Source organism: Rhinolophus ferrumequinum, chromosome 14 (genome assembly GCF_004115265.2).
Source record: "Rhinolophus ferrumequinum isolate MPI-CBG mRhiFer1 chromosome 14, mRhiFer1_v1.p, whole genome shotgun sequence".
Taxonomy (NCBI): Eukaryota; Metazoa; Chordata; class Mammalia; order Chiroptera; family Rhinolophidae; genus Rhinolophus; species Rhinolophus ferrumequinum.
In genome coordinates, this window is record NC_046297.1 from 30,215,860 (window position 1) to 30,287,948 (window position 72,089).

The 72,089-nt window shown below is 38.5% G+C and overlaps 2 protein-coding genes across 8 annotated transcripts; one reads left to right on the forward strand and one right to left on the reverse strand.

Annotated features, from left to right (window-relative positions):
• Positions 1-906: 906 nt before the first annotated feature.
• Positions 907-35,920, reverse strand: UBE2V2 (ubiquitin conjugating enzyme E2 V2). 7 transcript variants are annotated; one of them, XM_033126954.1, is made up of 4 exons: positions 35,869-35,920; positions 15,508-15,656; positions 11,031-11,156; positions 907-1,798 (listed from the first exon to the last, which is right to left on the reverse strand). In XM_033126954.1, exons 1-4 carry the CDS (start codon positions 35,882-35,884, stop codon positions 1,655-1,657), a joined length of 435 nt encoding a protein of 144 aa, XP_032982845.1. In that variant the 5' UTR covers positions 35,885-35,920; the 3' UTR covers positions 907-1,654. The 7 variants fall into 7 exon arrangements, with proteins under 7 accessions (XP_032982845.1, XP_032982850.1, XP_032982848.1 ...); XM_033126959.1 differs by having other exon boundaries at positions 1,111-1,798; positions 35,783-35,880; XM_033126957.1 differs by lacking the exon at positions 35,869-35,920 and adding an exon at positions 35,662-35,853 and having other exon boundaries at positions 1,111-1,798.
• Positions 35,921-51,114: 15,194 nt separating this feature from the next.
• Positions 51,115-51,447, forward strand: LOC117034022 (cytochrome c oxidase subunit 7C, mitochondrial-like). Its single transcript, XM_033126631.1, has one exon. The coding sequence runs from the start codon at positions 51,130-51,132 to the stop codon at positions 51,319-51,321; it is 192 nt and encodes a 63-aa protein (XP_032982522.1). The 5' UTR covers positions 51,115-51,129; the 3' UTR covers positions 51,322-51,447.
• Positions 51,448-72,089: the final 20,642 nt, after the last annotated feature.

Sequence of the window (72,089 nt, forward strand, 5' to 3'; positions counted from 1 at the left end):
CTGATTTAGACCATCAGTAACCATCAGACTCTTATATATAACATCAGTGGAATTCAATTTAATCTCCTTCAACCATTTAAAAATTTTAAGAATGTATTCCAAGGTAATAGTTCATTTCAAACTTATTTTAAATTGTACATGCATTAATTTTTATCTACATATTGTGTCAATTTAAAGCATTTTAAACATCTCTGAAAATTAGAATAGCCATGTTGAAATTAAAAGTTTAGACAAATTAACACTGACTAAGTAACGATAGCTCAAAGCTTTAAATTTCAATGAACTTGATAAAAACATGTCAGGGCATGTTTGAGAAATTTGTCCTTGTTACTTAATCACCTTTCTGTATTTTTCAGTGAATTCCCTAAGAAAAGAGAATTTTCAGCAAAACAGTGTATCTAGTGGTTTGAAATGAAAAAGTGACCAAACACCTCACCATCACTTTGTAAAAGCAGAACATACAACAAACTATCAGTTCAGAATTACGTATATGCCAAAGTGGAAGTTAAGTGAAATGGATAAAATTATTCCCAGATAGTATTACATCATTGATAGAAGAAATGTCACAGGAAAACAAAGAAAAAAAGATGAAGAAAGAATGAAATGTATATTTGGATGATTTGCAATTATAATTCTATAAAAATTGCTAGAATTCCAACATATTTTTAATATATTCCTGATGAAATCAAAGTCAAAATATAATATCTGGAATTCCTCCTTCACCAAAGAAACTTAAAATAATCAGGTAATTTGTTCTCTGAAATACTCCTCAAATTCCAATTACAAGAAGTATACAAAATAGGACAAATAATAAAAGGTGTGTATGGATGAAAAGCTACAATAATTCCAATTTTTGATAGCAAGGTACTATACATATACCACATCAATATAATAGAAATGGCACACTTTCTGAGGACACGATCCATGTTTTATTTACATTTTAAGACTAACTTTAATCTCAAAAGCACATATCCATACACCTATTTCCTTTTTGTTGATTTCATTTAAACTTAAATGCATGGTTTGTCAAACAAAGACTGTAAACAAATATTTACCATGTCTGTTACATGTAACACACAGGAACATCTCTTAACAGAAATTCATCGACCTTCCCCACATTTCTTTATTATAAATACAGGTATCCAAACAATTCTGGACATACTTTTGATACTACTAGTAGTCAGCACCCACACCACTTCAAAAATTAAAACAATTTGTGACAATATTCATTGTACCTGTTACTTTACTAGACAATTTAAAATGAAAACTGTTTCCCTAAGAGAGAGGGATAAAGCATGCTATTTCCTTTTCCTTCTTGAGCTTTTTACTTTTTAGAAATACACATGCTTCCACAGCTATCTGACACTTCTCACCATACTTTCATCTTGTAAGCCTTAATGCTATTTTCAATACTCCAGGTTTATGTTTAAATGACAGTCAGTGCCTTAAAAAAAATTGTGCTGCATTTTTCCTCCTGTTACCTGAAAACATAATAGGTGTATATATATTAAATATATTCTTACAAATGTCCCAGTCATGTTTACCAGTTGTAATTCTTTTACTTAATGTGTGGGTATTTTGCATTGTGATATTTAATCAAGACATTAACATGAGTAGAAGACTGTTGATTTAAGACAAGTTTGAGATCCAAAAATTAATTGTATGTTTGTCCTTCTGGTGGTTGTGGAAGCTTCATATTTTCTTTGGACATCATTAGACGTCTTAGTTCTTGGAGTACAACTTTAATGCTATATGAATTTTGCCATTTTGCTAACACTGGTATGCTCCGTGCATCCACCTGAAAGGAGGGAAAAAGTAAAATTAACTACCAAGCTTCAAGTACTATGGCACCAATTTATTAAACATATTTTAGTAAGTCCTTTTAAAAATTCATTGCCTCACTCTATTTTCACAAAAGATAACATTATGACTGCAGGTTCATATAATATTTCGGAAAAAATATTCCTTCTTTACCAGGTGTTTTCTATAATTTGTGTCTTCTCTGTGTGTTTTTCTATATTTTACAAATAAACATGTAGTGAACTTGAATTGTCAGAATAAAAAACCTCATATTAAATAACTACATTGTAAACATATTTACCAATTCCTTTTTTTTAAAACTTTTATTTATTTTAAGTGTTTTTCCAGGACCCATAAGCTCCAAGTCAAGTAGTTGTTTCAATCTAGTTGTGGAGGGCGCAGCTCACAGTGGCCCATGTGGGGATGGAATTGGCCACCTTGTTGTTAAGAGCACCACACTCTAACCAACTGAGCTAACTGGCCGCCTCTACCAATTCCTTCTTGATGAAATAAGGTTGAAAGGTTCCTCTCCATTTCCAATGCTACTACCAAAAATCTGTGCAGTTATCTCCACTGGAATTTAGTAAAAACCTGTGAACCTGATCTCTGCTTTGAGTTTTTCTTTCCCATGTATTCTATGCACTGTACTAAATTAATCTTCCACTGTAGAAGACTGACAGAATGGGGTTGGAACTCCTTCAGAGCCTCATTCCAAGGTAACTGCCATCACTTGACCTTTCTGGCAGTTCCCTGGAAAACGCTATTCACGAGGTTTTTCTTTATCTGACCTCAGAACTCACCCACTCGGTACTGCCTATGCTCCACCCATAACTGCCACCCCCACCCCTGGCATTTATATCAGTGTCAACTATTTAAACATCTCTGCTGCCTAGGAAGGCAATAACAGGGTAAAGTTCTAAAACATATAGACTTGTGAATCTAGGAGACCACACATGTACAGGGCTATGCACAGGCTCATGAAAGACCTGAGAAGCCCATAAACTCTCACCTATGGGTGACGGTGAGCAACATACAAAAAAAGATTATGCACCATAACCAAATGGGATTTATCACAGAAATGCGAGGTTGTTTGAATATTTTAAGTCAATCAATGTAATACACCGTATTAATAGAGAACAAAAACCATTATTATCTCAACAGACAAAATCCAACAATCTTTCATGATAAAAACACTCAAATTAGGAACAGGAGGGAACTGCCTTAACTTAATAAAAGGCATCTATAAAAAATATAGGTGTAATTCATATACACCGTATTAATAGAGAACAAAAACCATTATTATCTCAACAGACAAAATCCAACAATCTTTCATGATAAAAACACTCAAATTAGGAACAGGAGGGAACTGCCTTAACTTAATAAAAGGCATCTATAAAAAATATAGGTGTAATTCATATACACCTATATGTAGCTAATATCATACTTAATGATGAAAGACTAAATAATGTCTTCCTTATCAGGAACAAGGCAAGGATTTCCATTCTCATCACTGCTATTCAAGATTGTACTAGAGGTTCTAAACAGGCAATAAGGCAAGAAAATGAAATAAAGACATCCAGATTTTAAAAAAACAAAAAGAAGAAGAAGAAGTTAAACTATTGCTATTTGCAGTTGACATGGGCTTGTATACTGAAAATACCAAGGTATTCACTAAAGAACCTATTGGAGGGGCGGCCAGATGGTTCAGTTGGTTAGAGCACAGTTCGTTAGAACACGAGCCCTTAATAACAAGGTTGCCGGTTTGATTCCCGCATGGGATGATGGTGGGCTGCACCCCCTACAATTAAGATTGAGAACGGTGACTGGACTTGGAGTTGGGCTGCGCCCTCCACAGCTGGATTGAGGGAAAGTGACTTGACTTGGAGCTGATGGGCCCTGGAGAAACACACTGTTCCCAGTACTCCCCAATTAAAAAAAACAAAACAAACAAACAAAAAAACTATTTGAGCTAATAAACAAGTATAGCAAGGCTGCAGGATATAGGACCAACATACAAAAACAAGTTGTATGTCTGTACACTTGCAAACAACAATCTGAAAATAAAACAATGCTAGTTACAATAGGATAAAAGAATAAACCAGATAGGTACAACTTCAACAAAAGTGTAGGACTTGTACACTGAAAATTATAAAAAATTGTTGACAGAAATTAAAGACCTAAATAAGTGGAAAGATCCGATGTACACAGATCAGATGACTTAATATTGATTGTTAAGATGACAATATTCCTCAAATTAATCCGCAGATTCAATACAACCCCTATCAAAATTTCAAATGCCTTATTTTTTGAGGAAATGGACAAGCTGATCCTAAAATTCACATGAAAATGAACGGAACCCAGAATAGCCAAAACAATATGAAAAAGAAGAACCAAGTTCTTCCAATTTCAAACCTTACAGCAAAGCTACAGTAATTAACGTTTTGCTTACATAAGGATGGACATACCAATCAATGTAATACAATTGAGAGCCCCAAAATAAATCCATGCATCATGCATATGCAGTGAACTGATCTTTGACAAGAATACACAATAAAGAAAGGATAGTATCATCAATTAATAGTGTTGGGACAACCATACACAAAATTAACTCAAAATGGATCACAGACCTAAAAATGAAAGCTATAGGGCAGCCAGTTAGCTCAGTTGGTTATAGCACGGTGCTCTTAACAACAAGGTTGCTGGTTCCATCCACACATACGCCACTGTGAGCTGCGCCCTCCACAACCAGATTGAAACAACTACCTGACTTGGAGTTGATGGGTCCTGGAAAAACACACTTAAAATAAATAAAAGTTAAAAAAAAAAAAAAGAGTGCAAGCTATAAAACTCTTAGAAGAAAACAGGAATAAATCTTCCTGATATTGGATTTGGTAATGGTTTCTTAGATATAATAACTAAAGTACATTCAACAAAAGAAAAAATAATAATAAAATGGCTATATCAAAATTAAAAATTTTTGCATTGCAAACCATACCATCAAGAAACCAAAGAGACAATCCATCGAATGGAAAAATACTTGCAAATCACATATTAGATAAGGAGCTCTTGTTCAGTATATAAAGAACTTTTACAATGCAGTAATAAAAGGCTAAATATCTCAGTTAAACTATGGGCAAAGGACGACTGTGGTAGCAGCTGTTATGGACTACATGTTTGTGTTCCCCTCAAAATTCTTATGTTAAAACCCTAACCCCTAGGGGAAGCTGGTTAGCTCAGTTGGTTAGAGCCTGGTGCTAATAACAAGGCTGCCGGTTCAATCCCCGCATGGGCCACTGGAAGCTGCACCCTCCTTAAAAAAAAAAAAACCCTAACCCCAACAGGTATGGTATTAGGAGCTGAGGTCTTTGGGAAGTAATTAGATTTAGATAAGGTCATAAAGGTGGAACCCCCATAATGGGATTAGTAGCCTTTTGAGAGGAGAAGGAGACTATAGCTCGCTCTCACATCCAACAAAAAGTCCCATTGTCAACAATCAAAGATGAGAATTCTCACCAAAACCCAACCGTGGTAGCACCCTGAACTTGAACTTCCCAGCCTCCAGAACTGTGAGAAATAAATTTCTGTTGTTTAAACCACTCAGTCCATGGTATTCTTGTCATAGCTGCCCAAACTAAGATAGACGCTTTTAAAATGGTTCCCAAAGATCTTCAATTCCTGATATTCATGTTCTATGTAATCCCTCCCTTTGAGTAAGGGCTAGACCTAGTGATTTGCTTCTACTGTGTAATTGGGATGTCATTTCTGGTAAGTTACAAAAATATTCAGGCTTGTATCTTGCCCTTTCTTGCTTTTACTCCTTGCTTCACGGAAGGAAGTCTGCTGCCATGCTGTGAACTGCCCTGAAGAGAGGCTTACACAGCAAGCAACTGAAGGTGGTCTCTACGCAACAGCATGCTAGAAACTGAGGCCCTCAGTCCAAAAACCCAAAAAGAACTGAATCCTGCCAACAACCAAAAGACTGAGGTTAGAATTAGATCTTTCCTCAGTCAAGCATTTCGATGAGACTACAACACAGGCTGACATTTTGTGAGAGACCCTGAGTCACAGGACCCAGCGAAGCTGCACCTACATTCATGGCCAACGAAAACTGTGAGATAATAAATCCTTGCTTTGTTAAACTGCTTTAAAAAATACACAAAGAATCTGAATAGACATTACTCCAAAGGAGATATACAAGTGACCAATAAGCATTTGAAAATGTGCTCAACATTAGCCTGATCAGGGAGTTGCAAATCAAAACCACAATGCAATACCACTTCACACTCACTAGGATGGCTATTATAAAAAAGACATAGAATGTGGAAAAGTTGGAACCCTTATGTAATGCTGGTGGGTATGTAAAATGGTATGTCCACTTTGAAAAAATACCATATAACCCAGCAATCTCACTCTTAGGTATACACTCAAGAGAAATGAAAATATTTGCCCACACAAAAACTTGTACACAAATGTTCACAGCAGCATTCATAATAGTTAAAAGTGGAAAAACCCAAATATCCATCATGATATTTATGATGAATGAATAAACAGAAGGTGATATATCTTATAATGGAATAGTACTCAGCAAATACGGATATATGCTAAAACATGAACCTTGAAAATATTATGTTAAGTGAAACAAGCCAGTAACAAAAGAACACATATGCATAATTCTATTTACACAAAAAGTCCAGAATAGGCAAATCTATATAGACAAGGAAGCCACTAACAAAAGAACACACATGCATAATTTTATTTACACAAAAAGTCCAGAATAGGCAAATCTATAGAGACAGAAAATAAATTAGTGGTTATTTAGGGTGGGGGAAGTGGCATAGAAAGTGACAACTAATGGGTAAGGGGTCTCACAGAAACAAAAATGTTCTAAAATTGGTTGTAGTAATGGGTCCACCACAACCCTGTGACTACTAAAAAACATTGAATTACACACTTTAAATGAGTAAGTTGTATGGTATGTGAATTATATCACAATAAAACTATTTAAAAATAGAAAAGAACAATAATTTTTATAATTCTCTTACAAGTAACTGAAACGATAAGCATGTTAAGATGTATTTTAAAATGGTTCCTCCAATGTTTCAACTTAGATGAGTAGCAACCCCATTATCCTATTTTAAATAAACTCCATAACTGAACAAGTTTATACAATAAGTTGAGAGAATAACAAGTTATTTCCAAAGCAAAAGAAAACACTTCCAGCTGTAAAGTTAAAAGAATAAAATAAACATAAGTGATTGCAAATCCTGTAAAACACCAACAAAGTGCATAAAAAATGTGGGGGAAAAAAAGCAAAAAAAAATGTGAGGGGAAAATAGATGAAAAGGGAAGAGGGAGAAAAGAGCATGGGGAAATAAATATCATGTCAGAACAAATCTGTATCTTTTCAGTCTATAATATACAATAACTTCTAAAACTTGCGACCTCACAGCATAAAGCATTGTAATTTATGCTTTACAATGCTAACCACCCACAAGGAATAATTTTGACTAGTTGTATTAAATAAACATAAACCAAAATGACTAAAGCAATACCTATAATTCATCCGGTACTTAAATAACCTCAAAATATATAAAATTATGCTGGCACAATCATCAATGGGCAATGAGAAATTCCATGCTATTTACTACTTGTAAAAGTAATAATTTAAATTCTTAGCTATCAATCAAGAGAAAAACTGATGTCCAATATATTTACCTCACCTCAACCCTTTATAAACACCAACATTCTAATAATTAAAATCAGTATTTATTTTTCTGATTTCAAATCCCCATTCCAGCTTGGCAATATGAAGTGCTGGTGGGAATGTACATTCACAGGGTAATCTTACATATAGCTAGAGGGACAGACATGAACATAACCCTGTGGAGAGCAACTTGGCAATACTCAATCAAGCTCAAGACAAGCCCCACACTCAGCAGACATTCCACTTCTAGATATATGCCCTAGAGCAAGTGCTACTCAGAGTATGTTCCATGGAACAGTGCCAGACCTGGAACTGATTTTACTCATCCATGACAAGATAAACACAGAAATTGAGAATAAACATTGACAGAGTTCTACAATAGTTTGACAGAGAATTTTTTATTTTAAAAATTCTGAGCTTGTATTTTGTCTTTTTTATTTCACTTTTCCAGTAATGCAATTTTATTATATTTTACAAAAGCATTTATCCACAACATATTGGAACCAAAAAACAAATACCGGGTCCTGGGAAGCACTGCCTTAGGATATAAGAATACTGTATAAGAATGCTCTTTATAGCAATCTTTTCAGTGAAAACTGGAAAAAAAAAAAAAACCCAAATGCCCAGCAAGTGAAAAACTGAATATTAAACAATAAAAAGAAACAATCTAATTTGCATGACTCAACACTGGTGAATCTCAAAAATCACTGGCATACAATTCCACACAAAAGTGATACAATGTAGAAGTTTACACACACATGCATAGTAGTAATAGCACAACAACCATGCACAGAAATTATAATCACCAAATTCAAAATGCGACTAACTCTGAAGAAAGAAGGGGACAAACTGGAGAAAGGCACAGAGTTAATCATTTATAATGCAGTCTTTAAAAAAGGTCTGTTACAAATAAGACAAAAATGTTAAGATATGACAAAGTTAGGTGGAGGATGTGAGTTATATTATTCTCTAAAAATGGTATGTGTATGTTAGAAATATTTCTTTTAAAAACACCAAAAACAAAAACAAGAGAAAAGTGATAATTCACAGTAGCTGTTACAAAGGAAAGGAATAACAATGTGACTGTAACAGTAACAAGAGACATAATTCAGATGGCGGAATCAGTTAAGACCTCACAGAGAAAGTGACATTTACATTGATAATCTGTAAGGATTAGCCAGAGTGGGGGAGATGTCAAGACAGGAATAACAGAAAGTGCAAAGGTCCCAAAACAAAACAAAAGGTGTGCAGGGCAGTGTGGACCCTGTGAGTTCCTGATGAGCGATGGCAAGAAGTATGCCCATTGTGTCTGAAGCCATTAAAGGATTTAAAGCACATAAGTGACAAGCTACAATTGGTGTTTTAGAAAGATCTCTCTGGCAGCTTGCTTTGTAAAGATCAGAGGGGATTAAAAAAAGTATAATCAGAGAGATTGCTGTAAGGGTCCAGACAACAGATGACGATCAACATTCATTCAGTAACAATGTAAACAGAAACATAAGACCTGATGCAAGTTACATTTTCAACAAAGACTGACAGGACTTAATGATAGATAGTTTGAGGGAAGAGGAATAAAGAAGACAGGGAGGCAAAATGTCAAAAGGTAGACAAGAAGCCCATGAGATCAGATAAAGGTTTTTAAAAGTTTGTTACAGATTATTAAAGGTCGGTTTCAATTGATTCCTAAATTTCCTAGTTCCCATGATAGTGCAGAATCCACCATTAATTACTTAATTCACAGAGTCTATAATATGAAAACAAATGAACAGTTGAGAAGAAAAATTACACCTGATACGAGAAAATTAACAAAAATATTATTCCTCATAAAGGTAATGCTGTGTCATAAAAGAAATTCCCTAAACAATATCCTTTCTGTAAATTCAAAATGTTTCTTAATCCTGCCTCCATCATATCTCTTAATACTACTTAACATAGAAATAGTTAGGCATCCGTATCGTAATTTCTAGAATACCCATTGGAAGAACAGAAACAGAATTAAGAAGTTGAGAACAACCTTTTCAAAAGTAGCAAAAACAAGAAAAACATGGAAAAACAAAAACCATAAAATAAGATGACTTATTTAAACCTCAATGAATTAATAATCATTGTACATTAAATGTAAATGGACTAAACATCCTGGTAAATTACAAAGACTGATAGACAGAGACGATCCTCAGGATTCAGCTTTGAGTTGGCACATACCAGATAGGGAGTTTGAGAGTGACCCAGCAGATGTAGGGTTGAGATTTCTAATGATCTTTCCACCTTCCTCCTCTGTGAGGATCATGCTTTCCGCCAATGCACCCAGCAGGGAGATGTGAATCTATCTGGGGCCCAGCTTTGGGCCTGCATACTAGCCTGGGTTGGGGTGTGCGGGTCTACCTGTGTCCAGAACTCGACCTGTTGCCAGAAGTGTGGTTACGTACAGGGAGAACTGAGCAAATTTAAGTAAATATATTGGGGACAATTGGCAGCCAGGTTTCTCACTGTTGGAGAAGGGAATTACAAATATGGGAAGGTTGAAATGTGGAACAAACCCTGTACTGTTGGAATTGGAGGTACTGGTATAAATTCATGGTTTCTGATAGAGAGAGAGAGAGGAGGGAGAGAGGGGGAAGGAGAGAGGAGAGAGGGAAGAGAGAGAGAAAAGAAGGGAAGAGAAGAGAAGAGAAGAGAAGAGAAGAGAAGAGAAGAGAAGAGAAGAGAAGAGAAAGGAAAGGTAAGGAAAGAGTACGGGAGGACAGGTGTACATATGAGATACATTAGGTAAAACTGTAAAGAAGAAAATGTAAAAGAAAATTTTCAAGATGTTAATTATCATTGGTGGAAAAAGAGAACACAAAATGGGATGTGGAGGAGCACATAAGTTAAGGATATTGGTAACATTCTATTTCCTAAGATGGATGATGTTCATTTTATTATTATTATGTTATAATGCTTCCCAACATGTATGCCTATTTTGCATTTAAATGTGTTCTCAACATGACACCTTGAGAGCCTGAATTTTAAAGTCTTAACATGAACCTAACAATCTATTCATACTGGAAATTGAGCTATTTCCACTAACATTCTTGTGTGAGTCAGATAGACTGTATGTTTTGTTTATTTGCTTTAAATAAACAACAGTGCTCAACTATGACTGTGTGTTCCAATACAGACATACTTGTTACTCAAAGAAAAGTTCCTCTTCGTGAATACTCATCCTTTTAATCTCACCAAATATAACTTAACCCTAAAGAAAAACAACATTAAAAATAATAATAATGGTCATCTTTTCACCAAATAAAGATTCAATGAAATAGGACTACTGACGCAATTAATAAAACCCTAAGAGAAGTGTTACTATCTCATCTATATTGGCTGGTACATGAAGGTTTTTAAGGATAGATTGATTTATGAAAGAAAAACAATATAAGATAAACTTCTTTAGACTTTCAGCTAAACAAAGGTTCTTTTTTTCTTTAACTTTCTCCTTACTATATATTATAGGTTATATAAGGAAAAAAAAACAACTACTTTAACTTACCATTCCACTGGAATTATTTATTCCATTCATATTAATTTTGGTTACAAATCTAACTGATGGAGGAGCTTCTGGGTATTTAGGTCCACATTCTACTTTCAGGCTATATATTCTGTTTTCATAATTTGTCTGGAAGGCAAAAAATAATAACAATAATAATATTCAAGTGCTAATAAAAAGGAAAAGTACAATGTGAATGTACTTGATATTACTGTGTATGTGATCAAGAATTTACTTTTCTATATTCAAATTTATTTGACCTACATGGTTAGAAAAAAATGCAGCAAGCATACTTAAAAATAAAGATTTTATAAAATAATTCTACAAAGTCATATCAAAATGATCATAACTTGCTTTTTGTGATACAATCAATGCCTGTAACAAATTAAAAGGAAAAAGCAAACCACTTTCAGTTTGTACTAAATTCAGGTTGTACTAAAACCACAAATTCAGGTTGTACTAAAAAAGTTCGCACTGTCGGGGGAGAGACGACTTGACTGTGTCACGCATACATAAAGGTTCCCATTCATCTAGGAAAATTCTATTTATTCCTTCTGTTCTAATGCTTCTTTTATTAATAGTGCTTCTTTTTATTCTCAAAATGGTCTGGTTGGACAACAAATTATATGGCTACCCACTTATATGGCAATCAGTAACTTCCAGCAAGAGGGAAAACACTATATTGTACCATCTTACAATAAAACAATTATTTCATGCCTCTTATTAGTTATATTTACATTACTATTTCATTAATTTCGTGGATCATTAAATTCTATTATCTGAATTCAGAGATAAAATAGTAAACTTTATATTTCCACATCATTTTAAAATGGGGTTTCTTAATCGAGAAGTTTAATATTACCATTATTAAAAAGTCATTTTAAAGCTACCAGATTTAACTGCTTCTAGATTAGTCAGGGCTTACTTTCATGCCTATAACTAATTCTTCTTTATCCTTATGGATTTTGTTCACTTGATTAACTTACTGTTATACAATTAAAACAAGAAAGTCAAAAATAAATAAAAGGAACAAATGTAATGCCTGTTGGTTTCTATAATAAACCTGGAGTGGGGGAACCATTTGCCTACAGATTTCACTTGCCAAAACTGACCTATAGTTTCCTTTCCCTTAAGTAAGAGTTATTCCCAAGTGGAGGTCAGAACTGGGATATTAAACTACTGTAATTTAAAAGGTATTCAACAATCTTGTATACATATTAAATATTTTAATATTTAAAAAAAGAAACAGCTGTATAAAGCTCATCCAAGTTTAATGGCAAACATACTAATAATACCTTTGATATGTATAAAAAGGACTAAAATCAGACAGAGCTCAAAGAAATCATCTAGTCTGTCGTCCTCCAATTTGGATGCACATCAGCCTCTCTAGAAAATTTTCTTTAAAAAAGATAACAATAATAACAATAATAATAGCCCCCATAGAAATAATAGCCCCCATATTTGGGGGCCCCAAATATTATAGCCCCCAAGAAATTCCATAATGTTAAAGGTAATCATATGCCACCTTTATTTGTAATGGCCAGAAAGTAGGTAAAATCCAAATGCCCATGAACAAGAGAACTGATGAACACATTATGGTATATCCATACAGTATAATAATAGTAATAAAAAGAAACACTACTACCACATGGAACAACATAGGTGAACTTCTGAGACATGCTGAGTCAAAGAAGTAGACTGGTAATTGTACACACTGCATGATTCAACTTATACAAAGTTCTACAACAGTCAAAACTATTCTAGGGTGCACAAAATACTGGTTACAGTGAGGATGGGAATGGAAAGGAGCACAGGGAACTTTCTGGGGTGATGGAAATGTTCTATATCTCATTAAGGGTGTGAGTAACAAAGTACGTTTGTCAAAACTCCTGATAAGATCTATGCGTTTCACTATATGTAAATTATACCTCAATTAAAAAAAAATGTTAAAAAACTCTAAGCTAGCCTACTGATCTAATTCAGTGCTTACAGCAAACATCATCCTAACTTGACCCTTTGGGTTAATTTTTCTTTTCACCTCTAAATTTTAAGTTAACAGCCAAGTCTTTCTATTATCTAACAAAAGAGTAAAATAAAAAACAGAGTAGTAAAAGGAACTAATATGTACTAAGTATGTACTCTAGTCAGGTACTCACCTATTATCTAATTATTAATTCAATTCTCAAAACTTCTGAAGATGGGTATAGTACTTCTATTTACAAATAAGGAAACTTAACATACATGTAAGTAACTAAACCTCTAATGCTAAATTCTTCAGAAAATTTCACATACAAACATATATGGAAAAACAAAATTGCTAATCATATAAATCCAAACAGATACAGGAATAACACAAAACAACAGGAATCTTAATCAGTAAATACATAAAAAATAAACAGCTCACAAGGAACAGTATGTTACGGTAAGAATTGTCCTATTATCCTGGCTGATGTAGATACCTAAAGCTGGAGACAAAATTGCTCTAAATATGGTATCTTCTAAAGAGAAAACAACTAAAGTGAGACACCAACCTCAGCAGGTTTTATTAAATGGCAAATGAGTGATTGCTGTGGCCACTCACCTTCACCCAGTCCCACATGTTTCAGTGAGGAAAATAACTGGAGAAAGGATGCCAAGCAAAAAATCATTGGGTGGTGAAGAGTCTTGCTTGGGAAGAATACTGTGCCTTTGCAAGGTACTTCCCTCCTGCCTCTTTCTGTTACCCAAAAAAAGTGAGAGGGTGCTCCAAGACTACCACCCATAGAAAGCAGAGGTCCCACTGGAAGAGAAGCCGGGCACGGAAGTTGGCAGCATCTGCTCTATGTCCCCCTTGTGGAGCAGGCCCTGCCCTCTGTACAAGCTAGAACAGCCTTTGCACCACAATGGGCACAGCCTGGACTTGGGAGCTTCCTGCAGTTCAGCAATACTAGGAAAGGGCCCAGTCTGGACAGTCCTGCTGTTGTCCACAACTGGATGAGAGATCAATGGGAGCGGCTCTTCACGTTTGGGAACTGTACTATGAAACAGCCCATAACAATCACTAAGGAACTCATACACAAGCTCCAAAACATTCTTAAAGTTTAAAGTCCATTAGAGGTAGTGGCTGGGGAAAAAAACAAATCTAAATAATTTCAAATTCATACTCCATCAAGTTTAGACTGCCAAATGTTCAAACTATTTATTAAGTAAAAATGTTTGCAAATTATGAGGACTTTTTTTTTTTTACCAAACAGACCATGGTAATAATGTTCACAGGCAGTGAAAAATCAAGGTTTTCATTACAAATAACAAGTTATAAAACACATCAAAAATTCTAACCATCAATATTGTATTTCCTTTCTCAATGTCTTATGGAAAAATCAGAGTGAGGCGGGGCGGGGAGAGTTTGTTAGTTCAACAGTGTGCACAAATTTTACAAAGGAATACCAGAAAATATAAAACATACATTAATTTACTCTTTAAAGTTAACATTGCTAATTAACTGATCCATTTTTCTTTTGTAATAATCAATAGGAAAACATTCCACCCAACAGGAAAACAGGTGAAATGTTCTCATCACAAGGTAGCAAACAGTAAACAAAACCCGACTAACAACAACTTTCAAATTTGTGTTCTTCCCAGCAAGTCAAAACATCACACAATACATATTTCAAAGACTCACTGCAGGGAGCGCGGTAAATAGGACCTTTGAATAAGCAATGGAATGTAGAAAAAAATTTCCCAATCTGAAAAATTTTTGAGTAAAAATAAAACTTCATAAACTTGAGAAAGACCTGAGAATAAAATACAATGGGCATGTTGCCAGCAACACTAGAAAATATTGTATGTAAGAATCATAGATTTTTCAATATATTTTATTATACATGAAGAAACTGAGCCCTATAGCATTTACATGGCAAGTCAAACAGCAGACAGCAAATAGCAATGTGCACTCATCAGAAACCAATTTAGAAACTCTTTGTTATATATAGTGGGTTAGTAATATGTTATGTCAAAATACTGTTTGCTTTTCCCAAATATCCCCTCCATTTCCTCACCTTTTCTCCTCTCTATCTGGATGTTCTCCATCCCCATCACCACCTTCTGAAATCCTACCAGTCAGTTCTTTAAGGCTCATTCCAAAGGCAACTTCCTCCACTGTTCAGCCTTCCTCAATTATTCCAGCTAGAAGAAACATATTCTAAAGTCCCATAATGAACTTTCTCTGCCATATTTAGAATCTGTCATTCATACTTATTTTTTTCTTCTCTACTAAACTGCAAACACCTTGATGGCAATGACCATATCAATCTTCCCCCCCCAATCCTCCAGAAAGTCAAGTATTATACCCTGCACATGGGAAGCATCAATAAAAGTATATAAAATAAACAAGGAGTAACTTACAGTTGTTATAATTATTTTAACATCAGTATTATAAAATGCTTACTCTAAAATGTAGATAAATATTAACAGAAAAAAATATATAATTTATAGCACTGACCCTTGGTGGCCCAATAATCATGCCTGTCCACCTTGTAAGTGTCATATCTTCATCATCTTCAAGGCCCCAGCTAACCGTACCATCGCCTACTCCTTTTTGTCCTTCTTCAAGTTCTTCCAACAAGCGAAAATTACGAGGAACTTTAACTCCTATACAAAAGAATGTCAATGTAAATGTAAAAACCTCATAATTTTAAGTGCTACATATATTCAAATTCAGCTTTTTCCAAGTTAACCTTTATAAATTATTTCCCCAAAAGACCAAATTGCCTCTAAAAACCATTGTGACCCAGAAAATGCTGAATCTAACAATCTCTTAAAATGAAAACACTAAAGAAAGCACTGTATCATACATTAACAGAAGTATAAAACATATATACAAATTCCTAATTAATTTTATACTGACATAAGTTAATCATAATGAAATCATTATATATAGTGAATAGCTGAGATTTCTGTTCTAGCCAAGAACATTGCAACAAATTAAGAAGCATGACCAATAAGTTCATAAAAGTTCCATTTCATTAAAATATACTCTCTAATGATTTTTAAAGAATAGAATTATCTTAATCTTTCAAAATGCACTAAAAGGTACTATCTTCTAGAATGCTAAAGCAGCCCCATCCACGGTCCACAGCCAATCTTTTTCCTAGTCTCATCCCTAACCAATGGGGTCCTACCTCTCCTATGTCAGCACAAGCACATAATCATTAATCCTCACTTGGTAGTTACTTGATTTGAGAACAAATATCCTTATGAATATAACATTTTCTTAGGACACGTCCTTCACCTGTTTGCAAACTATACACAATCCACAAACCTTTCTCACACCTGTACATCTTTAACTTTTAACTTTATCACTCCGTGCTTTATTTCTAAAATCTTAACACAGATATCCTTCTTCCTAGAATCTCCTAGCCTTTCACAGTTTCCCACTCCCTCATTCTCACTAAACCTGGTCTTTGGCATCATTTTGACCTCCAATCCCTGGAATCAAACCATGATTCTTCCAATTTATCACAACCTTTCCTAGGATTACTGGCTTCTCCAAAAATGGACCCTGTGGTCTTCACTGTTCACAACAGCATCTAACATGAAACACCCTCCAGCCCCACTGAACAAGTCCTGAAAAAATTAGGTAAATGCCCTCAGAATCCTCTCTCTTTGGCTCTGTAGCAAGCATGTGCTTACATGAGCGCTCTCTCTCGCTCACACACACACACACAACTGAGGCACAAAGAAGTGACATCTCCTTTAAAAAGACTGTCATTTTGTACTTCTGTCTTGCTGAAACCAAAACATCTCTTTCACTTACTAATTCACAGTAATCCTTTTGGACATACAATGAAAAGCCAATAATTACTGTAACTTAAAACTAAAACACTACCCACTTTATACACTGAGCTTCATATAAAATGCTTGAAAATCTTGGGCCACAGAAATATGGAGCTGTTATGGATCACAAAAACAAGAGTAGTCATTATTACAACTACTGTGATTATTAATAACCATTTGTTTAGCATACATTGTATGCTATTTTAAATAAATTATCCCATTTATTCCTAAAAGCAACAATTTTACAGTTGTGGAAACTGACGTTTGAAGAAGTTATGTGACCTACCAGTTTCTAGACCAGTCACTCTTAACCATTAACCACTGCTTGTAGTATCATGCAATACAAGCTTCAAAGGCAGCTTATTCTAGCACAGATCTAGGAGTCAGACTGCCCAGGTCCAGTGCCCAGTTCTACTGCTCACGTGACATGTGACCCATAGCAGTTTTCTCATCTGTAAAACTGAGATAACCATAGTTTCTACCTCACAAAATCATTGTGAAAATTAACGGTAATCTATCTGAAACAATAAATGTTGGCTATAATCATTTTAGTGTCCATATTAAGTAGAATTACATAAAACTCTACTTACCGCCATCTAAACCGTGTGAGAATAAAAGTTTTTCATACCTGTAGAGTGGTCCCTGGAAATTTTATCCTAAGCTGTGTTTCTATCCACATAACACTGGGACAACTGCTATTTTCCTATAGCTGTACAGTTATGATCTCCACAATATATTGCTATTGAATTGCTTTTTAAAGTAATCTTAAATGAGCTTCATTATCCTTTACAATTATGAAGTCATTCCCCAAAAATAATTCTAAAGTTATGTTGAATTTCATTGCCTCCTTTTTATAACCAATTCAGTCAGGTAACCATTACGAGCATCTAAAACTACAAAGTAAACAATGTATAATTTAATGTCTCTCCTTACATCAGTGCCATAAAAGCGATAAGCCTAGTTACTCCTAAACTTTTCATCATCTCTATATAGCATTCTGGGAAAACAGTTCTAAGATTAATGGACCAATTATTGGCAATGATAACATTTAAAAGGTTATAGCAGCTAAGACTATTTTGTTTTCAAAGTATAAGACTCAATAACAAACAAAAAAATTATTACCTATATTTTCAAATTCAGGGCTAGGGCATTCTGGTTTTATTTCAACCAACCACTAATGCTTGTGAAGAGAACAAAGCCACAAGATGGGGATGTTGCTCCACAAAAGCTGCAGTATGTACATTAGCTGCCTTCTAGATCTCTTGAATCTATGGGCATTTTTCTATAGTTCTGCTTGTCGTGTGTGTCTGTGTGTGTGTGTGTGTGTGTGTGTTATTTTTTAATAGTTTTAAATATTTTAATACTTTTAGTTTGGGATCTTCATATACACACCCTTTCTAGCTGAAACTCTTTAAATGCTACCAATTTTTTAAGTCCAGAAAAACCTCAGAGATCATCCAGTCCAAAACCTAACACATCAGAGGAAAGAAAATTATCACCAAAAAATGTTAGGTGATAATCCTAAAGTCACTTAGCTACTAGTTAGTCGCCAAACCAAGTCAAAAACCCAAGTCTCCAGGCTTCCCACTAATCTAGTCTCCCCTTTACATTACCATTACAATGAACTTCCACTAATAAGAAATAAGACAAAAATAACTGATAAACTATGAATGCAAACAACCTAGAAAGCATGCTTCCAGTTTTTAATCTCAAGGATATCAGATGCCTAATCATTTGCCTTTAATTCCCACAATGCCAAATAAATGTGCAAAGATTGCTAAACAAACATTAGAATGTGTTTATTAGAAATAAGAATTTCCCAATTTTAACTCATAAATTTTAGTACAAATTTAGTTATAAATTTTCTAACTTGAAACAGTTATAGGGGAAAAAAGCATTAATAAGACCTTGAATAGTAATAAATCTGTCAATCTATCCATATAAACATATGAGAAACAATAGCAAAGCAAATTTATTATCAGTTTGCAACTAATTATCTTTAAGAAAGTTCTGAACACTAAAAAAAAGGATGAGAGGTAATACAGTTTTGAAGAGAGCAGTGTAGATTCAGAAGAATCTTGTTTGAAGACACGGATAGGGACACTCAGTTTTTGACCTGATGAATCATCATCTACTCAAAAATTAAAGGAAAACACCTGTAGGAATGGAATAAATTTTTTTCTTGCTTAGCAAACCCTACTTTAGCTGGTCCTTATGAACACGCAGGTTGGCTACAGGTCCCTTTCCCCTCACCCCACTGCCCAGAGTGTCTGAGGAACTATGGAAGACAGTATCTGGAACACATATGCCGTGGGAACACTGGCCCTTCCAGGTTCACAACCAGCTTATGGGTGGCCAGCCTGCTTACCTGACCCCTACAGAGTTCTCTCAGGCATATGGGTTTCTGTCACTCTTCAATAAACCTGAGCGGCGTTGTTAAGATGGAAGTGGTGAAAAGTCCCTCCTGCTGCACTCTGGGAATACTGAGTTCCCCTCAAACCTCCAACAAGCTGCCTTGGTTAAAAATAACTTGTATTTATCGAGCATCTATGTGACAGACATTTGCAATAAGTTTTACAAGTAAAAGTATTTCATTAAATCTCACCTTGTTTTTAACTTATTAACATCACCATTTCACAAGGTAAGAAAACTAAGACTTAAATTAGTGGGTTGAACTTATGAAAGAAACTGCTGCTATTCAGACATCTTTTTAACCAACAGAAACAGTAATTTCATAAAGTTAAATCTAACAACATGGAGAATGAGTGGGGGAGTCATTTATTTTCCAATGCCTCCACATGGAACCCAACTAGTCCTGGATAGCACTCACTTCTCTAACTATTATAGCTCCTGCTAAACTGTCCCCAGTCACTGCAAATCTAATGAAGATGAGGAACATACCCTGAACAACTGTGGGAGCAACTTTTACAAAATAAATCCTTTTCTGAACTCTCTTAAAAAGATTTCCATATAACACTTACTGGGTGTATTCAAAGCAAAATACTTCTATCCAGGGAAATAACATAAACATCATTTTACAGTTTTCAAAGTACTTTCTCATACAGCCATCTATCTGAATACAGAAAAAATCTTTTGAGGTATGCTGAGCAGATATAGCCACATTTTATAAAGACCAAAGACACGAAGTAACTCATTTAAGATCATGGCAAACTAGTAGCTGAGTCAAAACTAAAATCAAATTTCCCAACCTGGGTACAACACTCTTTCTGTTCCTGTATACTACATCTCAAAATCCAGGGGGAAAAAATCAGGGAGACTACATAATATGTACAACTTAAAATACAGTACATATGAAAAAAAAACTGTTAAAATTTGCTATATAAATGAAAACACTAAAGAAATTTTTAAAATTTAAGCCCCAGAAATAGGGACTTATCTTCTGGCTTTGCAGTGCTTAAAATCATCTTAATAGAAGTATTTATAAAAGTTCTCTGTAATATTTCCTAACTTTTCAGAAATTTAATACTCAAATTTTTTTTTATCTTATCTCCTGAAAAAATTATGGAAACACCCATGTAGAGGGACACACTTTAAGCAGCAAAATATTGGGAGACCTGTATTTTGTCATCCATTTACTTTTATATTCATTCCTTCACTCTGTAAACATTTGACTACTACTAGAGGCAATTACTATGCTAGGCACTTAATACCAGGAGGACTAGAACCTTTTTGCCTTCAAGAAATTTACAATCTATGAGAGGAGGACAATTAAAGAGACAGCACTACAATGTGAAAAGTATTATGGTAACACCTAGAAAGGAGAACCCCAAAAGAAGACAAGGTCGCCTTAAAGAAGAAATTCTCCAGGTACACCATAAAGAATAAAAACCATCAAGGTGAAGAGTGGGTGAAAATATGTAAGATGTCAGTAGAGAAATTACAAAACATAATTTAAGAACATCAAAAAGTCGAATAAACAGGGTAATCTAGCTACATGAGAAACTCACTACAAAGATGTAAATTCTCCTCAAATTAACCTACAGATTCTTTCCATTTAAACTGAAATTCCAATAGTATTGTCCCTAGAACTTGACTAATATTCTTACAGAAGACCTAAGAGGCAAGAGTTTGGAGAAGATATTAAGACTTTATCATCAACCAAAAAAATTAAGATAATGCGAAATTAGGGCAGGCACTGACAAATAGACTAAAGAGAAAGAAAAGCCTCAAAACAGATAATACATGCATATATGAAAACAAGGATATACAATAAAGGCATTAAAAGTCAGCAGAAATCCAGATTAAAGGAGACTAGAAACACCAAATGTAAACCTGACTCATGTATCAAGGGAAAAAAAAAATTAGTATTCTGCTTTAAAAAGCATTAGTTGGAAAATGGTAGAATTTGAATAGGGCCTATAAATAAAAGTCTGTATCGATGTTAATATCCTGATTTTGACAATTACATTGCTGTAATGGAAGAGAATTACATTGTTGTATTTTCAGTACATACACAGAGAATTATATTGTTGTATTTCAGTAAATACACAGTGAAGTACTTAGGAGGGAAAAGACATTATATCTATAACTTACTCCCAAAAGGTCCAGAAAAAAATGGTCTCTATGTGGAGGGAGAGGAAAAGGGGAAGAAAGCACACATGCAAATGCATGCAAAAACATTAAATATTAACATGTCATGAATCTGAGTGAAGGTATATAGGAATTTTTTTGTACTGTTTACGTACTGTTCTGTAAATCCCAAATTAATTCAAAAGGAAAAGAAAAAACAGGGAGAGAATGGACTGTTTAGTTAGCAGTGTTGGAACATTTTTATCCACATAGAAAAATAAAATTAGATCTCTCAGTGTACATAAAAATCAATTCTAGGCAGATTAATGCCTAAATATGAAGAACAAAACATAAATTTTAAGAAAACATGACATATCCTTATGACCTTGGGATATAAGAAAGGATTTCTTAAATAAAAATTTTTTTAAAGCACAAACCAAAAAATTGATAAACTAAAAAAAAAGCTCAACAAAAGACAAATGAAAAGAGCCACTGACTGAAAGATGGTATGAGTAACATAACAGGTAAAATGTTAGCATCCAAAATATAGAAAGAACTCATCCTATGAATCAACAAGGAAAAGACAAAAGAATAAGAAGGTTCACAGTAGAGGAAACAGGAATGACAATAAACATAAAAAGATGCTCAACCTCAACAGTCATCAGAAAAACATGAATTAAAACCATAATGACTATCCATCAGATTGACAAATATTAAGCCTGGTTTAACAAGGATCTAGAGATTGGAAGCTCATTCACTGCTGAGGTTAATATTAAACTGCTACAACTACTTTGGTGAGGAAACTGGTAATAATTACAGAGATCCAGGCATAAAGCAAGACAAAATCATGTGAGTGCTCCCAGGAAGGCAGGAACAAGAATGCTAACTAAACATTCGCTTTCTTTTTTTTTTTTTTAAATAATTTGGGAGACAATTGTTAGTAAAGTTTCATAGGTTTCAGGTGTACATCATCTATATATCATATTGTGTGTTCACCACCCAGAGTCACCTTCCATCACCATATATTTGATCCCTTTTACCGTTATCTACCACCTCTTACCCTCTGGGTAAACACCAAACTATTGTGCATTATTTCTAATAGTAAAATTTTAGAGAGAAAAAAAATCTAAGCATAACATGGTATAATCAATGACAGAATACTGCTGCAATTAAAATCAAAGACTTAGAGCTACAAGTATTAATCAATGCTAAAATTTTAAAACATGCTGTTTAATGAGTGTATAGCTTCAGTTTTGTAAGATGAAAAAGTTCTGGAGATTGGTTACACAACAATGTGGATATACTGAACATTACTGCATTGTATAGTTAAAGGCATTTAACATGGTAAATTTTATGTTGTGCATATTTTACCACAATTAAAAAGAAAAAAATAAACCAAAAAAGCTTTACAGTCAAGCATAAGGACACTTCAGTCAATGACAGACTACATATATGATGACAGTCCCTTAAGATTATAATGAGGCTGAAAAATTCTAACACCTAGTCAGGTCGTAACAATCTAACATCATAGTGTGTAATGTGTTTGTGCTGATGCTAGTATAAACAAACATACTGTGCTGCCAACTGTATAAAAATAACAGCAAGTAAAATTACAGTGACAGGTTATATCATCTAGGTTTGTGTAAGTATACTCTATGTTTGAATAGTGACAAAATTGCCTAACCCATTTCTCACAACACATCCCCATCACTAAGTGGGGGATGATTATATATAAAGACCTTTATACTGTTCATGAGTACATACACTTGTAGCAAAAGTATAAAGATGTTTATGAAATACACACCAAAATCATGACAGTGATCACCTCTGGACAAAGAGAAGGGGGCCTAGTACTTGGAAGGATACTGGTAATGTTTTATTTCTGCAAAAAACAACCTGAAGCAAAAATAATTTATTAGAATTTGAGAGAGCTGGGGTGGGTACATGTGTACTCACAAGTTTTTCTGGTGTTTAAAATCTTTCATTTCAAAATAACAGGGGAACATTACCAAAAATTTAAATTAAAAAAAAAAATGGAGACAATGGGACAGTGGTAGGCAATGAGTGTTTGAGGGTAGCAAAGTAGAAATGAGCAAAGAGCCCAAAATTGCCTGGAAGGCAGGGCTCAACACAAGAAGGGCACGTGCGCTTACAAATTCAGACTTTACTAGCAGCATTGAGGATCCAGGAAGGGGTTTTAAACATAAATTTCATAGACTTGACAGAAAGATAGGGAGAATAACCTGAGTTGTGATGAAAGACCAATCAAGAGAATAATCAAGGAAGAAATGTTAAGTGCTTCAAGTAAGAAAATTGTGGTTCATTCTCTTATTCTAATTCTGTGGCTTTAGTTATTTCCAATTAACCATTAAATGTCAACAAGCCAGGAACTGTGGTAGGCCAATGGGATCTACCACTGATAGTCACAGTCCCCACCCTCATGGAGCTTACGGTTTAAAATGGAAGCAAGACACAGAAATCAATTAGAATATGAGAAGTGCTAAGAAAAAAAAAAAGGCAACATGAAATTTTCATAAAGTGGTAGTTTTGCTTTACCACAAAACTAGTCAGATGAATATGGGCAAATAGTGTTTTCTTTTTCCACTTTGCATACTTCGATGTAAACTGAGGGACTAAATTAAATTACAACAATGATGTATGACACTTTGTCCACTTCAGCATATCTCAATGACCAACACATAGGAGCATAGTATAGGAGGGAGATCTACTGGAATGGGAGAAAGAAAAAAAAGGAGCAGGAAGAAGAAATCCTGTTGCTTTGTCTCTGCCCCCCATCTCTATCTTCTGGTTCAGAATCCCCACTTAACCACAATATTTCTAAAACTCCTTCTAAATTTAGGATTCTTCAACTCCATGAAAACAAGTTACACAAACAGATTTTTAAGCGAAACAACCTATTTACTGATGCCAGAAATGCCTTTTGAATCAAAGATTAAATGCAGGTTTAGTGTTGTGCAATTTACGTTGTTTTACTCTTAAAAAGTCATGATTCTTTTATGTATTAACTCTCAATCAAAATAGTCAAGAATCATATCCTGTGGCAGATTAAAGACAGCCAGTAATTCTTTGCTATTCCTTGCACTGAAAGGTGGGAATTTAGTTTTCCTCCCCATTTAACTGCCCTCACTACATTTGGAGCACTGATTCACAGCATCAGACATGACCCAATCTCAAGAAGTTAAAAAATAAAAAATCAAAACAAAGGGCAAAATAAAATATAAGGTATAAAATTTTCAAGTTGATTTTTAAACTATGAAAAACCCCATAATATCAATGACCAAGTAGTAAGTGGACAATATATATTTCATAGATCTGAAATACAACTGCTAATTCCACAGGGAAATAAACCAAACACGAAAAATATGCAAGCTAAAAGAGTTATGATGTTATTATACACCCATCAAAAAATAACATTAAAAACATACTAGGGGCCGGCCCAGTGGCTCAGGCGGTTAGAGCTCCATGCTCCTAACTCCGAAGGCTGCCGGTTCAATTCCCACATGGGCCAGTGGGCTCTCAACCACAAGGTTGCCAGTTCAATTCCTCGACTCCCACAAGGGATGGTGGGCTCCGCCCCCTGCAACTAGAAAACGGCAACTGGACCTGGAGCTGAGCTGCGCCCTCCACAACTAAGACTGAAAGGACAACTTGAAGCTGAACGGCACCCTACACAACTAAGATTGAAAGGACAACAATTTGACTTGGAAAAAAGGCCTGGAAGTACACACTGTGCCCCAATAAAGTTCTGTTCCCCTTCCCCAATAAAATCTAAAAAAAAAAAACACAACATACTAAACACAAGCTGGTAGTAGAACTGTGGAAAAATTGTATTTGTACATAATTATATGAGGTGTGATCAGAAACTATAGTGAATGCTACTGCTGAGTGCCAACAACAGAAAGGCAAGAATCTTCAATATGGGAAGCTGCGCGGAGCTGTTGAACCTTAGTAACAGTTTCAACTTGTTTAGTGCAGTCAGTCGTGTGTGAGCTACAGTTAAGAGAAGGTGTGTTTTAAAGTGTGCTGTAAATCATGGATCACGAACAATGCATTAACATGAAGTGGGCGAACAGTTTCATCCTCCATCACGACAACTGCTCCGTGTCACACATTGCTTCTGCAGAGTACGGCACTTTCCGTCAAATAAAAACATTACAATGTGTCCTCATCCACCTTATTCACCACATCTGGCACCGTGCAAATTCTGGCTCTTCCCCAAAGTCAAAATGACCATGAAAGGAAAACGTTTTGAATCAATTCAGGACATTGAGGCAGCCATGACAGCGCAACTAAAGAAGCTCATGAAAGAGGACTTCCAGAACTGCTTCAGAAAGTGTCAAGAATGACAGGATAAATGTGTTCGAACTGAGGGGGAGTATTTTAATGGGGAGTAATGGCAATGTCTTTTACTGTAATAATTTTTTTTATTTAAACATTCACTGTGTTTTTTGATCAGACCTCGTATCTCCCTGATCAAGGGAGAATACAGAAGATACTTAAAAATTCTCCAGAAAAGCAGCTAACAATGTTTGCTAGAAAACTAGGAAGGGATAATTCCCTTAGAATAAACTAGGGAGAGGAGGAAAGTTCGGTAATCTACAATATACTCTTGTTCCTTTCTAGTACAAATTTTTAAGTAAAATTAGGAATGGCATACAGGTTTTGCACTCCAAATTCATCCTTTTGCAAATCAAATTCACCCTTTTGCAAATCAAATTCACCTTTTTGCAAATCAAATTCATCCTTTTGCAGATCAAATTTTTCCACAAAAATGTTTTCTTAATCTTTGTAATAAAAATAAATCCAATGTTAAGTTATTGTTAAAATTAAACATTTTATTGCAGGTATTTAATAATAAACATAAAACACTTATTTAACGTCAGAAATATTTACTTATAGCTTATTTACTTATACTCAAATATTTTGGCTGACCCATCAAACCATGAACATTTAGTAGATGTTATTCATTCCATTGCAACTATTACTTCTACAGATGGTCATAATTATTTTATGAATATGCACATGGCATTACCATGAGCAGCAGCAGAAACATTATAAATGAAGCTGTAAGTATTTCTGATGTTAAATATTTTATGTTTATTAAATACATGCAATAAAATGTTTAATTTTAACAATAACAACATTGGATTTATTTTTATTACAAAGATTATGAAAACATTTTTGTGGAAATTTTTGATCTGCAAAAGGATGGATTTGATTTTCCAAAAGGTGAATTTGATTTGCAAAAGGATGAATTTGATTTGCAAAAGGATGAATTTGATTTGCAAAAGGGTATATTTGATTTGCAAAAGTGTGAATTTGATCTGCAAAAGAGTGAATTTGATTTGCAAAAGGATGAATTTGATTTGTAAAAGGGTGAATCTGGAGTGCAAAACCTGTACACTCTAGATGTGAGGTCGTCTTCTTACAGAGAACACTTAAATGAGTATGCTCTCCTCTGAGTCTACGATGCTGCAGTTAGTTTCCAAAGTCAGAATATCATATGAAACAAATGAGTAAATATCCCTCCAAATCATATTAAACAAAAATCCCTCCAAAGCACTGCTTGTATGGTACACACTTCAGAAAATTAAATACTTTTCAATAATATAAATACTTCCTCTCAGGAAATAACTAACTACATCAACACTGTTGAGTAAACCAAAACTTGTAATTTGCGTAGCAGGTGACACTAGCATAAATAACAAAGAGTACACCAGGCTATGCATTGCTTGCATTTTCAATAACATTCCAATTACTAGACTGAAAAATCTATGGCATAATCACAGTACTTACAAAGAATAATCTGCTTGGAGTATGCCTGATATCTGACTATATAACTTTTTTTAATGTAAGGTTTAACCTCACACCTGGCAAGGTAGTGCTTAGACCTACCCTCTATCATAATGGTAATCATGTAAAATAATCACCAAATCATCAATTAGAATGCACATTATGTCAACATATTTTTAAAACAGTCAGCTAGATGATGAAGTACATATCAAAAGCCTGAATTTGCATCCTAATAAAATAGGGAAAAAAACAAAATGAACTTTATTAAAATTTAAAACTTTTTGCACTTCAAAGGACACCACCAAGAAAATGAAAAAAACCTACAGAATGGGAGACAATACTTACAAACCATATATCTGATAATGGACTTGCATCTAGAATATGAAGAACTCTTACAACTCAACAGCTAAAAAAAAAAAAAAAATTAAAAAATGAAAAAAGGATCTGAATAGACATTTCTCCAAATAAGATATACAGACAGGTAATAAGCACATGACAAGATGCTCAAAAAACATTCATCAGGGAAATGTAAATCAAAACCACAATGAAATACCATGTCACACCCTCTAGGATAGCTAGAATAAAAGAGTCAAGCAGTAAGTGTTTGTGAGGATGTGGAGAAATCATAGGACTCTTGTTCACTGATGATGGTGGGAATATAAAATATTTTCCCTTTAGAAAACAGTCTAGCAGTTCCTCAATTCAACAGTTACCATAGGACCCAGTAATTTCACTCCTAGGTATATACCCAAAAAAATAAAACAAGGCCACACAGAAACTTGTACACAAATGTTTATAGCACCATTACTCATAATAGTCAAAAGGTGGAAACAACCAAATAAATCAACAGATAAATGGGTAAATAAAATGTGGTATACATAAACAATGGAATATTATTCAGCCATAAAAAGGTATGAAGTACTGATACACGCTGCAACATGGATAAACTTTGAAAACACTGTACTAAATGAAAGGAGCCAGACACAGAAAACCACATACTATATAATCCTATTCATGTGAAAGTTCAGAATCTACAGAGAATGAAAGTAGATTAGGGATTGCCAGGGGATAAAAGGGGAGGATGGGGAGATACAGCAGTGAAAGCTAAAGGGTACAGCGCTTCTTTGAGGTGATAGAAATGTTCTAAAATGATTGTGGTAATGATTGAACACACTTGTGAATATACAAAAACCACTGAGTTGTATGTACACTTTCAATAGGTTAACAATATGGTGTGTAAATTATATCACAATGAATGTGTTTTAAAAAGCAAAGTAGAAACAAGTAACTCCCTGAAACCAAACTCAATATTCATTTACAGCTCCATCTCCTAGAAGCTTCATATTTCTTATGATCCATCACTCAAAGGTGTAATCAAGGACATCGTGAAAAGGACTGGCCTTTTTCCACAGGATCCTGGTAACCATTTCAAAACCCTTGGAGAGAATAAGGAGGCCAGGTTACACAGCGGTTGCCCAGTCTTCCCAGGCCCACAAATCTTGGAACCAAGTTCTTCCTATCTGATAAACATACACAATCTTATCCAGAGGCACCCTATTTGGGAAAGAAGAAGAATGGGAATAGAAAGGGGGGGCGGAAAGGATCAGTATTTAATGTCCTAAATCATTTTACGAGCAATACTGGAAATGTTTAAGATAACTCATCAGGTGGTGATTCCTACTCCTAATACAGAGATGAGTTTCTATAATACCCTCACAGGGATGCCAATAAACTCCCGTCCCCTCCCCAAAATAAAATCTGAGGGAAAATCTGATTTATAAGAATCACTAAGGGAACAATTTTTATATAGATAGATACACACACACACACACACACACACATATATGTATATATGTATATTTGCCTGCAATACCAAATGTGTGTGCACACAAAAAAGATTTGTGTAAATGTGTACCAATATTTAGCCACTAAGATCAGTCTTCCTAAATTTTTTGTTATTCTTTCAACACATTCACTCTTTAAAAGAACATGTAGTTTTATTTACTTATAATGCCATTAGACTCTATCAAGGTGTCTTGATCCTTAATGGCATTTATAAATAACATTGGGTTCCCACTAAATGAAAGCAACCAAAAAGTTTATAGAATAGTGTGATACAAAAAGAGCATCAAAGAATGTAGAATCAAGAAACTAGCTCTGGACTCATCTAGCTAAACAATCTTGTGAAAGTCACTTCATATCTATATTGCCATTGCTCATGGCCTGTAGTCTAGATGATCCATAATATACTTTCCATTAGAAAAAACTATTTCAACATATATAGAAACCAATATAAGGCCATAAGGATTTCTCTCCTTCTATGGTTTGAAACTTTGCTGCGTTCCAATTAAAACTGTAAATAATATCTGCTCTTACACAAATCAGCTAAGAATTTGTAAACAAGAATAAATCATTTTCAAACCCTGTCTTGAAGTCCCATCTATTATCTCAAAGATTTATTTATAAATACATTGGCTCTTTAAAAGTCAACTACTTTAACAAACTTTGAACACTGAATTTTATTCTATTTTTTCTAGTCTACATGCCTCATATCTGCTTCTTTGAAGTTTTGTGTCAAACAGCTCCTCAAATAAATACTAAGTGGATATTTCCACATTAGAGCAATCTCTGCTTTTTCCATGATTTCTGTATGAGGTTGGACAATTATATTTGCGAACTCATCCTAGAAAAAGTGCTACATACCTCACTGTTGAATATCACTACGGTCAACTTCAAAATACTCCCCTTGGGAAGCTATGTACCAATGCCAGCACCTAGTCCACCCTTCAAAGCAATTTTGGAAATCTTTCTGGAAGGGCCAACAGAACTGTCGTCGTATTACACCTGATGTCCTAAATGTCATCCAAATGTCTTCTTTTCAATATTTTCTTTATCTTCTGGTTAAGAAAGAACTCATTGGGGGCCAGATTGGGTGAGTAGGGAGGGTGTTCCAACACAGTTATTTGTTTACTGGCTAAAAACTCCCTCATAAACAGTGCCTTGTGAGCTGGTGCATCATTGTGATGCAAGAGCCATGATCTGTTGGCAAAAAGTTCAGGTTATCTTTTTCATGCAGCCTTTTCAATATTTCCAAATAGTAAACTTGATTAACTGTTTGTCCAGTTGGTACAAATTCATAATGAATAATCCCTCTAATATCAAAAAAGGTTAGCAACATCAGGACAACCAAGATGGCACAGTAGGTATATGCTGTACTTACCTTCTCTCACAACCACATCAAAATTACAACTAACCTACAAAACCATTGTGGAGAGCGGGCTGTCAGCTGACAAGGGCCTTGCAGCCTGCAAGGTCATTCTCATGGGAAGCCTTGCCTCAGCAATCTTCCCAGGAAGAACAAGATAACACTAATGCAGCCACAGACATACAAACTTGCCAATGTACAGAATGGAATGTTCTACTGATACTGAACAACAGAAACTTTGCAGGTAAGAAGGGAGTGGCTAGAAATATTCCAAGTGATGAAAAAGCAACGACATACAACCAAGATTATTCTACTCAGCAAAGCTATCATTTAGAATTGAAGGACAGATAAGGAGTTTCCCAAACAAGAAAAAGCTGAAGGAGTTCACCACCACCAAACCAGTATTACAAGGAATCTTAGAGTGACTTCTTTAAGATGGGAAGGGGTCAGGATGAGTGAAAGGAGAAGAGATTCAGAAGTACAAATTGGTTGTTATACAGTAGTCATGGGGATGTACGGTATAGCATAAGGAATATAGTCAATAATATCGTAATTACTAGGTATGGTACCAGATAGGTACTAGATCTATCAGGGTGACAGATGGGAATGGGGTTGGGGACAGGGTGAAAAAGGTGAAGGTATTAAGAAATATAAATTAACAGTTAATACAGTATGGGGAATATAATCAACAATGTCGTAAGGATCATGTAAGGTGCCACATGGGCACTGGACTTATCAGGGGGATCACTTCACAGACTGTGTCCAAAGTGCTATACACCTGAAGCTAAGTAGAGTAATATTGAATGTCAACTGTAACTAAACATATACGTATATACAGTCATGGGATGTTGAGTACAACACAGGGAAGATAGTTAGTGGTACTGCAACAGCTATATAAGATGTCAGAGGGATAGTAGCTTGGGGGATGGGTTATCACTTTATGAGGGGTTTAAATGTCTAACTATTATATTACTTTGTACACCTGAAACTAATAAAAAAAATAAAAATTAAAAAAAGGTTAGCAATATCGTTGCAACAAGTTCACAAACTTGTCACACCTCGTATGCATGGTTTTTGGTTACCATGGTTTAGTTAAATAACATCAGTCCCCCAATAACACAGTTCAAACTTCAGTTACTACAGATATTAACTATGAATAATTGCCTAAAGTACAAACTTTGCTGCTAATTCTTCAGTCCACAAATCACTATATAAATAAGAGATGAGCATTCTATCAGTGGCCAATCACTTCACATCTTTCAAAGTCTGTTGGTGATAGGTCAGTGCGTATTTGTCACTCAGTTCTCTTACAGACAGCAAAGCATACAGTATTGTTGTCTCCTTGTCTACCAGTGGTAAACCTATGTGACAGTCTATAAAAATAGTCAAAATAGGAAATTAGCCAACAAAGATGAAAGTGTAACAAAGAAACAGGTAACACTGGAAGTGAAATTTGAATCAAATGTAAATAGTCATAGAAGAAATACCCAACCATGGGAATGTTGAAGAGGCTCTAGATGAGCAGCCAAAGGACCTTTGTGAAGGTAAGCTTATTGATGTAAATGAGGAAAGTGACTATGAGGAAAGGATGACAATGTCCCAGAGGAAGTGAAAAACTTCACAATAAAGAAAATTCTCAGAGAGATTTCCTAACACTGAAGGCAGAAAGGATAAAACATTGGAAGCTGATCCAAACTTAGGATGAGAATTCACCAAAGCATAGAAAAGATGGTTGTGCCGCATAAGTTATACATCAAAAAAAAAAAAAGGCAAGCATTGTTCAAACTACTCTTGTCAAGCTTTTTATAAAGAAATAAAACACTCTAATTCTTAATGTCACTGATGTTTAAATTACAGTGTACTAAACAAATATTAGTTTACTATTTTATTCACTTTCCTACATACTTGTAACCACAAGAAGTTTTTAATGGTTTAGCAAACATTTTCAAATACCACAGAATAATCATAATTTTTCTCACTTAGTAAGATTGCAGCTTCAGTTTGAACGGTCATTTTTACCCTCCATCCCCCCCCCCCATAATACTGTGCAAAGACTACCTGTATATTATTTAATCATATTGTCAAAGCAAATGTATATCAAGAACATCCAGGTTCTTAACTGACCTAGAAAACACTACCAGGCCAATTAGTAAAGTGTCAAGAGGGAAATACACTAAACTACTACAGTCCAGCTCTTCTATTGTTTTACGCATGCAAATCTGTTTTATTACTATTCCAAAGTTCCACCCATATATAAGTGTCCTCAACTTGAAGATGGGGAAAACAAAATCATGTCCAATCTTTGTATAGAAGGAAGGGGGAAAGCAAGACTTAAGAGATTGAATGGCATGCCAAGCATAGCACAGTAATCTATTAGGGGCAGCAGGGGAATTAAAACACAGTTCTTGTTCCAGTATATACAATGATGCCCACTTCTGAAGAGGGTAATTAGGTTTTATTTCGATTTTGTTTTCTACCCATATGGCTTACATAAACCTATGAAAGAAAAAATACTCCATTTTTTTTGATCTCTCAGTACTTTGACATTTTAGAATCATGTACATTCATAGCCCCATTGTAACACTTAAGTACTTAAATATAACTAAAGTAATAGCAAATTTTAACATTTCACATTGCAGTGTATCCTGAATGGGATCCTGGGACAGAAACGGGACATGAGGTAAACACTAAGGAAATCTGAATATAGTGTGGACTTTAGTTAATAATGTGTCAATATTCGTTGACAATTGTGACAAATATACCACAGTAATGTAAGACGTTAACAGGGGAAAATGAATATGAGGTATAAGGGAACTCTGTACTATAGTCACAACTTTTCTGTAAATCGAAAACTATTCTAGAATAAAAAGTTTTTTAAGAAAACTATTGCACGTAATTTTTATTAGCACTAGTACATAATATAATTTTTGAATCACAGGTACTAAAATGTACTAATTTCTATTCCCTATAGTAGCTTTTCCCATAGCTTTCTTAAAAGCTATGTCCTATGGCATCTTCTTGACCCCCAGAGGTGACTCTGCCTCTTGGAAAAGAATAGGGTCTCCACCACAGCCCTACATCCATCCGAAAGCATCTAAGAGTCTGAAACAAGGATTCTGCTAGGAAGTGTGAAAGCCACTCTCTAGCCTAAAAGGAAGTAAGATTCACGACTTGAAGAATATTCCAAATTCATATTTCCTCATAACAGAAAGAGCACTAGACCAAGGATTTTTAAAAAAAACTGGATTCTAATTTTGACTGGATACTAATTTTCCATTAGTAATCACCTATGTAAAACCTTTCATTTCTCCAAACATCAGTTTTCTCATCTGCAAAATAAGAGGAACAACTGGAATGGGAAAATAGGTTTCAGCTTAAACATCTCAGTATAATTAGAATTTTTTCCAAAAATTTTTCTTCTAGTAAGAGAAAGGATAAAATATATGACTTAGATAATGCACATTAAAATATAATGCTTTAAAAAAGATCACAAAATAATTGTCAGGGGTTTTTTTCCCTTTGGGGCCTATTATCAAACTATTTTTATTGAGATTATTTTGACTTAAATAAAAAACATATATTACATCCATCTAGCTCATCTAATTTTAAATTACAAGCTGTATCACATTTATTTCACAAATATACAAGTAGTGTTTACCTCCCATGCCACCGAGAGGCAAACAATACAAAGTTTAACTAATAAAAAGTAAAATTTAAAGTTTCAAAACATATCCCAAAGCTGCTTTGGCACTCATCCCTCTCCCAATTCAACAATACTATCAATGACATAAACAGAGTATGGATAAATAGAATAATATTAAACTGATCAGGGCAAGTTTTTAGCAAGTTTCAAAACAAATTTCAGTTCTTTAAGAAAGCTCAACTAACTGCCTAAAATACATTCTTTGTAATTATGCTAAGGTTTCTAATCTCATAAATCTAAAAACAGAATGAAACTTTAACAATTAGAAAGCTGAATATCAGCTATAGAAAAACTATACACACTATAGAAATATAAACTATAGAAAATGCAGGCTCCCAATGTATATATAATATGCTAATAATTTATCAGCAACTTATTTATATTTGACTTCAGAAAGTAACTACACGTGGTTAACAAAAAGTATCTGCCATTAAAATCATCTAGTATTTGGTCTTTTCAAAGTATTTTCACCCTCTCATATGTATGTGAGAAAAAATCATGTGTAAATAATCAATGCAATCCACAAAATAAAAACTATGAAATTAAATGCACCATTTTATTACTAAATTTTCAAGAACCTATATATACTAAGTACACCTCTTTAAAAAGATATGGCCCCATTCACAAGCACACTAGATTTCAAATACGTATCAGGTACAGTAATTAAAGCTGTTAACACTAAAAAGTCACTTTTTAAATAATCTTTGCTTTATTAGTTAGCTCTGACCCCAAGTACACTGAAATATTCCCCCAACGCTAAAATCATTAGAGATCTTACCATCTATGACACCTATACATAATAAATTATATTATTATGACACAGTCTTTCGTTAAAATATGTGTAGAATGTATCCTGAAGTATTACCTTAAAAGTACCAATCACAATACACACTGAGGCCTTCCATTTTAGCACAGAAATTTGAAAATTCGTTTTATTATGCAATGATGACATGAAATATTAAATCACTGTTCTATACTCCTGTTTCCAAAGGTCATACGCATTAACATTAAGTAGTAAAACTTCATTTTCAATTTAACATTTTTCAAATGTTCAAATCTCTAAAACTTCAGCGTTAAAACTTAATTTCAAAGTCTGTGCTAATAGAAAACCAAACATTGTATTCAGTACGACAGAGAAGTTAAAGAGCTATCTAAGAAACCACGTTTTTGTTCAGTTAGCTTTCAACTTGTTCTGACCTTTTTCTGTTTGCACTGCAGTTTCTCACTTAAATGAAAAAAGATTAACAGGTATTCAATGAGATACGAATGGTCATCTCTCCGTTATTTCAAAAAGCAACAGTCCTCTTCTCATTAGTCCTCTCATCCTGCACCCATGTCAAGACGAGTCTGGGGAAACTGGACCCCCACTAGACCCAATACGCTCGGTAACCAGATCCCACCTTGCATGTCGGAGGTCGACACCCGCCCACCTAGAGCCCTCTCGCCTCACTCTCACACTGCCTTCCACTCAACACTCGGACAGATACCCGCTAGACCCTACGTGAGCACCCGCGTCTGCGTCACCCCGCCCCTAGACCGCGGGCGCGCGACCGATGAGCGAGCACGACCTGCTGCCCCCGACGGCCACCCCGGGCCCTCCGTGCCGGTCAAGCCTGGACCCTCTCCTGTCCCGGGCTTCGCTCGGACAGGACCCCGGCGTCCGAGAAGGCGCACTCCGGCTTCACCCACACGGTCAGCGTCCGGCTGCTAGCAGCAGGCTAAGGGTCAGAGCTGGGTCGGGATGGGAAAGTACACAGACCGGCCCGGGAACCGACCTGTGGAGACCGCCATCTTCGCCTGCAGTCCAACGCAGCCGTCTGTACGCACGACAACGTAGTGCGTCACTTCCGGGAACGCGCTGACCCGCCTGCGTCGCAGATTTCTTTATCGTGTAACCATGGACTCCGCCCCCGGCGTCGGTCTCTTTAGCTATCTGGGCCAAGGTGGTTGCCGCCATTTGGGCAATTCCTGAGAATTGATTCGAAGTAAAGCGTTAAAGGACAAGTTCATTGGAAAGGTTGGGAGATAAAGTTGAGTCAATCACCGTAATGTAGAGCAAAATACAAAGAGGAAATATTATTGCTTTAGTTTCAAAGAGTATAAAATACAATTTCTAAGTAATTAGGAAGAATTATGTCATTCAAAAAAGCAAAGATTTTACATCCTTAGTTTTCACTCTAGCAACACAGTAGAATGTTACTATGTAACCATCGTAGCTCCCAATAGCTGATTCACAAATATAGATAGTAGCATTTAATACTATCATTCCACATTTTGTATGAAACTGAACCTCAGAATTGTAATGACTTTCCTAAGAGCACATATACCAATAGTTATAACAGAGCTGGGATTTTTAACAAAGTTCTGACTCCAAAGTCAATATTCTTTTCATTCCTGGTTTTCTTCACAATGATTGTCCTGATAGTAGATGCTGATGCTGCTTTAGTGGTACACACCAGTCTGAAACTTTAACCGTTAGTGGTAATTGTTATGCAGAGAGGGGTAATTACATCTGAGGTGGGCATTCTTAGTTAAGTCCTGAACACTTACCCTATCTCTTAACATGTAAGAAGCTTTGGGAAAAGAAAGACCTTATTCTTAATTTCTGAATTTGGAGTGTCAGCTGCTTTTTCTTCCCAGGTAGTCCGTATGTCCCCTAATATGAAATGACACTATATAGCATTCTTTTAATATTTGTTTCACTCTCTGTGGTAGGCAGCCTCTAAGATGGCTCCCAGTGATCCTCTCCTGATGTTCATGCCCTTGTTTTTTATAATCCTGTTGCCTTTTGTGTGGACTGAACTTACTAACTTCAAATGAATAAAATTAGTCAGGAGTACTGGAGTATAACTTCTAAGATTATGTTTTAATAAGACTGGATTCCATCTTCAGTGTTCTCTTGCTCCCTTTGAGAGAAGCCAGCTGCTATACAGAGAGCTGCCCTATAGAGAAACCCACATGGCAAGGAACTGAGATTTACCTGTGTCTAACTGAGGCACTCAGTTCAACAGCCTACTAGAACTGAATCTTCAACAATCATGGGAGTGATCCTCCTCCAGTCAAGTCTTCAGATGACACTGTAGTCTTGGTCCACACCTTGACTGCCACTCTGCTAGAGAGCTTGAAGTAGAGGAACTCAGCTGAGGCATGCCCAGATTCCTGACCCAAGGAAAATGAGTAAACAAATGCTTACTGTTTTAAGCAACTAGGTTTGAGGATAATTTGTTATGCAGCAATAGGAAACTAATACACTCTCCCCACTTAACTGTTATTTTATATTAGCTAATCTTATAAATATTGTTTTAATAAGCATTATGATATGTTTTTGACAAACATCCAACCCAATTAAACCTGGCTGTTGATGAATCACTATTGACATATATTTATCATTTTATTAGGACAGACTGATGGGTAATGGCAAATTTTAGAGTCTCTGGCAGACTAGATGGATAATAGCAAATGGCTTTTTCTTTATATCTTTAGTTATAAAACTTCTGTTCAGCTAGACTTCAGATGATTCTCCAGGTTGACTTTTCTATAACTTAGTTATAATTTTAACGTGATCATGGAAGGAAGCAGGCACCAGTGTTTATCTACTCCACCATCTTGAATCCCTATCCAGACCAAAATTTTTGATGATGGATCAAACATTCAGAAAGGTTTCCCCCTTTTGCAAAGCATTTGGAAATGCAGATAAGGGTATTGTTGTTCCAAGAAAGAAATGAAGGGAAAATAAGAATGAATTAGGGAAAGAAGATATAGAGGCCTGCTCTCATCATCTTGGGAAAGGTATCAGCTGTCATCTGCTTCAATTTCTGGAAATCTTTATTGTTAGTTCACAAGTGTCATGGTGTCATGCTTCCTTTAGATGTGACACATAAATTCAAGGGTTTGCTTGGAGTTCAGTAGCACAAGGGTTAGTTAACAGTACCTAATAGAGGCCTTTCAAATGTGGTTGAACAGAGTCTTTCCAGAGATGTGTATTCCAATAGATAAAATCTATCAATAGTAAGAAATGATGCTTGAGGTCTTTGACTTCCAGGAGCATGCCGTGGAAAGATTGTTCTACTAAAGTGTGATTGTTTTCAACAGAAGGACTTAGTCCTTTTGTATTGAAGTATATCCCTTTTATTAGCTGTGGATCATAAGAAGCAGTAGTCAGTTGCATTGGGTGGCCTGTGATTATTTCAATGGGTGAGAGTTTATGGTTCCCAAAAGGGATAGACCTGAGATTTAAAAGAGCTAGTGGTAGTGCCTCTGGCCAGAGTATTTGAAGGCTATCTATAAATTTGCTACTTGAGTCTTAAGGATACCATTAGTGCGTTCGACTATTCCTGAGGATTGATGGTGGTTAAGAACAGTGAGAGTGTTGTAAAACTGGCCAAAAGCACAGACCTGTCAAATCATCTGATTCGTGAAATGAGTTTCCTGATCACTATAAAATTTGCAAGGGGGCAGTGGAAGGGGGTTCCCCAGGTAGAGATGATCTTCTCAAATAGAATTTCAGCCACAGAAGAAGCTATAGCCTCCCTACAAAGGAAAGTTTCAGCCTAGTCAGAAAACATATGAGCCATGACTGAAACATAGGTATATCTGTGAGATGGGAGTAGCTCTATGAAATCTATTTGTCAAACTTTGAATGGTTCAGTGGATAACTTAAAGTGTCCAAGGGTGGTGTGGACAGGTTTTCCAAGATTTTATTTTGGGCCGGTGAGGTAAGCAAAGTAGGCACGTTTTTTGCAGGTTTATTAATATTTCCCCATCAGTATTGATTCACAAAGGTTATCATTTTGTCAACACACCAATGATTTACTGCATTTACAGTGGTCAATAATGGGAATGTTAGAGTCTCCAGCAGACTAGATTGTTATTTGGCCCAAACCAAAGTTCTCTCTTTTTATCTAACTAACAGTTATTAGACTTTCAATTTTGTTTTTCCTTTTCTGGGGCCAATTAATATGCATCCTAGTTAATTTTTTTAGTTTGTGTTTTGGGGAATCATCCAGTCGGATCATAATAGAAATTTGGTTATTGGGCTCTTTGAAAGCAGTGTTCATGACAGAACTATCAGTGAGATAATTTCCTTTTTGCTTCCGGGGAGTCGAGTTTAGAATGTTCAACAACCTTAATGATAGCCAAAGTAGTTAGCAAGAGCATGCCATCTAATAATTCCTGGGCATAAGGACCATTTTTAATTTTATCTCTGCTAGAAGTAAAGAAGCCCTGCTGTTTCCATAACATTCCAAAATCATGAGCCACTCCAAAAACATATTACTGTAAGTGTAAACATCAGTTTTGTCCTTGGCTAAAATTCAGGACCTGGTAGTGTATAATTCAGCCTGTTAAGCCAAAGTAGCCAAAGGCAAAGGTGCCACTTCAAGTACTTCAAAAGGAGTTAATATTGCATATCCAGCACAATATATACCACTTTTACCCTTTAAATAGAACCGTTGGTGAACCGTGAGAAGTCAGTGTTATCTAAGGAGTTTCTTGTAAGTTGCAATGGGGAGTCAGAAGATGATCTTTCAGAATCAAACACTATGAGAAGTATCATCCATAGAAGAAGGAAGAAGGTCATTAAGAAGGTCATTAAGAAGGTCATCCATAGAAGAAGGGATTAAGGTCGTTGCAATGAGAAAGAGTTATACGAGGAGAGGTGTCATTCAGGGTCTCTAGCCCTGCTCCCCGCACAAGAACGCAGGATATGGTGAGGCCAAAAAAGAACACCAATGGAGCCAAGGACAAGGGGTTCATACCACTATATTCTTGCTAGCGGCTGGATTGGAGATACAGGAAGCAAGAGCCACATGATCTGCAATCCACAGTCCGCTTCTCTGCCAACCAACCCCCTAGCGTAGCCACTGCAGTTATATTAGTGGCTAATTGCTAACCGGTAGGCTAATGGCTAACTGGTTATAGCTGAGGGCCAACTAGCCACTGCAGATGGCCATCTGATTATAGCTGATGGCCATCTAATAAGCGAGCCAGCACGTGAGGCTGAGAGCCTGGAAGCTGCTCTCCTGGCTCTGTCCCCACACTCCACCCTTTCAGGGTCTCGCCTCACAATCTACACAATAAGCATCTTCTGTGAGGGGCCCTGAGTCATATTAGCCTACAGGCACCTATGGGCGGAAAGAAATAGTAGTCATAGGAACCAACAATGGCAAATCCCTTGCATCTGGGAGGATATATGCTAGCGTTTTGTTCTAAGAAGGAGGGTTGCTGCCACTGGCACCTTTCCCGATTTGTGGTACCAGACCTTTATGGCAGTTCTTGGGGTCCCTTGCGTGGTTTCAACATGTAGCAGAACAGGGGACCCCCATAGTAGGCCATAGTGAGAGCACAGAGGTTCCCCACAAAATCATCCCGACATCAGGACCTCCGAATACCACAGTCACTTGCGGAGGCCACTCAGCCACCACCCCTGGTGTCACTTACAAATTATGGGACAAACCAGCCCCCCATGGGGCTATCAAGCCCACCACCAAAAGTGGGGGCTTTTGATCTGCCAGGGCCAAGTCCATTGCTGCCATTCCCCTGGTTTCAAGCATGTGGGTGCTGGCAGCAAAATGTTTTCATTTCTGCCATTGCCTGGCTTTAACAGAGTCTCACTTGTGGTAACCTGTAACTGAATGGGAGTGGCCCTTCGATATAGCAGAGCTTCTACTGGTGCAGGCCCTCCCTTCTGTGGTCTCTCATTCAGGATTCTCAAGATATCCCACAGATGCGAGGCCCAGTTGTGCATCGTGGGAGAGTGTTTTGACACCCAGAGTCCTTGCTTCAAAAGTCCGCTGTAGCGTTCAATCATACCAGCTGCTTGTGGATTGTACGGGGTATGAAATAACCATTGTACGTCCATACTGGCAGCCCAGGGCTGCACTTGCCCCATAAAATGAGTACCCCTGTCACTTTCAATGATTTGTGGAAGCCCATAGAGGGCACACAGCCGTGTAAGAGCGACCACTATATGACTGATCCACAGCCAGACTCGGCCAAGCAAACATCAACCCTGTAGCAGTGTCCACTGCTGTGAACATATACATCATATTGCGGGCCCTAGGCAGGGGTCCAATGTAATCCACTTGCCAGCGAGTGAGGGGCACCCTCCCTCACCTAATCTGCTGTGTTTCCCAGGACAGTTTCCGCCATTGGGGGCTATCCTGGGCACAAGAGGCACAGTCATAGCAGGCATCTGTTATCTCCTGCCATTTCAAAGGCAGACCCCAGCATCTGCTCACCTTCCACATGGTTCGGCTTACAACATGCTGCAATTTCCTATACAGACAATGGTCCACATCAGTGGCAGGGGCCCGTTCTAACCATCGGAACAGTGCTAGGGTATCTGCTTCATCATTACCTGGGGACACCAAAGGAGAGTGACCTATGACATGCATTAGGGTCACCTCCTTTCCCTGCCCTAGGTCCCAGAGGTCCTACCACATGGCTTGACCCCACAGTGGATGGTGTCCTACCAACCAGTTTTGGTGTTTCCATGTGAGGATCCACAATGTTAGGCCTCAGAACACCACCCAGCTGTCAGTACAAGTAACTAGGGGCCCAGGCTCATGGCTAATTATCATCCACACAGTCTATTGCTCAGCCCACTGGCTACTCTGACTCATCCCTGTATCAAACCAAATGGTGTCTGTTTTGGGCTGCACACCAATAGCCGTCCAAATGGCTACAACTGCCCGGCTAGAACCATCAGTATACCAGGCATCTTCAGGTACTGGGAATGTCCTTCTCTGTAGGGCGACGGCTCCAAGTCCTCCCCTCTAGGTAGAGCACTTGGCTCAGCCTGGGCTACCAGCTCAACAGTCCCAAGACTTGCAGTAGTTCTGTGCTCAAAGAACTTGAACTGAGTAAGGGTGCTACGTTGCTCCAAGTAGGCACTCCACTTGGCAAGGGTGGTGGTTTGTGCCACCCACGTTTTGGGTCCCTGGGTCCACGTATGGACCCACCCCTCGATGGGATAGGTTCTTTAAAACAAAACCCGTGCCATTCCTGTGATGGCTTCTATGGCCACTAGGGCTGCATACATAGCAGCCAGTTGTTTCTCTATTAGAGAGTAGCGGACTTCCGCTTCTTTCCACAGTTGGGACAAAAATCCCACTGGTGACCAGAGACGTTCTTTCCGTTGCCTGAGGCCCCAACTCTAACGCTCTTGGGTTACATGAACATCAAATTCAAATGGGCGACTAGGGTCTACTACTTGCAGAGCCTGTGCCTGTTGCACTGCCCATTTTGTGGCAACAAAAGCTTGCTCTATAGCCTCCGTCCAATCCCATGAGGCCCCCTTTTTTTTTTATCATGTTATACAAAGGCCTTGCCATTTGTGCTAAATGAAGTACAAACAACCGCCAATACCCCAGCAGGCCCAAATACGCCTGCAATTGGGAGACCTTTGTCAGCCAGGAAAATGCTTGTACTTTATCAATAATCGCCTCAGGTATGACCTTTGTCTTACCCGACCACACAACCCCCAAAAAATTGACATATAAGCTGGGGCCTTGGACCTTTTCCTCGTTCACCACCCAGCCACGTGACTTCAGGTGGCCGAGAAGAGAGGTTGCTGCTTGCTCTAAACTTGAAAGAGAATCAAAAGTTAGTAACATGTCATCAACATAGTGAAACAAGATCACAGAGGACGGGCGATCCCACTGTGCCAAGTCCTGGGATATGAGCCAAAGGCAGATAGTGGGGCTGTACAAGTATTCTTGTGGAAGGACTTGAAAAGTCCATTGCCGTCTGTCCCAAGTAAAAGCAAACTGCTCTAGATACTCAGGTGCAACGTCAATGGAGAAAAAAGCATTTGCCAAGTCCACTAGATAGTGATATGTTCTCAGGCAGACAGACGATCCATCAAATTATGAATTGAAGGAACCGCAGCATGCAAAGGTGGCATAACCTTATTTAACTCCCTATAGTCCACTGTCATTCCTCAGGTCCCATCTGACTTCTTGAAAGACCATACTGGGGAGTTAAAGGGACTATGCGTTGGCCTTACAATATGTGCCTTCTCCAATTCCAAAATTGTATGACCAATCTCCTCCTGTCCTCTCGGCAGGCAGTACTGTTGCACTATAACCATGCGCTGGGGCTTCGGCAACACTTGAGGAGGGTGGTGAGCATGCCCACATGTCACTGCTTTCACCACCTGGATCCAGAGACAAAACTCTCCAACCGATGTCTGTAAACTGAGGCCATGTAGCACATTCACTCCTAGAATATATTCCAATATGGGTGAGACATATACCATGTAGGTACGGGGGGGTGGAGGGAGGAGGGAGAGGGAAGCCTTCCTATACCCAGTAATAAGGAAACAGCTTTTACAGTCACAGTCTTTCCCCGTAGCCATCAATGCAGATTGCTGGTCTGCAGAACAGTTCTGAGTTCTCATAAATAAGACTGCAATCTGTGCCGGTGTCAACCAGGTCCAAAACCCTCTGCACATTAGAAGGGAACCAATGGATGGACAGTTCCACGTGGGGCCTCCGGTCCCTGCTCATCCCTTCTGACCAGGTACCTTGGCCTCCCCCACCAATCAAACTGAAAGGAGTCAGCCTCAAGCGGCCGCATGAAATCCTGGAGGGACACGGGTCACACTTTCTCGGACTTCTCCTTTAGGCTTCGCCAGAATTGCTGTTCTGAACGCAGCTGTTTCCAAAGTTCCAACAAGAGTGCATTGGTTTTCGGTCTATTTCTCCTGATGAACCCCTGCTGCCACAAGATCACGCCACATCTGCGTGCATGTTACCTTCTGAGGCCTGCGACCTTGCCCCCTTACTTTTGACTTGGGCTTCCAGGCCTTGACTTCTCAGACCTCCTGTCTTAACTTCCTTTGCTGCCGGCTTTCAACATCCCCTAGGGTGGCCATGGCAGTGGTAGCTTCATAAATCCACCACCCCACATAGGGCATAATAATGGCAACCAACAATCCAAAAGCATTTGCAGGGGCAGTATCCAAAACCAGATCTCTCATGCTGGTTGTAAAATGTGCGTCATCCGGCCCCCTCATATTAGGGTTGAACATAGCATGTCTCATACCCATTTCACAGATAATTTGAGTAAGTTCTGTATACGATTGCCATTTATTCACAGTGTCTGGCAGCTCACCAGCCTCTCCCCGTACTGTGCATACCGCAGTGGTAAGCCACTCCATTAGAGTGTGGTTGCCCTGGTCTTGCACCAACCTATGGAAATTGTGTAACCTTTGTCACAGGGACGGATGCCCTGTCATGGAGGCTAGCTTTTCCATTTTGCCTGGGGAGCAGAGAATGCTGTCTGCCCCTTCATGCCATAATCACAGCAGCCAAGCTGGGAGCAGCTCTCCAGGCGCTGTTGGCACCGCCTACCCAGCTCCTGCAAATCAGTGGGAGTGTAAGGGGTGTAGGTTGTGAACTCAGTCACAGCTACATTACCAGCAGCAAAGCCCCCATGGCCCAAAGATTGCTCATGCTTCACCTTTTGCTGTACGATGGACAGCATGGGGGTGGGGAGCTACATCGCTTCCACTAGCGTTGTCCCCTCTGCCTCAGTCTTCACTGTGGGGCTCCTTCTTTAACAGGCGGACCTGAGCTTCCAGCGCCTCCCACCGGGACTGCTGGTCCTGCCCCTGGGCTATTTCATTAAGCGTGTCTTCCGTGTTACGATGCAATGCAACGTGGCAAGGAACATCTAGCCCACACAGCCGGCTATACCTTTCACCTCCTCCGGCAACCGCTCAGCCAGAATCTGCAGGGCCCTCTCCATGCTGGCCAGAGAGCCATCCATGTCCTCCCACCCCTCCTTGGGAGTCCAATTCCTGAGAACAGTGGCTACCGGGTACCACACACAGTGTGGGGGCCACATGTCCTCCTGGCCAGAGTCAGACACCCTCCCTACCTGGCTGGAATCCAGCTCACTGCACCAGGAGTCTGATTGGGTGGAGGCCTCAGTGTCAGATATCCACAACTCTAGGAGCCCACAGCAGAACACCAAAAGGAAGAAGACGCTTGCTTTGGCCAATAGGGCGGCATGCCATCCGGAGTCTTGAGAGGACCACCAATTCACTGAGGGGTCACGTTTCTCCAAAGCAGATCACGTTTTCTGTTCCCAGCGCCGCTCCTCATGGGCTTCCTGATACTGAGTGTTCATATGCACAAACTGCTCCACCATCCTCGGAGAGTTCTGGCCAGCACCATACCCTGCTCACGAAACTAAGCTTTCATATGTATAAACTGCTCCATTACCCCTTTGGGGATTCTGGCGGGCACTGCACCCTGCTTACTGTGCCATGTGTCATGCAGGATCTCTGGTCCCACTCCCCACACAAGAACGCAGGATGTGGTGAGGCCAAAAAGGAACACCAATGGAGCCATGGATAGGGGGTTCATACCACTATGTTCTCGCTAGCGGCTGGATTGGAGAAGCAGCCTGGATTGGATACAAGAAGCAGGAGCCACATGATCTGCAATCCACAGTCTGCTTCTCTGCCAACCAACCCCCTAGCGTAGCCACAGCACTTATATTAGTGGCTAATTGCTAACCGGTAGGCTAATGGCTAACTGGTTACAGCTGAAGGCCAACTAGCCACCGCAGATGGCCATCTGATTATAGCTGATGGCCATCTAATAAACAAGCCAGCACCTTTTCACAGGAGGCCGAGAGGTTGGAAACTTCTCTCCTGGCTCTGTCCCCACAAAAGGTTAGCAAGAGGATTTCATAGGAGGTGAGATGACTGGCTGAAAGGTGTTGTGTTTGTGTTGGGAGTTAAGCTTCCACCATATGTGGCACAAAGATGGTTAAAAGAGATCATATGATTATTTTCTGGCCTTAACCAAAATTACAGTAGCAAGAATGGCTCTGAGGTAATAGGAAGTAGCCTTCTGCATATGGCCTAGCTGTTGGCTATGATACCCTGTGAGTCGATGGTGGTCCTGATTTTGGGGGTGGGGGTGAGTACCCCAAGGGCATTCCCTTCATTTTTGTATACTAGAAAGATCAAAGGGAGTTGGGAATTGCACAGGGGGATATATTAAGCTTTCTTTTAAGGTATTAAGAGTTAGGTCATCCTCATCTTCCCAAGTAATAAGGTCAGGTTTGGTGTTCTTCAGTAAGGCATATAAAAGCTGGGCCATGAGAGAAAACTTTAAAACCAATTCCAACAATACCAGTGTGGGGACAAGGCAACAGAAAGCAGTTTCCAGGCTCTCGGCCTCACGTGGAAAGGTGCTGGCTCAGGTAGTAAATGGCCATCAACTGTGATTGGATGGCCATCAGCTGTGGCTACTTGGCCGTCAGCTGTAACCTGTTGTGACCTGTACAACACAAGCAGTGGGAAGAAACGAGGGAGGCGGCAAGGGCTAGGTTAAGAAATAAAGGCACAAACACTTATATAGTAAGAAATCACAGAGGACCAAGGGACTCGCAGCCATAAAAGACTGGAGCCCTGAATGGGGTCTCTCCTGAGTATTTATTGATTTTTCCAAAAGGCACTACGTGACTCTGGGCAGGGTCTGTTACATCTCAAACACCGCTTAAGACAAACACCTTATCGCCAATACCCATTCATTGTCTTCCAAAGCAACCTAAGCAAACTGTCCCCAGGTGGTCGCTGGTACAGTATGCTAAGCCTAGGGAGGAGCGGGTCTCTGTATTGCTTTCCCATGAGATAAACGAGGAGCCAGGAGGTTCCGCTCCACTATTGTTCCTTGCACATCAAGGTCTCTGCCGCATGAGCCATGCATCAGCAACTTATGGTGGAACTTTAAGAGGAGAGCTTCCTCTAAGCTTTAGCAATATTCATGGGGGTCCCCGGGGTCCCGTCTGGCTTAAGTCGTCCCTCCCTAGAGGAAACTTACTCATCTTCGACCGCGGACCCTGCATACTGGGACCTAGATAAGAGACTTATTAACTCAACCCCCTAGGGCATACAACCCTACAACCCTCTTTCCTAAGGAAAGGCTAAAGGAGACAGACGATCAGGCTGCTATGTGACAACAGTAACCAGTGAGGCATTGGCCACTAATATAACTGCTGTGGCTACGGTAACAGGAAATGGGGCCTAGCAAGAAGATGGTGGCTGAGCTAGCAAGCAGCAGAGTGTGGATTGTGGATTGCAGAGAAGCGGACAGCAAGTTGCAGATCCTGTGGCGCCTACTTCCTGTGTCTCCAACCCAGCCGCCAGCGAGACTATAGTGGTATGACTCCCCTACCTATGGCTCTGTTGGTGTTCCTTTTTGGCCTAACCATATCCTGCACTCTTATGTGGGGAGCAGGACCAGAGACCCCGCAGGTAGCCTCGCACGACAAATGGCGCAGCGAGCAGGGTATGGTGCTGGCCAAAGCTCTCCAAAGGGCGGTGTAGCAATTTGTGCATCACTCTCAGGAAGCCCAGGAGGAGCAGCTGCTGGAGAGCTGGACCCATGTGGAGGGGTGGGAAGATGTGTACGGTTCTCCTACTCATAGGAAAAGCCGTGCAGCTGCTGGAGAGCTGGACCCCCGTGGAGGGGTGGAAAGACATGGACGGTTCCCCAACCAGCATAGGCCAGAGAAAGCAAATGTTGTTGCAGCCCTGTGGGCTGGAAAGTGCTTGCTGAGGCAGCCCAGATGCAGGACTTGTAGTCTCAGGAGGAAACGCTTGCTGAGTCCTCCATGGGAGATGAGGGTGAGGTCAAGGTCGTCCCTCACCCCCAGGACAGCCCTGGTGAATGACTAGGGACTATGGGGAATTGCCTTCCATCCCTAATTTAATGGACCACTTGACTGTTTGGGAACATACCACCATGTAGTGGAACTGGCGGATGCTAGCTTTTGTGTCTTGACAGGCAGCCATAGAGAATATGTAAGCACCTTGACTGTGCGCCGCTGTTGTTCCAGCACGGTATCCTGAGAGGCCCAGAGAGAGTGGCAGTGCCCTGAGAACCCTGGCTGAGCCCAGGAAGTCTGGCTGTGCCCAGAGAGAGTGGTAGTGCTCTGAGAGCCCTGGCTGAGTCCAGGAAGTCTGGCTGTGCCCAGAGAGAGTGGCAGTGCCCTGAGAAACCCTGGTTGTGTCCAGGGACACTGGTAGCACCCTAAGAAGCCCAGGAAGTCTGGCTGTGCCCAGAAGGACTGGTGGTGCCCTGAGAAACCCTGGCTGTGCCCAGAGAGCCTAGCTGTGTCCAGGATATTGCATTCACCTCCACGATCCTCACACAGGACCCCTCGCGGAAGATGCTTGTCCTGTAGATTGGGAGGCGAGACCCTGTAGGGGTGGAGTGTGGGGACAGAGCCCCAGAAAGCAGTTTCCAGACTCTCGGCCTCACATAGAAAGGTGCTGGCTCAGGTAGTAAATGGCCATCAACTGTGATTGGATGGCCATCAGCTGTGGCTAGCTGGCCATCAGCTGTAACCAGTGAGCCGTTGGCCACTAATATAACTGCTGTGGCTACGCTAACAGGAAATGGGGGCTAGCAAGAAGATGGTGACTGAGCTAGCAAGCGGCGGAGTGTGGATTGCAGATTGCAGAGAAGCAGACAGCAAATAGCAGATCCTATGGCTCCTACTTCCTGTGTCTCCAACCCAGCCACCAGCAAGACTATAGTGGTATGACTCCCCTACCTATGGCTCCGTTGGTGTTCCTTTTTGGCCTAACCATATCCTGCGTTCTTATGTGGGGAGCGGGACCAGAGACCCCACAGGTCACCTCACACGACAACCAGCTAGCCCAAGAAAGCCTCATAATTGATGCTTAGTTTTGAGTTTGGGAAGGTTCAGGATGCTATGAAGCCTAATTGGATCTAGGTGCGGCCTTTGTTTTAAGATCTGGTGCCCTAAATAATCAACCTGAGTTTTAACAAACTACAGTTTTTTCTTAGAAACCTTGTGTCCCTCTAAAGCTAAAAATTTTAAAAGGTGGATGCTGTCCTCCTTGGGAAAGGGAGCATAGAAACTAGTCATCTGTGTATTGTAATAGGGCAGAACCTCCAGGAAATTTTGTATCTTCTAAATCTGCTTTTTAAATTAAATTTATTGGGGTGACATTGATTAGTAAAATTATATAGGTTTCAAGTGTACATTTCCATAATACATCACCTATGTATTGCATTATGTGTTCACCACCCAGAGTAATTTCTCCTCCTATTACCACATATTTGACCACCTTTTCCCTTTTTCTACCTTCACCATCCCCCCTTACCCTCTGGTAACTACTAAACTGCTGTTGTGTCTTTAAGTTTTTGTTTCTTTGTTTGTCTTGTTTTTTTGTTGCTTTCAGATTTATATTCCACATGTGAATAAAGTCATATGGTTCTCGACTTTTTCTGTCTGAGTTATTTTCTTACCATGAAAATCTCAAGATCCATCAATGTTGTCACAAATGGCAATGTTTCACCATTTCTTATGGTTGAGTAATATTCCATTGTGTATACAAGGTCTGACAATTACATTTGCAAATTTCCCACCGTGCGCTTACATTGGCAGCACTGTACAAACAGCTCAATGAGGTTTTATAATCTTGGTATATCAGTGTCTCACAGCTGTGTATATGTTAATGTGTGGCGGTGTCTTGCTGTGTGGCGGCATTCATTATTGTTATTGCGTGTTTTTGTGTGCCGTCGTGAGAATGTCTGAGCTTGAATTAGAGCAATGAACAAACATTAAATTTCTTGTTAAGCTTGACAAGAGTAGAAGTGAAATCAGGGATATGTTAGTCCAAGTTTATGGGGATAATGCCATGAAGAAAACGGCAGTGTACAAATGAATTAAACATTTTTCTGAGGGAAGAGAACGCGTCACTGATGAAGAGAGGTCAGAGCGGCCAGTAACAAGAAGAACAGATTAAAACATTGCAAAAATTCGTCGAACTGCGCATCAAAATCATGAGCTGACTGTGAGAAGCATAGCAGACTAATTAAACATCGATAGAGAAACAGGAAAATCTTAACTGAAATTCTTGGCATGAGAAACGTGTGTACAAAAATGGTCCTGAAGGAGCTCACTGTTGAACAAAAGCAAAGGAGAGTTGAAGTTTGTCAAGACCTTTTGGAGAGGCAGGACGATGTTTTGGACCATGTTATCACTGGTGAGGAAACAGGTGTGTACCAATACAAACCTGAAACAAAGTGTCAAAATGCACAATGGAAGTCAGCCAATTCTCCATGACCAAAAATGTTCCGTCAGTCCAAATCAAGAGTCAAAATGATATTGCTAACCTTTTTTGATATCAGAGGGATATTATTCATTATGAATTTGTACCAACTGGACAAATAGGTAATTAAGTTTACTATTTGGAAGTGCTGAAAGGCTGCATGAAAAAGTTAGACAAAAATTACCTAAACTTTTCACCAACAATTCATGGCTCTTGCATCATGACAATGCACCAGCTCGCACAGCACTGTCTGTGAAGAAGTTTTTAGCCAGTAAACAAATAACTGTATTGGACACCCTCCCTACTCTCCTGATCTGGCCCCCAGTGACTTCTTTCTTTACCTGAAGATAAAGAAAATAGTGAAAGGAAGACATTTAATGACATTCAAGACATCAAGGGTAATACAATGAGAGCTCTGATGGCCATTCTAGAAAAAGAATTCCAAAATTGCTTTGAAAGGTGGACTAGGTTCTGACATTGGTCCATAGCTTCCCAAGGGGAGTACTTTGAACGTGACCATGGTGATATTCAGCAATGAGTTATGTAGCACTTTTTCTAGGATGAGTTCACGAACTTAATTGACAGACCTTGTATTGTTGTCCTTCCCATGTGAAAACAAAGAGATATTGGCTGGCCTTATGTACAGAGGTGTTAAGCACCTAAGAAGGTACAACATAGGTTTTCCAAGATGGCAGAATAGGTAAACACTTTGCTTGCAATTTCCGTTGACCACATAAAAATTACAACTAAATTGTAGAGCAATTAATCTCTAGAACTATCTGAAGACTACCTGAATAGAACTTATATAACTAAGCATTTAAATAAAAAGCCACATCAAGACAGGTAGGAGGAGGTTGTGAGAAAAGGAGGAACTGCCATTTCCTCCGTTTTTGGTCTCTGCGCCTTTTGCAGGCCTCCCAACAGCACTATGTTGGGACAGAGCATCCGGAGGTTCACAACCTCTGTGGTCCGTAGAAGCCACTATGAGGAGGACCCAGGGAAGAATTTGCCATTTTCAGTGGAAAACAAGTGGCGGTTGCTACTTATGATGACTCTGTACTTTGGATCTGGATTTGCCGCACCTTTCTTTATAGTAAGACACCAGCTGCTTAAAAAATAAGGATGTTTTACTTAATCCATGAAACAGATATGAAGAGGAGCATTTTAGGAGGTGCAGTCACTTTGAAAAATGGATCAAACTGTTGAACTCAACATACTAGAAATGTTTGTAAATAAACTTATGGCACGAATCCTTAATGACTCCTCTCTGGAAAAAAAAAAGACAGTTAGGAGTGGAGGATGTCATGAAATGGACTGGCCCCACACCCACGGACAATGTTGAGCTCTGGAGAACTATCTCAGTGGTGGAGGTCCCCCTCAGAGGAGTGAGGCATCCCAGCCCCACACCAGGCTCCCCAGACCAGAGTGCCAGGAAGAGGAGCCCCCACAACATCTGGCTGTGAAAAACAGGGGGGATTACAACCATCCATGTGAGACAGAAAGCTGTAGGGAACACAGATGTCCTCTTATAGGGCATGCACACAGACTCATTCACTCACAGTCTGGCTCCCTGGGCTCTAGCCAAAAGGCAGCAACTCACAAGGCTCCAGAGACCTACAGGATAAGACTGAGTTGTGTGGATGTAGGCCTCCATTATCCCTGTGTGGCCTACAGACAGGTGCCATCTTTCTTGTATTGAGCCCTCTCTCACACACATAAATCAGAAACTGCATTGACATGATGTACTCTGCACTCACCACCCCAGTAACTCTCTGTAACCCTGCCCCCCAACTCGAGTCACATCGCCAAAGGCACTTTCAGTGTCTGGGCAATCAGCCCTGCCCTGCACACTGAAGAAGTTCTCTCAGCAGTTTGTGCTACTGCCTGAGGCAATTTTGGTGTTTGGCAACCAGCCCCAACTCACAATGCAGCCTTTCTTAGACAACTCTCAGGGAACTGTGAGCCCAAGGTGAGTGGTGGCTAGCCTCAGTGTGCTCTGGACATTTTGTGGAATGACCACAATTTCGCACTATGAACACCACCCACCCTACTCTGGTCATTTCCTGGGACCCCACCCCACCAAACTTGAGGAGCACCACTAAAGGTGTATTTGAAGATGGGGAAACCAGCCTTGCTCTGCCCACCTCAGGAGGCTCCTTCAGTGTCTGAGCCTTACAAGGAGGTGGCATCAGGCCTCGGCATGCCCTGGACCTTTTGCTAAGCTGCCCCAGGACTGATACTAGTGGCAACTGACCTCGGTTCTCAGCATGGCCACCCACACATGCCTCCAGGTCCACCAGAGGCAGTGACCAACTGTGGATACCTTTTATTCTCCTACTAGGTAGCCCTGGGCTGGTCACAGGTAGCAGTTGAACTTGGCCTGCAATGGAGCCCCTCCCAAGAGGTCTCAGAAGCATACAGCTGGAAGAAGTCTTCGAATTACAGTAGAGCACTACCCAATTAACACCACAAGTGACACACCCAAATGGTGGTCACAACAAGCACAGGGACTCCTGTGGGTCAGCCCCCACAAAGCAGCTCATATACTATGGGTGTGGCCAATTCTCACAGACAGTCAGCCTAAGACACAGTCACATGCACTGACATGCCAAAAGCAATCAAGGCTCAACTATAACAGGAGGGCACATACAACCCACACAAGGGACAAACTTAGAGAACAGAGAGAATGCTGTGCCAATGGACCATATGGGACACATACTACATAAGGTTACTCAGTGAAGACTGAGAAACATAGGAGACCTACATAATAGCTAGAAGCAAACACAGACAAGCAGCCAAAATGAGGAAATGAAGAACCATGTCCCAAGTAAAAGAACAGGAGAAAACTCCAGGTAAATAATTAAATGAAATGTAGGCAACAATCTACCAAGTCAGAGTTCAAAACAGTGGTTATAAGGATGCTCAAGGAAGTTGGTCAGAAATTCAACAAGGGGATAGTAAGATAAAGAAGTACATAGAAACCATAAAAAATAACCAGTAAGAAATAAAGAATACAATAACTGAAATGAAAAATACACTAGAAGAAATCAACAGGCAATTAAATAAAGCAAAGGATTGACTCGGTGATTAGGAAGACAGGATACAAGAAAACACCCAATAGGAAAAACAAAAAGAACAAAGAATTAAAAACATAGTTTAGGGGGTGTCTTGTTAGCTCAGCTGGTTAGAGTGTGGTGCTAATAACACCAAGGTTGCCTGTTCAATCCCCACATGGGCCACTGTGAGCTGCACCATCCTTAATAAAACAAACAAACAAACAAACAAACAACCAAAAACAACAACATAGTTTAATGGGCCTCAGGGACAACATCAAGCATAACAATATTTGCATCATAGGAGTGCCAGAAGGAAAAGAGAGGGAGTAAGGAATTGAGAACTGATTTGAAGAAATAATGACTGAAAACTTTCCTAATCTGGCAAATAAAATAGACATAAAATTCCAGGAGGGACAGAGAGTCCCAAACAAGATGAACATTCAGAGACCCACACCAAGACACACAATTAAATTGACAAAGGTTAAACACAAAGAGAATTCTAAAAAGACAACTAGTTATTAAGGGAGCTCCCATAAGACTATCACCTGATTTCCCAATAGAACATTTGCAGGCCAGAGGGAGTGACGTTCAATATCCAAAGTGATGAAAAATAAGAGCTTAATACCAAAACTACTCTACCCAGCAAGGCTATCATTTAAAATTGAAGTAGAGATATAATTTCCCAGACAAGACAAAGCTGAAGGACTTCATTAAAACCAAGCCAGCATTACAAGAGATGTTAAAGGGACTTCTTTAAGAAGATAAAAGGGGAAAAAAACAAGAACATAAACATGAATAATAAAATGGCAATAACTATGTATCTATTAATAATCACTTTAAATATAAATGGATTAAATACTCTGATCAAAAAACATAGGGTAGCTCAATGGATAAGAAAACATGACCCATACTTATACTGTCTACAAGAGATCCACTGTATATTAAAAGACACACATAGACTAAAAGTAAAAGGATGGAAAAAGATATTTCATGCAAATAGGGTTAAAAAAAAGCTGGCAAAATAGACTTTAAAACAAAGTTTATAATAAGAAACAAGACGGACATTACATAATGATAAAGGGCAATAAAGGGATCAATAGAGCAAGAGGATATAGCTATGTAAACACTTATGCACCCAATATAAGAGCACCTAAAGATAGATAGATAAATAGATAGATAGATAGATAGATAGATAGATAGATAGATAGATAGATAGATAGATAGATAGATAGATAGACAGAGAGTAATAAGTCATTGTAGGAGACTTCAACACCCCATTGACAACAATAGACAGAACTTCCAGACAGAAAATAAACAAGAAAGGAACAGCTTTAAATGATGCACTGTATCAGATGGATTAGATTGATATTGTTAGAGCACTGAACCTGAAAGCAGCAGAATATATTTTTCAACAGCACATGGAACATTTTCCAAGATAGAATACGTTAGATCACAAAACATGTCTCAATAAATTCAATACAATGGAAATAATATCAAGCATCTTCTCTGACCACAATGGAATGAAACTAAAAGTCAATTACAAGAAGAAAAAAACCCTGGAAAACACACAAAGACATGGAGGCTAAATAACATGCTACTAAACAATGACTGGATTAACAATGAGATAAAAAAAATTGAGACAAATGAAAATGTAAACACAACGACCCCAAATCTATGTGACATAGCACAAGCAGTCCTAAGTGGGAAATTCATAGCAATTCAGGTCTACTAAAACAAACAAACAAACAAACAAACAAAAACCTCAAATAAACAATCTAATTATACACATAAAGGAACTAGAAAAAGAACAACAAAAAAGCCCAAAGTGAATAGATAAAAAGAAATAATAAAGATCATGTTGGAAATGAATAAAATAGAGGCTAAAAAATGATAGAAAAGATCAATGAACACAAGTGCTTGTTCTTTGAAAAGATAAACAAAATTGATAAGCTTTTAACCAGACTCATCAAGAAAAAAGAGAGGACCCAAATAAATACTTTCAGGAGAAGTAAGAATAGACACAGCAGAAATACACAAAAATTATAAGAAAATACCACGAGCAAGTATATAACAACAAATCTGAAAATCTGGAAGAAATGGATAAGTTCCCAGAAACATACAATCTTCCAAAGCTGAGTCAACATGAAACAGAAAATCTGAACTGACTGATTACTAATAATGAAATTGAATCAGTATCATAAAACTCCCAACAAACAAAATCCTGTCCCTACTGGCTTCACAGGTAGATTTTACCAAACATTCAAGGAAGATTTAACAACTATTCTTCTCCAACTATTCTAAAATATTTAAGAAGAGGGAAGGCTACCAAGCTCATTTTATGATGACAACTTTACCCTGATTCCAAAATCAAACAAAGACATTACAAAAAAAGAAAATTACAGGTCGACAACCCTGATGAAAATAGATGCAAAAATCCCTAACAAAATATTAGCACACCAAATTCAGCAGTACATTAATAAGATCATACATTATGATCGAGAGGAATTATTCCTGTGAAGCAAGGTTAGTTCAATATATGCAAATCACATGAAAAAATGAAAGATAAAAATCATTCTTTTTAATGACAGATTAATATTCCATCATATATATGTACTACATCTTCTTTATCCAATTATCTTCTGAAGGACTCTTCGGTTGCTTCTGTAGCTTGGCTATTGTAAATAGCACTGCAATAAACATAAGGATGCACATATCTTTTCAAAGTAGTGTTTTGGATTCTTTTATGTAAATACCCAGAAGTTGGATTAGTGGGTCATATGGTAGTTCTATTTTTAATTTTTTGAGGGAACTCAAAACTGATTTCCATGGTGACTGCACCAATTTGCAATCCCACCAACAGTGTATGAGAGTTCCCTTTTCTCTGCATCCTCACTGATGAGGCAAGTAAAGAGTTAATGAGAGTGGGCTTGTGAGCTGGCAAGATGGGACAGGCAAAGAGTTAACAGGAGGGAGCTTGTGGGCTAACAGGAACGAGCTTAAACATTAACTGCTTGGCTCTGAATGCCCTGGCTAAAACTGCACCAACAAGCTGACAAACTCCTTACATGCATCATATATTGGAACAGAACAGTTCCCAATCTCAACAGCAACCCCATGCAAGCTGACATCCATCATAGATGGGAACAGGACAATCTTAGAAGAAGACAATTGTAATGGCAGCCCCCCTGCAAGCTGACAAGCACCCTACATCCTGGTTGGAAAAATAGAAAATCCCAGCACTCCTTCTCATTGGTGCAGCTGTACTCCATTGGACTCTACCCTGGCACAACTCCATTTGCCAGTATCTCTCTCATACCCCTCTGTCTTGACAGCTGTCTCCATCAGATTGCTCTGGCAAACTTCTGCCAGTATCTCTCTCTTAACCCTCAGTCTCTGCAACTCTTCCTCTCTCTTAAACTGCCCTGGCAAAACTTTTGCCAGTTACCAACAGAACTCTCTCTCTCTCTCTCTGACTTTCAATAAATTGTCTTACTCTTGTAGTCTCATAAAATTCTTTCTACATTCTGTGAACAACCAGGGGTTAATTCTATGCTAAGACACTCACCAACACGGTTTGTTGATTTTTGATGATAGCCACCCTGACAGATATGAAGTAATATCTCCCTGTGGTTTTAATTTACAACTCTCTGATGATTAGTGATGTTGAGCATCTTTTCATATGTCTGTTGGCCATCTGTATGTCCTTTTTGGAGAAATGCCTATTCAGGTTCTCTGTCCATTTTATAATTGGATTGGTTTTTTTGTGTGTGTTGAATTGTATAAGTTTTTTATAAATTTTGGATATTAACGCCTTATCAGATGTATGATTTGTGAACATCTTTTCCCATTCATTAGACTGTCTTTTCTTTTTGTTGATGGTTTACTTGTTGTACAAAAACTTTTTAATTTGATGTAATACCATTTGTTTATTTTTTCTTTTGTTTCCCTTGCCTGAGAAGATAAATCAGAAAAAATATCTCTAAGAGCAATGTCAGAAAGGTTACTTCCTCAGTTTTCTTCTAGGAGTTTTATGGTTTTGGGTCTTACATTTAAGTCTTTAAACTACTTTGAGTTTATTCTTGTGTGTGGTACAAGAAAGTGGTCCAGTTTCATTTTTTGCCTGTATCTGTCCAGTTTCCCAACACCATTTATTGAATAGACTGTCTTTAACCCATTGTACATTCTTGACTTCTTTGCCACAGATTAATTGATCATGTAGGCATGGGTTTATTTCTGGGTTCTCTGTTCTTTTCCATTGATCTATGTGTCTGTTTTTATGCCAGTACCGTGTTGTTTTGTTTATACAGCCTTGAACTATAGTTTGATATCAGATAGCGTGATACCTCCAATTTTGTTCCTTTTTCTCAGGATTGCTGTGGCTGTTTGGGGTCTTTTGTGGCTCCATATAAATTTTAAGTTTATTTGTTCTAGTTCTGTGAAAAGTGCCACTTGTGTTTCGATAGGGATTGCATTGAATTCTATAGCTTGCTTTGGGTAGTATGAACATTTTAATGACATTAATTCTTATCCATGAGCATGGTATGTGCTTCCATTTATTTGTATCCTCTTCAGTTTCTTTCTTCAGTGTCATATTCATAGTGTTCCAAGTACAGGTCTTTTACCTCCTTAGTTAAGTTTATTCCTAAGGATTTTATTTTTTTAGATGCAATTGTAAATGGGATTTTTTTTAATTTCTCTGACAATTCATTATTATGTATAAAAATGCAACCATGGGCCGGCCCGGTGGCTCAGGCGGTTAGAGCTCCATTCTCCTAACTCCGAAGGCTGCCGGTTCTATTCCTACATGGGTTAGTAGGCTCTCAACCACAAGGTTGCCGGTTCAACTCCCACAAGGGCTGTGCCCCCTGCAACTAGTAACGGCAACTGGACCTGGAGCTGAGCTGCGCCTGACACAACTAAGACTGAAGGGACAACTTGAAGCTGAACGGCACCCTCCACGGCTAGGATTGAAAGGACAACAACTTGACTTGGAAAACAGGCCTGGAAGTACCCACTGTCCCCCAGTAAAGTCTTGTTCCCCTTCCCCAATAAAATCTTAAAAAAAAAAAATGCAACCAATTTCTGAATTTTAATTTTGTCTCTGCTACTTTAGTAAATTTATTTATCAGCTCTAATAGTTTCTTGGAATCTTTTGGGTTTTCTATATATACTATTATGTCATCTGCAAATAATGACAGTTTTACTTCTTCCTTTGCAATTTGGATGCCATTTGTTTCTTTTACTTACCTGATTGCTGTGGCTAGGACTTCCACTACTATGTTGAATACAAGTGGTGAGGATGGGCATTTTTGTCTTGTTCCATATCTTAGAGGGAAGACTTTTAGATTTTCACCACTGAATATGTTATTAGCCGTAGGTTTGTTATATATGGCCCTTATTATGCTGTGACTTGTTCCTTCTACACCACTTTATTGAGTTTTTATCATAAAAGGGTGTTTAATTCTGTCAAATGTTTTTTCTGCATATATTAATGTGATCGTATGATTTTTATTTTCCTTTTTTTTTATGTGGTGTGTCACATTAATTGCTTTGCAGAAACAGAACCAATCTTGCAACTCAGGAATAAATCCCATTTGATCACGATGTATGATCTTTTCAATATATTGCTGAATTTGGTTTGCTAATATTTTGTTGAGGATTTCTGCATCTATGTTCATCAGGGATATAGGCCTCTAATTTCCTTTTTTTATAATGTCTGCCTGATTTTGGAATCAAGGTAATGGCGGCATCATAAAATGAGTTTGGGAACTTTCTCTACTCTTGAATTTTTTAGAATAGTTTGAGAAGGATGGGTATTAATTATTTTTTTAATTTTTTATTGGGGAAGAGTATGTTTTTCCAGGACCCATCAGCTCCAAGTCAAGTCGTTGTCCTTCAATCTAGTTGTGGAGGGCGCAGCCCACCATCCCATGCAGGAATTGAACCACCAACCCTGTTGTTAAGAGCTCATGCTCTAACCAACTGAGCCATCTGGCCGCCCCTTAATTCTTCTTTGAATGTTTGGTAAAATTCACTTGTGAAACAATCCAGTCCAGGACTTTTCTTTGTTGGAAGTTTTTTGATTACTGATTCAATTTTATTAGTAGTAATCAGTCGGTTCAGATTTTTTGTTTGTTCTTAATTTAGTCTTGGAAGATTGTGTGTTTTTAGGAATTTGTACATTTCTTTCAGATTGTCCTACTTTTTAGCCTACAGTTATTTGTAATATTATCTTATAATTCATTGTATTTCTGTAGTGTTCAATGTCTCTTCTCTTCTTTTATTTCTGATTTTATTTGGGTTTTATCTCTTTTTTTCTTGATGAGTCTAGTTAACAGTTTATCAATTTTGTTTATCTTTTCAAAGAACAAGCTCTTGGTTTAATTAATCTTCTATATTCTTTTTTTTACTCTATTTCATTTATTTCCACTCTAGTCATTATTATTTCCTTTCTTCTGCTCATTTTCAGCTTTGCTTGCTGTTCTTTTTCTAGTTGCTTTAGGTGTAAGGTTACATTGTTTATTTGAGATTTTTCTTGTATCTTAAGGTAAGCCTGTATTGCTATGAATTTTCCTCTTAGGACTGTTTTCACTGTGTCCCATAGATTTTGGGTCATTGTGTTTTCAATTTCATTTATCTCAAGGTCTCTTGATTTATTCTTTGATCTCATTGTTGACCCATACATTTTTTGTTGTATGTTAATTTGCATTCAGGTGTTTATGTGTTTTTCAGTTTTTATTTCTTGTGATTGATTTCTAGTTTCATAATATAGTCAGAGAAGATGCTTGATATGTTTCAATCTTCTTAAATTTTTTGAGACTTTTTTTGTGGCATAACATGCAGCCTATCTTGGAAAATGTTCCATGTGCACTTTAACAAAATATGTATTCTGCTGCTTTAGGGTGAAATGCTCTGAAAATATCAATTACTGGTCTAGTGTGTCATTTAAAGCCTCTGATTTATGTTCATTTTCTGGTTGGTGGATTTGTGCATTGGTATCAAAGGGGTGTCAAAGTTCCCTATTGTGATTTTATTACAATAAAATTTTTTATTACAAAAAGATTTGATCTCTCCCTTTATGTCAGACAGTATTTGTTTTATATATATAGCTGCTCCTCTGCTGGGTGCATAAGTGTTTACAGGACTATATCCTCTTGTTGGATTCATCTATTTATCATTATGCAATGTCCCTCTTTGTCTCTTATCATAATCTTTCTTTTAAATCTTTCTTTTGTCTGATATAAGCATTGATACCCCAGCTGTTTGTTTGTTTCCTTTTGTATGAAATATTTTTTTCTATCTCTTTACTTTTAGTCTGTTTGTGTCTTTTGATCTGAAGTGGGTCTCTTGTAGACGACATATGCATGGGTAATGTTTGCTTATCCATTGAGCTGTCCTATGTCTTTTGATCAGACCACTTAATCCATTTACATTTAAAGAGATTATTGATAAATACATGGTTATTGCCATTTTATTATTCATATTCATGTTCTTGTTTTTTTTCCCCTTTCAACTTCTCAAAGAAGTCCCTTTAACATTTCTTGTATTACTAGTTTTGTAGTGATGGACTCTTATAGCTCTTTCTTGTCTGGGAATCTCTTTATCTCTTCAATTTTAAATGCTAGCCATGTTGGGTAGAGTAGTTTTGGCTGTAGACCCTTGCTTTTGATCAGTTTTAATATTTAGTGCCATTCTCTTCTGTCCAGCAAAGTTTCTGTTGAGAAATCAGTTGACAATCTTATGGGAACTCCCTTGTAAGTAAATAGTTGCTTTTCTCTTGCTGCTTTTAGGATTCTGTCTTGGTATTTACTCATTGCCATTTTAATTATACTGTGGCTTGGTGTGGGCCTTTTGGATTCATCTTTTGGGGGACTGTCCGTACTTTCTGGACTTTTATGTCTATTTCCTTCAACAAATTAGGAATGTTTTCAGTCATTATTTCTTCAAATAGGTTCTCAATCCCTTGTTTTCTCTCTTTTTCTGGTACAACTATAATGCGAATGTTGTTACGCTTTATGTTGGCCCAGAATCTCCTAAACCTGTTCTCATTTAGAACAATTGTTTTTGCTATTCCAACTGGTTGTTTTCTGCTACCTTTTCTTCCAAATAGCTGATTTGATCCTCTGTCTCATTTAGTCTGCTGGTGACTCCTTATGGTGCATTCTTCATTCCAGTTATTGTATTCTTTCTTTCTTTTTTATAGTTTATATGTCTCTTTTTATGCTTTCTATCTCTTGTTGAAATTATCATTGAGTTCTGTTGTCACATAGCAGCCTAGCCGACAGTCCCCCCATGTCTTTCCTTGAGGAAAGAAAAGTCTGTGAGACTGTGCCTTTTGGGACTTTGCTTATCTCAGTATTTTACACCTTATGTCTCTCTGTCTGGTCCCCAAAAGATGGTTTGCAGCCAAAGATGGGTAAGATATCTCATGTGAGATACAACCTAAGCCAGGCGGAACCCAGTGGGGACCCCCAATGATCTGCCTGAGAAAATCCGGGAAGGAGCCTTGCCTCCCCTTCCCCCCTGCCTGGGAAAAGCCATTACTGGCTCTGGCTTTCCTCTCTCACCTGATTGTGAGAGAAGTCATGAGGGCAATAAAGATCAGCTCTCTCCACTTATCTCAACGAAACGGTTACAACATGAGAGACTTGCTCCCCAGGGAGGTGCATACCTCACCTAAGTCATCATAAGACTTCCCGCTCCGGCTGCTTGGAGACAAAGATAATTGGTTTGATTCACTTTTGTGACATGATGGATGAGTCTCACAGACCGTGTAAAAAACAATACCACTTCCTTATATGATTATCAATAAAAGCCACCAGTCGGTCCAATTTGGGGCTCTGCTCTCTGGTGACTGCGAGATCCCCTGGCCTTCTGAGATTTAACTGCATTAAGTCTCTGTTTCTTTCTTTCTTAAAACCTAACCCAACGCTGCCCCTTCTTGCGTCCTCACTGCCCGTGTTGCGCTGGATGCGACAGAGTTCATCTAGCCTTTCGCTACTTTCATTGAGCATTTTTATAACAATTGTTTTAAACTCTGTATCTGGTAGGTTGCTTCTTTCCACTTCATTTAGTCATTTTTCTGGAGTTTTCTCCTGTTCTTTCTTTTAGGATATATTTTTTTGTTTTCTCATTTGTCTACTTCTCTTTGTTTGTTTTTATGTATTAGGTAGATCAGCTACATCTCCCAGTCTTGGCTGGATGCCCTATGTAGTAGGTACCCTGTGGGACCCAATGGTACAATCTCTCTTGTCACCTGCCCTGAGAGATCAAAGAGTGTTCCTTGTGTGGGTTGTGTGTGTCTTCCTGTTATAGTTGGATCTTCATTGCTATTGGCACACCAGTATGTGCAATTGACCCTCAGGCCGACTGGCTGTGGGGTTTGCCACATCTACAGTTCATAGGCTGCTGTGTGGGGGAGCTTACTCCATTGATCAGTATTCAGCTAAGTAGGCTCTGGTGCCTGCTGAGACCATCCTTTGGGTGTGCTGCTTGTGGGGTTAATTGAGTGGTGCTCTGCTGTGGTCTGAAGCTGACTTCGAGGTATGTTAGTTCTGGGGTCACTTGGGAGGGTCTCCAGTGCAAGCCCAACTCTGCCACTGACTGTGACTGACACTGGATTACCTTTGCAGGACTGGTAGGACCTACAAAGCTATTAGTATTTACTTGCTGCCTGTGCTAGGCCAGGAGGTGCATGGGAGAGGCCATGCTGAGAACCGAGAATGGCTGCCACCATTATTGGGCCAGGGTAGCTCTGCAAAAAGCTAGGGATACCTGAGGCCTGCTGCTGCTGGCTGGCTCTCATAAGATTCAGTCGCTGATAGCACCTCATGTAGTACTCTACTTGGCTGAGGCAAGGTCTCAGGGAGTCACCAGGGTGGGTCAAGTGGTGTTCAATAGATTAGATTCTAGTGTGGTGTCAGTGCTGAGCCTGGAGCTACTCAGCAAAAGTCTCAGAACACACCAACGTCAGCCACCACCCACTTGTGGCCTGTGGACCCCTGAGAGTTTTCCAATAAAGAGTGCAACCAGGTAGGAGGGAAAATTACCTCTGGCATTGTGTGAGTTGGGTAGGGTGGAGTCCTAGGAAGTCACCAGGGTAGAGCAATGGAAGTTCACCAGGCCAATTCATATTCAGATTTGGTGGTGTGTGAGAGTCCTTAATAGAGGAAAGATGTCAGTCACCTGCTGGCTACACAGAAGGAGGAATCTACACAAAGAAAATGGCGACTGTCCCTCCAGTTGTCTCTTTGAAGCCACACAACTCAGTCTCCTCCTGATGTCTCTGACAGCTCCTGAGTCATTGTCCCTCTGCCAGGGAGCCCTTGATGAGTGCCTGTGAGCAAGTGAGTCTGTGTGTGGGCCCTTTAAGAAAATGTCTGGGTTTTTTCACAACTTTCTGTCCCACCTGAATGTTTGGAACCCCGCTGTTGTTCATAGACAAATGTTTGGAGGCTCATTTTCCCAGCATTGGTACTTTGGGCTGGGAAGCCTGGTGTGGGGTTGGGGTTATTTGTTCCTCCAAGGGTGACCTCTGTAGCTGAGATATCCATCCCAATTCTCTACCACCACCCACCCATGTGTGGCTGGCCATTTTGTGTCTTTGCCCCACCTACCATTCTCGATATGGCTTCTTCTTTTTATCCACAGTTATAGGACTTCTGTTCAGCTAGACTTCAGTTACTTTTCCAGGTCGATTGTTCTATAATTTAGTTGTAATTTTAATGTGGTCACAGGAGGAGAAAAGCACAGTGTCTATCTACTCCACAATCTTGGATCCTTCCATTAATGAATTTCTTAAACCCAGAGAGAATCCTCAAAAGTTTTTGTAAATAGATTACCTCCTTAGCGTAGTTGACAGAGAGGAATAAAATTTTACATTGTCCATCGCATCCAGCACAACACGGGCAGTGAGGGAACGAGAAGGGGTGGCGTTAGGTTAAAATTTAAGAAAGAAAGAAACAGAGACTTAATGCAGTTAAATCTCAGCCTGCCAAGAGACTGAAGCCCCGAATCAGGCCGTCTGGTGGCTTTTATTGATAATCATACAAAGAAGTAGCATTGTTTTTTACACGGTCTGTGAGACTCATCCATCATGTCACAAAAGTGAATCAAACCAATCATCCCTGTCCACTAGCAGTCCTGTCCACTGCCAGAGCCAAAAGTCCTATGATGACTTAGGTGAGGTATGCACCTCCCCGGGGACAAGTCTCTCATGTTGAAACTGTTCTGTTGCACTAAGCGGAGAGAGCTGATCTTTATCACTCTCATGACTTCTCTCACAATCAGGTGAGAGAGGAAAGCCAGAGTTAGCAGTGGCTTTTCCCAGGCAGGGGGAAGGGGAGGCAAGGCCCCTTCCCAGATCTACCAAGGCAGCTCATTGGGGGTCCCCATACTGTTCCGCCTGGCTTGAGTTGTCCCCCCACTGTGGGGAATCTTACTCGTCATTGGCTGCAAACCATCTTTTGGGGACCAGACAAAGAGACATGAGGTGTAAACATCATGATAAAACAAAGTCCCAAAAAGGCAGTCTCACAGACTCTTCTTTCCTCAAGGAAAGACACAGGGGAGACAGTCGGCTAGGCTGCTGTGTGACAACAATTGTCCTTAGCTTTTCCAAATACAGACCAATTGGTTATTAATATTTTCTCTACCAGGGACAGCTATTGCCTTGTACTTGTCAAATTTTAAGTCCTAAGAATTTTGCTTGGCATTCTGCCTGTCTGGTGCATGCAGGTTTTTGGTTTTATTCCTCCTACTGTCTTTGGAAAGGACTCTAGATCTTGGGAAAATAATATGTTTCCACCTTCTTTGAGTATACATCGTAAGTCCATGAGATTGTTTAACACTGCCAGAAATATTTACTATTTGTCCCAGATGAAACCTGACAAGATATTTGAAAGAATTTAATAGTTTTATGATTAAAAAATTGCCTAAATAGGAAGCTGATATTCAAAGATTAATAGGCCTTTTTAGGCCTTCTCCCCTAAGCCAAATGTTCCCAGAGGAAAAGAAAACCATTCCAACATAAGAGGATAATGTGTCAGAACATTGATATCATTTATGTGACAAACCAATTCTTTGAGAGTCCTAGTTTTACAAATATAATCTTTGTAGTATCAGAAGTGTAGCTCCAAAAAAACTGTTCAAAGTCCACCAAATCTTTTTATGAAATCCAGGACCTCTCCTATTTCTCTCAAAGACTAGCAAGTATGGTAAAATTCTTGCCTTAGGGAACAAATGTCTTTTTTGGAGAAACTTGCATTTCCCCCGTGTTTGTGAGATGTAAATGATAATGCTTATCTAGGCTATCTATTGAAAATACAAACATCAGGGAGGTGATTCTTATTACAAGGAGAAAGAAAGGGGAAAATAGATCCAACTTTTGAATAGATTCAACTTAAAGAAAAACAACTAGTGAGTTTTGCTTTATCATAACTATCTCATGGATAAAATTTTAGAATGGAAGCTATCAGGTATCTGTTTGCATCTGTTCGTGTGTGTGTGTGTGTGTGTGTGTGTGTGTATGAATTAGATGTGTGGAATTTTCTACTTTTGGATGGTATTGCTAAATTTAATTTATAATACAGTTCCATTTAATTGGCTTAAAGAAATTTAAATTTTTATGTGCATTAAATTCCCAGAAACATAATAGAAACTAACACAAACGAATTTCATGTTTAGGTGATCTGGGAAACTATTTGGTATTAAAGCTAGTTGAGAGGATGTTACAAAAATGGTGGTGTGAAGTGAGCCTCTTAAAATCTCCCCTGGAATTTACAACAAATTGAACAACTATAACTCCACAAAGGACTCCCTGCACAGCAGACAGGCACGATTAAGAGGCTCATTACTGAAATTATGTAAAGGTGGGCAAATTGCACGAGTGGAGGAGGAGAGAAGGGAGAAGTGCAGACACAGTGCTGCGCGGGCACAGGATGCCCGCTCTGTGCCTGAGCTCGCTGCATTCTGGAACTACTACAGCTGCAGGAGAGGGAAGAACACGGACTGCTATGGCTCCATTTATGGCCCACAGGGCTGAGGGGACAGCATATAACACGGCTGAACCCAACGTTCATGGTAGAACCTCGGAGCAAAGACTGAGGGAATAAGGCTGAAAACGGTGGTTTGAGCCCTCACTGCTGAGCAGAGAATGGAAGCCTTAGGCACTGAGCCTAGCCTCCCTCTCCTTATCCTCCCAGAGCTCGACCTGCCCTCACCGGCCCAGTGCTAGAAGTGGAACAGGAACAGTGTCAGATCAAAGGAACAGAATATTTGCAGTTCTGAGAACTGTGGTCTGCAGACACAGATTCACACACAGCCCAACTAGCTCTGGCGAAGGGGAGGGAGCCGTGGAGGCAGGACTGGCTGTGGTGGTGGTTATCACCATTGCTCTGGGCCACCTCTCACATCCTATCCCACTCCTCTCCCCACCTATTTGGGTGGATCCCTGCAGGAGGAAACAGAGCCGCTGAAACACATGGGCTCTGAATCTGGTGCAGGAAGAGATTTGGAACTTCAGAAGATGTCCACATCCCCCCACAGAGGCGGTGCCCTATGACCCAGGTGAACTGTTCACAGAGGAGAAGCACACCTTCCAGGGAATCCCCCCATTGTGTAAGAAGCCAGAATAATGCAGAGAAAATATAACACTACAGTGTGAGAGAGAATAAAAGGCTGCAGATGGAGAGAAAACAAAACATTCTACCTACTGGAAACACCTACTGGAAAACAAGAAAAAAGACCTATTTTTATCAACCTGTTGCAGAACCCACTGCTGTAGATGTCTAGGAAGAGAAATGATAAATCATTAATTGCCATGAATAACCAAGGTAACAAGACAGCTTAGAAAGAAAATGAAAAGCCTCCGGAAAATGGACACATGGAAATCTGTGACTTAAATGACAGAGAATTCAAAATTACAGTTCTTAAAAAAAACAACAAGATACAAGAAAACACAGACAGGCAGTTTAATGAACTCAGAAACACAATCAAACAACAAAATGAACACTTTACCAAAGAGATTGAAATTTTGAAAAAGAACCAAATAGAATTTCTGGAGATTAAGAATTCAATAGAAGCAATGAAGAATGAAATATCCAGCTTAGGTAGCAGAGTTGGCCAGATGGAGGAAAGAATCAGTGACACCAGAGATAGAAATCCAGAAATTACATGGATGAAAGATGGGAGAGACTTGAGAGTCAAAAGTAATGAAAGAACTCTATAAGAACTTTCTAACTCCATCAGAAAGAGCAATATAAGAAAATAATGGACATAAAAGAAAGAGAAAAAAGGGAGAAGGGAACAGAGTATATTCAAACAAATAGTCAATGAGAACTACCCAAACTTGAGGAAAGAACTGGATCCTCAAATCCAAGAAGCAAATAGAACACCTAATTACCTCAATCCCAACAGGCCTCCTTCTCGAAGGTACATTGTATCGAAGCTGTCAAAAATTAATGACAAAGGAAGAATCTTCAAGGCAGCCAGGGAAAAGAAGACGGTAACCTACAATGGAAAGCCTTTTTGGTTATCATCAGATTTTTCAGCAGAAACTCTACAAGCCAGAAGGGAGTGGGCTCAAATATTCAAACTATTGAAAGAGAAATCATGAGCCAAGAATAATATATCCAGCAAAAATATCCTTTAGATATGAAGGAAGAATAAAGATCTTTCCAGACATACAGAAGCTGAGGGAATTTTTTAACACACGAGCTGCACTACAAGAAATCCTGAAGGAGACTATTCCACCAGCATAAATAGGGATAATTTGTGACAACCAAAACATAATAGAGGGAAGAGTAAAGGCCTGAACTGGAATATGGGAATGGAGAAAGCATGCTGAAGAAAATGGAATACTCTAAATATGAAACTTTCTTTTACATAAACTTTATGGTGACCACTCAAAAAAATCCAGTACTGAAATATATAATGTAACAAATGAAGAAACAGAGGGAAAAGTCATAGAATACTCCCACACAAAAATAATAGACGACAACAAAAAGGCAAAGAAATAATGGAGATACAGTCTTAACAGACAACCAAAGATAGAATGATAGGAAATCCTTGCATATCAATAATCACCCTAATGTAAACGGACTGAACTCACCAATAAAAATGCACAGAGTAGCAGATTGGATCAAAAAACTAAACCCAACCATATGCTACCTCCAAGAGACACATCTCAGCTACAAGGACAAACATAGACTCAAAGTGAAAGGGTGGAAATTGACACTCCAAGCAAATGGTATCCAGAGAAAATCAGGTGTAGTCATACTTATATAAAATGAAACAGACTTCAGGATAAAAAAGGTAACAAGAGACAAAGATGGACATTTCATAATGATAAAGGGGACTGTATAACAAGAAGACATAACAGTCATCAATATTTATGCCCCTATCAGGGAGCACCGAAATATACCAAACAATTACTAACAGAACTAAAGGGAGAAATTGACCAAAATACAATTACAGTAGGGGACCTAAATACATCATTGACAGCTATGGATACATCATCCAAACGAAAATAAATAAAGAAATATCATTCCTAAATGACACATTAGATGAAATCGATAGAATTGACATTTATAGAGCACTTCATCCTAGCTCATCAGACTATACATTCTTTTCTAGTGTACATGTAACATTCTCAAGGATAGACCATATATGGGGACACAAAACTAGTCTCAGCTAATTTAAGAAGACTGAAATCATACCAAGCATATTCTCTGATCAAAAGTCTTTGAAATTGGATGTCAACTGCAAAAAGAAAGCAGGAAAAAAACACAAATGTGTGGAGATTAAACAACATACTTTTAAAGAAAGACTAGGTCAAAGAAGAAACAAGAGGAGAGATCAAAAGATACATAGAAACAAACAACAATGAAAATACATTCTACCAAATTTTTGGGAATCAGCGAAAGCAGTTTTTAAGAGGGAAATTTATATCATTACAGGCCTATCTCAAGAAACAAGAAAAATCCCAGATAAAATAACCTCATGTTACACCTTAAAGAACTAGAAAAAGAAGAATAAATGAAACCCAAAGTCAGCAGAAGGAAGGAAATAATAAAAATCAGAGCAGAACTAAATGAAATAGAGAACAAAAGACAATAGAAAAATTAATGTGACAAAGAGTGGGTTCTTTGAAAAGACTAATAAAATTGACAAACCCTTGTCTAGAATCAGTAAGATATAAGGAGAAAAGACTCAAATAAACAAAATCAGAAATTAAAGAGGGGAAGTTATCACGTATGCCACAGAAATACAAAGGAAATGAAGGTGGAGATATTGTTAATGATTCATAGAAATACAAAGGATTATAAGAAAATGTATGAACAATTGTACACTAAAAAACTAGATAATCTAGATGAGATGGACAAAAGCATAAAACACGTAATCTACATAAACTGAATTATGAAGAAATGGAAAATCTGAATAGACCTTTAACTGGTAAGTAGATTGCATCAGTAATCAAAAATCTCTCAACAGAGAAAAGATGGGCCAGATGGCTTCACTGGTGAATTATACCATACATTTAAGAATTAATGATAATCCTTCTGAAACTCTTCGAAAAGTTGAAGAGGAGGGAACTCTTTCTAATTCATTCTATGAAGTCAGCATTACCCTGATTCCAAAGACACTACAAAAAGAGAAAACTATAAACCAATATCACTTACGAATATTGATGCAAAAAAATTGTCAACAAAGTACTAGCAAACTGAAATCAGCAGCATATTAAATGCATATATATTATATACCATGAACAAGTGGATTTTATTTTAGGAATGCAAAGTTTGTTCAATATAGGAAAATCAAGCATGATTGTACACCACATTAATAGAATGAAAAAAAATAAACACACGGTCATCTCAATTCATGCAGTAAAAGCATTTGACAAAATTCAACTTCCTTTCATGATCAAAACACTGGACAATCTAGGAATATAAGAAAACTTCCTTGAGATCAAAAGACCATATATATAAGACCCACAGCTGACATCATTTTTAGTGGTGAAAGATTGAAAGCGTTTCCCATATGATCGACAACAAGATTAGGATGCCCACTTTACCCCTTCTATTCAATGCAGTATTAAAAGTTTTAGACAGAACAATTAGACAAGAATAAAAAATAAGGGCTGGCCCAGTGGTTCAGGTGATTGGAGCACCGTGCTCCTAATGCAGAGATCACCGGTTCAATTCCCATACGGGCCAGTAAGCTGCACCCTCTACAGCTAAGATTGTGAACAACAGCTTTCCCTGGAGCAGGGCCGCCGTGAGCAGCCAGAGATCCGCGACCTCAGAGCTGCTGAGGGCTGCTGTGCTGCCGTGGGCTACAGTGTGCTGCCAGGAGTAGATGGTGGCCAGGGTGAATGGCCAGCAGCCATCGTGAGTGGCCGGCAGCTGGCGAGAGCTGCCGTGAGCTGCTGAGAGCAGTCTACCGATGACCGACTGCCTCAGCCTGGGGGAGTGCAAGGCTCATAATACCAGCATGAGCCAGGGAGCTGTGTCCTACACAACTAGACTGAGAAACAACGGCTTGAAGCAGCGTGGCGGGGGAGTTGGATAAAGGGGGAGAAAATAAACGTAAATAAATAAATAAATAAATAAATAAATAAATAAAAGACATCCAAATTGGAAAGGAAGAGGTAAAATTATGTCTGTTTGCAGATGACATTCATGTAGAAAACCCTAACGGTTCTACAAATAAACTTTTGGAAGTAAGGAACGAATTCAGCAAAGTAGCAGGAAACAAAATTAACACACAAAATCCAGTTGCATTTCTATACTCTAATAGTGAACAATCTGTAAAGGAAATTAAGAAAACCATTTCATTTGTAATAGCATAAAGATACTTAGGAATAAGTTTAACCAAAGAGGAAAAAGATCGTACCCTGAAAACTATAAAACATTGCTGAAAGAAATTTTGAAAGACATAAATAATTGAAAAGACATCTCATGTTCCTAGATAGGAAGACTTAACATTGTTAAGATGAAAATACTACTGAAGTTGCTGCAGGTCAGCAGGCAGGGGAGCTGTGTATGATGTAGGGGAGAGCCAGGACAGACAGGGGGCCTGTGCTATGTCTCGCCAATCTTGAGGACCCTAACAAGAAGGTGATGCCCTTCGACATGGGGTTGTGCTCACAGCTGCTCCTGAAAGACAGGGCTTGCTCCTACCTTCAGAAGAGCCACATCTCTGCACCCTGGGAGGGAGGAAAACCTGCAGATAGAATAGCTGCTTTGTTACTGCACCTTCCTCATCTGTAAATCTTTAGCAGCCTCTAACACATAAACCATACAGGGAAAGGAATTCCACAAAATATAGTTCCAGCTTAACCAACTTGACATAGACTAAAACTACCACAGATACAGAATATTATAACCTAAGAACTAAACAGTCTGTTGACAAATCAGGAGTATGTGAATGCTTCAAGTAAGATTAAACTAGACTGTGTTCTAACTTTTACTGTACATTGCATGACTGTTGTGTATCAGAAATTCAATCCAAAAGATAAGGACATTCATCATATTGCTTTGCACAAAAACTCTTTTTTGTATTCACAATTTTGTACTTGAAGAGATGTCATCAGGATTTATAAAATACCTTTTAGATTAAATTCAAATTCATAAGTAATTTTGATAGTGCTCATTTATATGCATATCTAATTATTTTAGATAAACTTACATTGAATTCACTGTTTCTTTTTTGTTTTCCACCTGAATCTAAAATAGAGTACTTTTTTCACACACTACTTATATGTATGTAGGACTAAATGTACCTTCTGATGGTTGAAATAGGTGTTTCTGGTGCTGTCTCCCTGCTGTTGCCA

Coding starts and splice junctions, on each gene's coding strand:
- UBE2V2 (XM_033126954.1), bottom strand. Junction 11,157..15,507: donor TGATTATTGGGCCACCAAGG/GTCAGTGCTATA, acceptor TTTGCCTTCCAG/ACAAATTATGAAAACAGAAT. Junction 1,799..11,030: donor TAAATAATTCCAGTGGAATG/GTAAGTTAAAGT, acceptor CCCTCCTTTCAG/GTGGATGCACGGAGCATACC.
- LOC117034022 (XM_033126631.1), top strand. CDS start 51,130: ATGTTGGGACAGAGCATCCGGAGGTTCACAACCTCTGTGGTCCGTAGA.